Source organism: Falco punctatus (assembly GCF_963210335.1).
Source record: "Falco punctatus genome assembly, chromosome: Z".
NCBI classification, from domain to species: domain Eukaryota; kingdom Metazoa; phylum Chordata; class Aves; order Falconiformes; family Falconidae; genus Falco; species Falco punctatus.
In genome coordinates, this window is record NC_137586.1 from 33,634,804 (window position 1) to 33,706,892 (window position 72,089).

Sequence of the window (72,089 nt, forward strand, 5' to 3'; positions counted from 1 at the left end):
TTTTGTTTTTCATTTATTTGTAAAATATTTTTTGTTCTTTTTTATGCCAGCAGCCAGCCTGAGTTCCAGCTGAGCTTTCGCCTCTCTAATCTTCATGCTGCGTAACCTCGTGACATCCTATAGTCCTCCAGAGTTGCATGCCCCTTCTTCCAAAGGTGGTAAACTCTTCTTTTTCCCCCTGAGTTCCAGCCAAAGCTCTTTGTTCAGCCAGGCTGGTCTTCTTCTCCACTAGTTAGTCTTTCAGCACGTGGGGGATGGCCTGCTCCTGTGCCTTTACAACTTCCTTCTTAAAGTATGTCTAACCTTCCTGGACCCCTTGACCTTTCAGAACTGTCTCCCAAAGGACTCTGTCAACCAGACTATTTTGCTGACACCTTTCCTTACTTCTCTGTGAACTGAAAACTCTGTCATCTCATGATCACTACGGCCAAGATATCCTCCGACCACCACATTACCCACCAGTTCTTCCCTGTTTATAAAGAACAGGCCCAGCGGAGCATCACTGAGCAGCTGTGTCAGGAAGTTATCTTCCACACACTCCAGGAACCTTTCCTATCTGCTGTGCTGTATTTCCAGCAGACATCTGGTAGGCTGAAGTCCCCCATGAGAACAAGGGTTAGTGATCCTGAGACTTCTCCCAGCTGCCTGTAGAATATTTCACCTGTCTCATCACCCTGGCTGGGTGCTCTGTAACTGACTCCCACCAGGATAGCTGTGTTGTTGGCCTTCCCCCTGGTTCTTACCCATGAACACTCAACCCTACTGTCACCATCATTCAGCTCTAGGCAGTCAAAACACACCCTGACATAGAGAGCTACCCCACTGCCTCTCCTTCCTTGCCTATCCCTTCTGAAGAGTTTGCAGCCATCCATTGCAGCACTCCAGTCATGTGAGTCATCTCACCATGTTTCCGTGATGGTAATTATGTCCGTCTTCTTGCTGTGCAGTGGCTACCAGCTCCTCCTGTTTGTTGCCCATGTTTTGGTTGTTGGCATAGATGCAGTTCAGTTGTGCTATTGATCCTACCTCAAACACTGGCATGCCACCTCCAGGCTCATCTCTAACAAGCCTAGTTTTATTACCTTCCCCCTTCAAATCCAGGCTAAAGCTCTCTCAATGAGCCCTGCTAACTCCTGACTTAAGATTCTTTTCCCCCTTTAAGACAAATTAACCTTGTCTGTTGCCAGCAGGCCTTGTGCTGTGTAAACTGATCCATGATCAAAAAAGCAAAATTAAGCTGTTGACACCAGGCCCAGAGCCAAGTATTGATCTGTATGATCTTCCAATTACATGCACCATCGTTCCCTGCAACTGGCAGGATAGAAGAAAACACTACTTGTGCTTCTGATCCCTGAAACAGTTGCTCCAAGGCCCTGCAGTCTCTCTTGATTGCCCTCAGACTTCTTGGGTTTTGGAAACTTCCCACTTGGAAGACCAGTAATGGGTAGTAATCAGAGGGCCATACCAGACAATGGAGTTTTCTGTTAACATCCCTGACCCAGGTCCCAGGGAGGCAGCAGACTTCCCTATGGGTTGGGTTCAGCTGGCATATTGGGCCTTCTGTTCCTCTCAGAGTGGAGATGCTGGTAACAACCACCATTCTTTTCTTCCTAGCAGAGCTGGGTCTAGATGTGTGGGGTTGACTGACTGTCCCCAGCAACAACTCCAACCTGGACAGGCTTTTGTCCACATCAGCATTTTCCTGACCTCCAGGTTCCAGAGCTGCATACCTATTTTATAAGGGTACCTGTGAAAGTGAAGTAGGCTGGGAGGTGACTCACCTGTTGCCCCAAGCAGAGACCTGTTTCTATGGCTCCCTGTCACTTAGGACCCCTCCATCTGCCTGGTGGCAAGTAGGTAGGAAAGCCTTTGCTTCCTGTGATGTGTTCATCCAGTGTATTTGTCTCAGTGACGGTAAAGAGCAGCCCCACCAATTAATCTCTCACACTCCCTGATACTCCTTAACCGTTCCACTTCCTCTTCCAGCTTTGCCACCAGGCTAAGCAGAACATTCACCTACCTGTTCACACCTCACATAGTTGTTATCACTGCTGCCCTCCGGCAGTGACAGGCTCAGGCACCCCCTGCAACCTGTGACATGGACAGCCTCGTGTTTACGAAGGAGCTCTGTCTGGGTCACTACATGTTTTGTGGTGCTGGTTCTTAGATGAGTGGAAACCATGGCTAGGTTTCTTCTGGAGGGGTAATGACCACCATAGGTGCTCACCTCTTTGAGCCATTAGGTTAGAATTATAGTCGTTTAGCTTAAAACTAAAATCAACCATACAAAACCTCAATAGCTAACAACCTCCCTACAAATTATGCAAACCTTTAAGCTACTGGCAGGACAACTTTAGGAGGTGGGGAGGGTTGAGAAGGAAGCAGAAGGAAGAGAAGTAATCAATTCTGATGCAAAGACTGTAAGTGCATAGGCAATCTTTCAAAATGCAAGCAATCTGTTCTATGTAAATGTAACTGAACAGGCAAAATCCAATTCTTTCCTTTAAATGCAGTGTATTCTGCCTTTAAATCTCCATAATCAGAAGTTATCCAGCAATTATTCAGTGCAGGATGCTGCAGAATCTTATTAAACATAAAGGATAATTTGTAAGTATTGTCATATTGTAACCATTTAGAGAGGAATGACATATCTTAAAGAAAACACAGGAAAGATACAGAAACTTATTCAGGATTACATAATTTTCATATTTGTTTCCTAGATTTGTTAAAATTACAAATGTAATTTATAATTTACTTTTATTTTGTAGTTCAGTAACACTGGTATTACACCTAGGTAAATGTAACAGTTTCAATGACCTTAGAATAGATAATTAGCACAGCGCTAATGTAACGGTATTTTGTGTGGCAGACTTGCTAAAAACTAGATGCCTAATACTGCGTTTCAGGTGCATTCCCTCACCAAGCTTTCACACATACAAAAAGACACTGCTTTTCAAGTCATTCTTTAACTGGAGCTTTCCTCACACTTCTTTGAAGCAATATGCATGGAAAAACTAGACCTTAACATACTCATGATGCAGAAAAACAGGGTTTTTTTGGCACCTGAATGAGCCGTGCAAGAAAGGAAAGTTCATATGTATGCCAACAAGTGCTATAAGCTAGTTTCAACAAACAAGCATGGTCAGCAAACTAACAGGAAGATAGGTAATCTCTTGCTCTTCTATATTTAAATTCAGCCTCTTTATTTCCTTGTGCTGCTGCAATTTGATTGCCTCTCTTTTCCCCTGGATATATCACAGCTTCATAGATGTGGTGGTAAAAAGACCTTTTGGATGTTATTAACCAGATCTTCAGCTGTTACAACTAAACTCAAGGAGAAACGGTGATTTTGAAAAGGGCTAATGATGACATGCTTAAGAATATCTTTTGACTACCATTAATCCACATCAAACCTACCTCTCTCCTAAATACCACATGGGGAAAAAAATAGCATTTTGATTATTTTGCAAATATTATTTGTGTACAAGAGATTCTACTATTCCCTTTCTTTCAACCTTTTTTCTCTCAATTTCCTCATTGTCTGGTAAAAAAACCCAACAACATTTGCACCTCTTGAGACAGCATAATTAACATTGCCTGTAATACAAATGAATGATTGGCCTCAGAATTTATGTGGTTGTTTCTAGGTGTGATCATTTCAGAGCAATGTGAAGGTCTAATAACATAAATAAGTCCCTGGAGCCTAACATAGAATATAGTCTCTCTTATGCAAATTGCATCAGCCCTGAAATCCAGATCCAGAAAGAACAGTTGACCACCTCCCACTGGAAGTTTATGGAGAATAACACCCATAAATCAGTCAGGTATTTAAAAACTTCAGTATTCATTTAGTTTAGTTATCATTAAATGCCACAGCTCTTTCCTTTAGAATCATTAATGAGGAAACATCTTTTCATTTGGTACAGAAAAAATAATTTTATCCTATGCCAATGTGTGGATGATTATGGAGGGAACGGAAATGTATTTGCTTTGATTAGGATCATGCCGAAAGGAAAGCATCTAAAAACCCACTCACCTGATGTTATTAAGTAGTAGAAGGAAACTCATAAATCATTATTCATTTTGAATCACATAAAATAATAATGTATAATTGGGAGCTTATTATTTCATTATTCATCTTATTTTATTGGGAGCAGTCCAACATATTATGTCATAATATGCAGTCTATCATAGAACACTCTGCTATGTGCTGGCACATATTTTGGTTTCAACAATTTCCTTCCTGCCTTTCATCTTTGCATATTAGAGTCTTTTATTTAAAAATAAATCACTAGAAAAACACCTCTGATGTGTTAAATAATGTGTTCTGCATGTGAAGTCGTGAGTGCCTTTTGCTTTGGACTTGTAGAACTGCTTTATATTTGTAGGAGACTGATTTCTTCCATTGAATTATTCTTTACAATTTAGAATCCAGGACTGAGAATACTTATTTCTGTGTATCCTTTTTAGTAAAATGTTATAGTTAATTTTATACTCATTATTAAAAATACTTTAAATAAATTATAGCACATGCTTCTTTATGGAAATTTATGCTGGTCTATTCATTCGTGTGTAGCTGTTTAAACTTACAATGAGAGCTATGATGTTGTTTTATAACCTTGACTCCTGTGATGGTTTCTGAAACCCTTAATTTCTGCTAAAAGTCAGAACTCTCTGAACACAGCTTTTCTTCCGTATTACAATTAAATAGTCCATTTCTGAGTGGCAGCCCTCAGACCCTTTTAAAAACTTCTGGCTTATATGTGCTGAAGCTCAGTGATCCTTTTGAAGTCTATTCCTCATGATCACTGAGAGCTCTTTCTTCTTAAAATAGATGTTTTCTTTTAGTCACTGGTTACAAATTATTTTCTCCACAGCAGATTTTCTTGAGCAGCACAAATGACAAAAAATGAGAAGATACAACAAAAGTGCTCAATAATATTCAGCTAAGAAGGACAATAAGCACTATTTCAGCATTTACAATGGAAAGTGACAATAATCCCCATTAAATCCACTCAATAGGAATGCAGAAAGTAGTTTCACAATTGATAGAAAATTGGCAGAGCTTCACTGAAGTCAGTGGAGCTATGCTGAATTACATCACCTAAGCATTTGGTTTCTTGGCTGAAGGGAATGTGAAGTATTTTCATCTTAAAAGAATAATAGATAGTTCTTTCATTCACAAGGGACAATAGGTTTTCTATAAAATTTTTACCATTTTGTGTAATATGTCAGCTGCATCAACTATGTGAAATGTTCTAACTTGCAAAAAAAATTAAATAAGGTGTTGAGACAAAAGTAGAATAGCCAGTTGTAGAGCAAATTGTAGTTGCCCGTTGAAAAAAACACTTGCTAGATGAGTTTCTGTACCTGAAACATCTTTGAACAATGTGATCGGGTTCAAAAAGAAAAGAAAGAAACTACAGAACTGTAGGCATGTACAGAGCAAAAACCTTAACACCAGTTAATGAAAACATCATAAAAATTACAGTCTCAGCTAAGGTACAAACTTCTTCATGGTGGTAAATTTGTTGCTTTATGTAGCAATTACATGTTGTACTAAGTCATCAAATGTACTCTATGTCACCTAAAGCAAACCAAAGCTGCTTTTAAATAAAGTATAAAGATAAACCTTTATGTAAGTATAAACCATTATGTTTGCTTCAAATTCACCTTCAGGAAACCTCATGTGGAAAAAGATCATGTGCTGTAGTGAAATGTAGTATCAAATATATATGTAGGCACATTTTTTTTAAAAAAAGTAATTGCCTGGTCTTCTACAGTAACATGAATGATTCACTGTATATGACTTTCTGCAAAAAAAAAATTAACATGCTTCCCATAGCACTCTGTAGGTGTGACTGTCTTTTAGTAGTGATAAAACTAGTACAAACCCAGGAACTTACGACACCAATGTCCACTGAAAGAATGTTCCTTATTCCTTATCAGTCTGTGCATGCTATAATAAAATATTTATGTTTGTCACATCATCTGATAGAACTCCAATGAGGCTCAGTCTCTTGTAGGTGCATAATTACTGCAGCACAGACATTTCCATAGCCACAGAAGCTTCAAGTTGTTCCAGCATGTGGTTATCCACAGACAGAGACACTTTGAGGTTTACCAGCTCCAGCATGGACTTATCCTTGGGCCACAATCGCTTCAGGGTTGTACCTGCTGTGATGTGCACATAACCATGGTCAACAGATGCTTGAGAGTGTACCTCCTCCCATGTGGACTCATCCATAGGTCACAATCCCTTCCACTTGAGTTCACACTGAGTTCCAGCTTGTCCTATACAGCAGTACACAAAAAGCAGCAATGCCCATGGCCATCTGCTAGCCCATGCACATGGTTGTTGCTGCTATTAAAATGTTCCCAGGCACAACAGAGTAAGATGGTAAAGAGTACAACAAACAGCAAAAGCAAAAAGCAGTCACCAATAAGCACTTAAATTTCAATATATAGTCAGGCAAGCAAGCCCCATGGTAAACACAAGAACCTGCCAATTAGTAGCTAAACAGTTATAAATCTGATCTAGCCTACTCCAATCAAATCTGTCATGATCTTGAACACTTTGAGCCCCACTTGGGGCACCAAAAAAGGACTCACATGTTTTAAGCCCAGATGACAGCTAAGTTCCACATGGATGCATGCTCACTCCTCACTAGCAGGGCAGGATAGAGAACTGAAAGGGTAAAAGTGAGAAAGCCCATGGGTTGAGATAAAATAGATTAAGTAAAGTAAAAGCTGTGAAGCAAGGAATTAACTCACTACTTCCCATTAGCAGGCAGGTGTTTAGTAATCTCTAGGAAAGCAGGGCTTGATCACATGTGATGTTTACTTTGGAAGACAAATGTCATAGATCCAGATGTCTCCCCTTCTTTCTTGTTCCCCCAGCTTTTATTGCGGTGCATGATGTCATACAACACAGGATATCCCTTTGCTCAGCTGGCATCACCTGTGTCCACTCCCAACTTCTTGTGTACCCCAAGCCTACTCACTGGTAGGGCAACATGAGAATCAGAAACAACCTTGATGTTATGTAAGCACTATTCAATAACAACTAAAACTGGACTATATCAGCAACACTACTTTCATCAAAAATCCAAATTACAGCACCACAAGCGAGTTACTATGAAGAAAATAAACTGTCTCCTAGTCAAAATCAGTACAACTAGAAAAAAAGGAGTGACAGATAAAAGTACCACAGCTTGATGACAGATATTCGACTTGAACTAATTAAACAGAATTTTTATTTATTTGTCTTTCCCTACAATGTTCCCCTTCATCCATCACCTTCTTTCTGATGCTCTGTTTTATTTTCCTTTTACAATCACTGCTCAAGTACTGTAAAGCATCATGGCATGGCCCCCTCCCATTCGTACTCTGTAATCTTTGTAATCTTGTTTTCTTGTTTCTTAACATTTATTTTCTAGTCCAAAATGCTACTGAGAAAACTATAGGGGCAGACCCACCCTTATGTATGCCAGGAGAAGACCTCTCTTTCCCAATAGTATTTACTTTCAGGCTGAAATATCCTGTGGATCTCTTCAAGCCATCAAACAGAGGATGTACCTGGTTTAGCCTTGGATATGACTAGTGTGAAGAAATTTTAACTGTTTTGTAAAACAGAATAGACCCCCTACCTGCTCCATTTGCATCTCAGTTTGAAGGTGACTTACTTACTAAATATAGAAGATAATCTTGGAAATTCCTAGAAAATTTTCTTGCAAAAGATCAGGGTGACAGTAGTGGCTCTGTAAATGAACTTACATCATAGCATCTCTAGTGTTCCATATTTGCTTAATTTAGGGTTAATTTGCTCCATATATTTTTATTACCTTTGGATTGCATCAATGAATATGAAGTCCAACAGTCACAGACCTTATTTGTACAATTTAAATAAATTAGCTGGTTGGTTGTAAAAGGAATGAATAAGTTCTTCATCTCCTCTGACCTCCTACCTCACTGATTATTGATATGCATATCCTTGACTTTAAGTTCACTTCCTTCTTTTCAATTGTTTTATCATATATAAGTTACTGGCATCTGTAGTACTAGATTCCCCTTCTTCTATTTTAAAATACTTTTTTTCTTCCTTAGGGTTTATGCTACTGTTTAAACTTCTTAACTGGATTTTATTTCATTCACTTGGGGCTGATAAATACACTTAAGAATCTCAAGTTATCAGAAACTAGCTCCCAAATAAGCTGTTGCTCTTTCCTTTTTTTCCCCAACAGATCAAGATGCTGCTTAGTTTGCAACTTCCATAAAGACTCAAACACATTTTTTGTAAAACTCTGAGAATTAAGGCAATCAAGGAAAATCTCAAGCCAGAGGAAAAACTATTACTACTGTTAGAACTATCATTATTATCACTGTTGTTGTCATTACTAGACTTATCATAATTCTCATCAATGTCATATCTCAGTTTTCACAGTGGTGGTTTGTCATGATACTGAAAGAGTGAGTGCAGCAAGACTGGCATGTTCTTCTCTGGGGTCAGTATTTTGTGAGAAAAACTTCTTTCAGGCACAAGATATGTTTATTGAACTGCCTCCCATTTCAGGTCAAAAGAAAGTACTATGAAAATATTCTGTTTTGTTATATACATAACTGCATCTGGCTGAGATGGAGTTAATTTTCCCCATAGCAGCCCTCACAGTGCTGGAAAGGTGGTGATAACACACCAGTGTTTTGTTTGCCTCTCCAACCTTCCCCCAACATACACCAGTGGGCTGGGGGTGGGCAAGATCCTGGGAGGGGACATAGGCAGGACAGCTGAGCCAAACTGAATCAGTGGGATATTCCATACCATATGCTGTGTGCTCAGATATAAAAGCTAAGGGAAAGGAGGAGGGGACTGGGGGCATTTGTTATTTACAAAGTTTATCTTCTGGAACAACTGCTATATGCATGTTGAAACCCTACTTCCTGGTAAGTGGCTGGACATTGCCTGCTGATGAGAAGTAGAGAATAACATCTTTTTCTTTCCTTCCACGCATGGCCTTTACTTTTGCTTTATTAAACTATGTCTTGAGCCACAATGGTTTTTTCCATCTTATTTTGTCCCCGACCCAGTCCTGATGAGAAGAGTGGTTTGGTGGGCACCTGGTATCCAGCCAAGGTCAACCCACCACAGTATCTCAGGAAATGCAGACGTTAATTTATTAGCAAAAAATTTAGTGCTGTCAGCAATGTAAAGACAATACAATATGTTCTTTCCCACAGTATCACAAGGTGCCTGTTACGTTTTAATTCCAGAATCTTTATTGTGGGTCATGAAGCAGGGGACAAGGAGAACTCAATTCAATTTTCAGAGGAAGCACAAGCATATATTTCTGACAGTTAGAAAAATCCAATTTTAACTTACAAATGAGTGGATTTGGTATGGAAGATAGTGATGGAAATAAACACAGAAAAGCAGGATATCATTTCACAGCAGCTGTTCTTCTCCCCTTCCTCAATCTTAGCATGCTTGAAGGCTAACAGGAAGAAGTTTGAATGAGTGCCAGTTCATCTTTTTTCCTTATGGCCATCTGATGAAATCACAGAGGGTTGGTTGGGCAGAAACATTAAGGAAGTGGCAGCATGGTGAATGACTGACAAATAGAGTTGCTCTTATGTCCAAAGAATAAAGGGGGTGCGGAATAGCAGTGAGGGACAAAAAGAATGAGAACAGCTGCAGGTAGAAGGAGAAGGAAGGGTACAGGCCTTAACATGAACATATATTTAATAGTCACTGATGGTTTTGAGGTACTTAGGACAGTAAGAAGCAGGTTGCCAAATTTCTTGCTTAAACTAGGAATTAAATCACCTTACCTGAGCAGCTAATCTTTGTGAGGCCATTAGCTATACCCAGTAGGCTGCAGTGTGCCAGTGAGACACATTAGCCAGCATAGTTTCTACAAAAGATCTAGCTGTGACAACAGGTAGATGAATCTGACTGCACTGTCTGTGTTGCTACTTCTGCACTGCTTTCATTATTCAGGTTAGCATGTATGAATAGCTCAGCTATATGTGTAATTTTCTGGAGTCTGAAGTGGAGAGGCTTTGGAAGTGTACATGCAGGGGACAATGACAATGTGTCAGTTCTAAACATAAGGCCAACTGAGAAAAGACAATCTTCTCTCACTACACTTGCACAGCCCCTGGCTGTTGTTCAGTGCAATTAGAACCACAGAGGATGAGAATAAAATAGACATTTTCATAATGGTAATTTTCCAATGATCTCTTACACTGATATGAATCTTTCACAATTTTATTACAAAAAAATGTGAATAGTTTTCACAGATCCTTAAAATAGAAGCTTTTAGTAACATGAAGCAGTTAAGATCACTGTATGTATGGATACATTCTTCCTTTTCTTGCTGTTGAAAGCCTGAGATTGCATTGTCCTATTGATACCTAAATGAAGACAAGTAATCTGAAATACTTTCTTAGGCCACATACTCTTGATGAGGCCCTTGGTGTATGAGGTTTTCAAGTTTAAAATCCTGGAAATGCAGGAGAAAGACTATGATGCAATTACAATTTTTGGAGGCCTAGGAAAGAGATACAGACCTAAATATAGGAAAATTCTAAACCCAGGGCAAGATGGAAGTATCTGCTGCATGATTTCTGCATGAAAGGATTGTAAATTTGCATCTTGACTATACTCCTGTTTTAAACCACGGAACTTTACAAAATAACAGTTTGAGAAAGACAGTCTGACCTGCAGAGGTGATTCATTTTAGCAATAGGAAATTACTTTTAGTAGCAATTTATTACCTTTTCACTCTGGGTTTTGGGTATCATGAAAATAAGCTGCTGTGACAGAGTTATTAATGTAATTCAGACATACACAATAAAGTGAACGTGTTCAGGACACTCCTGTTGTACTGCTTTCAGACCTGACATTGTTTGAGTTACCTGAAGTATTGTCTTTGTCTTTCTGGTTTTACCTCACATAGTAATTTGGAATGCCCAGGTTTCTGTTACCACTGAATGACAGAGAAACACTAAGTCATGTCTTCATATATAACCATTTTTATTCTGAATATTACTGAAGTATTAAAAAAATCTGTGTATATAAACCACAAGTGAGCTGTGGAATCATAGAAGATAAGTACTAATATGCAGCACACAGAATAAAATTGCTTTCATAAACCAAATCATTAGCAAAGCCACGGAAGATTATGTCATTTGATAAAGAAAGTTTTTTCTAGATATTTCTGAGTTAAAACTTAAGTCTCCACATCTCCTATTCTGCATATATTTGCTCTCATCGAAATCCACTTTGAAAGATTCAGTCTCAAAAAGACTACAACAGTATTTTAAGAACTTTTTATGTTTCTGTATTTCTTTATTTCTTTGTTCTAAGGTCTGAGAGATGAGTTTAAAAACCACCCAAAACTACTCAAGTAAAATTACAGTAGACATTACTTAAATGAAGCCCCTGTGAGCTACATCACTGAATGACAGGTAATTATAAGGTGTTAACAGTTTCTTCATGCTAAGACCCATCCATGTCCCACAGAGTTTATGAAGCTGAGACCAACTTTAAATCATTTCTGTATTCATCTGTTGTTAGAAAATACTACTATGAGTTCTAAAAAACTTAATTCATATTAATAGCAAAAATTCAGGCAGCATAAGTATATAAGATTGAGAACCCTTGCATGGTTTCATTTCAGAGATGACATTCATAGTGCTTTTTAATTTTTCCATAGATATCAAATAGATCATGAATAATTTGGGAAAATTAGCCATCATCACACAATCAGAGGATCTGACTACTTTAATCTATTTTAGGTAGTTGAGACCTAGTAATGAAGTAGTGGTGTCATTCTATTGAATCCTGATAGAACACTAGACATAAAGTACTGGCACCACCTGTGAAATCTCTGACTTGTCATTTGGAAAGCCAAGTGAGTAATTCAACACTTGCTGTTTAAAAATGTATTTTATTGGTTTTCCCTAGTGTGAAGCCCGTTTTTAAAAGGAAAGGCTATAATCTCTTCTTGGTTGCTGACAGTTTGTATGTAGATCTTAACAAATTTTAATTACCATTCAGTAAGTTAATTATATATTTTCTAAAATCATTACTTGTAACTATGTTTCAAGATTTGTATTTTCACTTTGGTGAATTGTAACGAAGAACCTGTTAAGAGCAATGCAGAAATCCAATACGCAAAGCATGTCTTTTGTGTACCACTTGCTGTAATGAAATCAGAGAATCTAGAAAAAATAGCTTAGTCCTTTAGTAAGATTATTGCCTATATTTTACAAGAGAGCACACTTTAAAAAAGTACTTAAGCAACATTTCTGCTTATCAAATATGCATATGTATAAACAACACAAGCACTTAAAAGTGCAAGTAGATTAACAAAGGCATTACATCCTAGACCCACCCACTTCATGCATTATCAAGTACAGACTTGACTGATTCATAAGTTTAGGAAGAGTTTGTGAAACAACTATGGAAAAAGAATATTGTGGTTTTATCTCTTTTTCAATAAACCTTTTAAAAAGACAATCTTTTTCCCCTCCTCCTTTTCAAAGCCTTTGTATATATTGTGACAAAAAAAAAGTAGTTAAAATAAAGAAATGTTTGAGTTAATCAATTTGAAATTTTATTCAGAAGTGAAGTAACTGTAGCCTTTGTGTTCTAGACCTGAATGATCTGTTTCTCATAGCTACCACAGGTCAAGAGAGGGCCATGGAAACAAAAATGCACAACATATTTAAATGTTTTCATGAGGAATTATTTCTGACATGCTTGCTTATGTTAGACAGTATTTATACTGTTATTTAACCCACAATTACTTTTTAAATTAACTGATTTAACACTGAAGTTAGGCCACTAGCATACCATCAGATCTCAGCCCAGAAGCATTCTTATTGAAATGAATACACATTCATTCAATACAAGAGTGGGAAGTGGGGAAAAATAATGTTTTATGGTATTACTGTGGGGAGGGAGAACAATGGGACTCTGAAACTATCATATCAGAAATTTGGCAAGGTCTTAGTGCTGGCAATCTATATACAAATCCTGTAGTCGAAGTGTAAATGTCTTTGCAATATCAGAGCTTAAATTGTAGGAGTAAAATGTGTAAAAAGAATTAAGCAGAGAAAGAACAAAGAGAAACAAAATCAGACTCAGCATTTTAAAAAAAAATCTTTTTGCCAGGAATCAACAGATTTTTTAAAGACAAAAGCAGAACTACTAAAAAAAAAACAAAACCAAACAACAATTTTAATGCATTCAGTAGGTTTTAGTGACATGGTCAACTGTGTAAAGATGACTGACATGTAATCAGTGGATGGAACTTCACTGACACACTGCAGCAGGTCTTTGATTTATAGGAAAAATATCGCATCCAGAGACGAGATTTTTGTCCTCCTAATTTAGTAGATTAATAGAAAATTTAAACACTGACTTGTTTAAAGATTAGCACCAAATAGTATCACTAAATATATGGTGCTTAGGATAACTTCAATATTTAGTTGGTTATGAGGCAGCACAATGCCAGTGATTAGCCCATTCAAGACTCATTTGATTATAGCATATACTGAATGAAAAAGCATTTGCAATTGCAATTGATTCTACAGCTGCTTCACAGGACTGGTTTTTGACTCCCAACAGAAAGCTGAATGGCATCTCCTCTCGGGGCTGAAGAGGGTATACTTCTCTGGGAATAAAGTGTCCTGAAGTCACCCTTGCCCTCCTACTTTTTGTCTTGGAGACTAAGAAAACTGGTATCTTACTGCCATTATTTGTGCAGTAGAACTTGAACTGGATTTTTCCAAAACAAATGATTAATGTGATTTAATACTTTCTTTTTTTCCCCTGCACAAGCATCTTGGATCCTGTTTTCAGCAACTGATTTAACATATAAATTGGCCAAACTTGGCAAAAGTTGAGAATATTTAACAGGATACAGATGGTACAGCAGAAAGCAATATCCAGAGATTTGGGTGACTTGAGTGCTCTTTAGCCCTCTACCAGCTGCTTTGGCTCAAGTGTGAATAAAGACCTTTTAAGAATCAGCAAGTGTATCTTATGTTATGCATAAGCATTGCCCACCCAACTAAACTGACACCAAAAACAAAAGGAACCATATGGTTTTAAATATATTAATGAACAGGGCACTATAGCTTGATACTCAAGATTAAATATGTTAATTTAATAATATCATCAATTGTTTGAACATTGTTAATTTCCATCTGCCAACTAATACAAAGAAATGTATTTCTGTCCAGCTTTTCAATTGTAATGGTAACAGAAAACAAGACAGAGAGCAAATGCCTGAAGCTAGAGGAAAATGGAAGAGACACTCAATTCTTTACAAACCATAATAAAATCACAGTCAATAGATTTTAGTTATTGGAATCATAAAACAACATTAGCTGCAGTTAACAATTACGTCCTTTGGGGTTGTAAGTGTTCTATATGGTGCTTTCAGCTTGTAATGAATTATTACTAATTACAAGGCTCAGATTACCTTGCAGGCATTTAAGTGCTGATATCCCAATATAATACAGAAAAGAACCTTGAGCAATGTCATGTTTTTGGGTTGTTTTTTTTTTTCCCCCAGCAGCCTACATTTGATAAATTGATCTTCAAGTTCCTAATAAAAGCTAAAACATGAGTGATAGAGTGGATTCCAAATGTAGATAGATTCTTAGGGCATTAGATGCTGGAGGCAATATCCTAACAACACTCCATGCTTCCCTTTAGCATTGACTTGTTATTACACTCAGAGAGGCATGTGCCTGTGTATATCAAAAGCAGTATTTCTGCCACAGTTCAGACTATATATAATTGGGGAATCTTGAAAAAAAAACAAAACAAAAAACCCCAAAAAAACAACCAACAAAAAAAAAAAAACCAACACCCCGAAAAAACCCACCACCACCCCCCCATAAAGCCCAAACAAACAAACAAAAAACCCCAAATTACCCTATCACAACGGTACTGACAATCATGATTAATCAAAAAAACCCTTGTTGGTTCACCCATATATATGTGTTAATTTAATTAAGTTGTACATTCAATGTATAATTGCTACATTTTGTCTAAGATTTGGTACTCTGCAAATCTGTCACATTCAAAATTGATTAAGACTTTGGAATGTCTTTCATATTGCATTCAAAGGAGAGCTCTGCCTTTTTTTCTAGTATCTGGAACAGGAAACTGTGCTGGCATCTTTTTGTTATCTTTCTTTTTACCGTTCCATTCTATTATTCCTTCCTCCACCTTTGCTACCTTTGAAGTATTCTATAGTCTCTTGTCTTGGTTCGTTAACTATGATCTCAAAGCGCAAAAATCAAGGTGACCATGCCAAAGGGTTATGCTTCAATCAAACAGCACAATTTTACTGTTTGCCCGTGAAACGGCGTGCGATAGGTAGAAAGACAGAAAGTGAATAAAAGGTAAAGTAAAAAGAAAAGGAAAGAGGATTATAGCTACCACCACGGGTCCAAGGTGTCCCTATGGTCCCAGGTCCAGGCAGTGTCCGCTGGTCCTTCCAATCGCTGTGATCCTTGGTGGAGAAGATCTCCAAAGTTCAGTTGCTAAGAAGGCATCTTTTTATGCCAAGCAACACACCTTGCTCCTCCTCTGGTCCATAGAATTCCGCCAGTCTCTGCCCTCTCGAGCCAGGTTATCTTGCCGCAGAGGTGGGTAGCTTCAGACCAGAAGGCGTGTTCTTGTATTGTTTTCTGGTTCGTTGTTATGACTACAGTTGTGATCCATCTTCTGGACAGCTGTTATGTGGCCTTATTCAATCTCAGGTGGCAGGGAATGGGCATAGTACTCCTCGTACCGTGCAGTTCTCTTTCCCAGGGTCTTTGTGTCTTGGTGTCCATGAGGACCACATTCCATCTCCAGGTCTTTGTTGGCAATGTTGAGACAATATTGTTCTCTTTAGACCGACTCTTACAACCTGTTGCTATGGTTGATCACCTCCACAGTGAACTTTCCTTTCCTTCAGTCAGAATTTTCCATGTTCCAGCCAGAGTCTGTTCACTCCTCTATACAACTCAAAGGAATCTAACCCTGTCTTCTTTACACCACCCTGCTGGATAGCTTGAAGTATTAATCAGGGCCCCTTGAAGCCATCTGTTCCCAGATGAACAGATCCAGCTTCTGCACCCTCTCCTCAAACAACCTGTGCTCCAGCCCCCAACCACCTTGATGGCCTCCTTGGGACTCACACAAGAACATCAGTGTCTGCCCCATATGTAGGAAACCCAGGACGGGAACAACACTCCAGGTGTATCTCATATGTGCTGGAGAGCAGGGCACGATCCCATTCCAGACCTATTAGCTGAAACCTTGCTTAAGCAGCCCAGCAAGGAGCGGGTATTGTGCATGAGGCATTGCTGCCTCTTGGAAAACTTGGTGCCCCTAAAGCTCCAGACCCTTTTCTGCAGAGCTGCTTCTGACCAGTCAGCCCCACCCTGTCCTACTGCAAGGTCTTGTCCATCGCAAGGTCTAGGCTTTTCATTCAGTCTTGCTGAACCACAGTAGTTCCTATCTGCCCACTTCTCCAGCCTGTCCAGAACCCAGTCCTGCCTTCCTACATATCGACCATTTCTTCCAACCTGGTATCAAACAAATTTGTGGGGAACATATTGTGCCCTATCACCCTGGTCACTTGTAAAGATGCTAAGCATTGTTAGCCCAAATATCAGCTCCCAAATTAACACTGTAAAACTTGCAACCAGGCAGAATGGTTGCACTAATCACAATCCCTTGCAACCACCCAACAGTCCACCATCCACACCATTGTCCACCTGACAAGTCCATATTGCACCAGTTTGGCTATGACATTAAAAAACTCCACAGTTATAAGATTTTTAGTACTTTTAAGCCCAATGTAGACACAGCCACTTCTCTTATGACAAAACTGAAGCAGTGTAAACATGCTTACATATTCAAATATCAATTTCAACAGAATAAATATAGGATAAAATTCATATAAATATGAAATTAATAGTCATAAAAATAAAACCTCAATAAGGGATTAAGTACTTTTAAATTTCATACATTTACTTTAAGACACATAAGTAAATGGTATTTTTATATAAACTGGCTTCAGAAGGTATTAACTTTTTTTCAGAAAATGAGATTAAAAGCATGCAATTTTAATCACACTTGAAAACTTACAAAAGTTAGTTAAAAATGCTAAGCAGTTAGAAACAAAACAGAATCATTGGATAACTAAAGCTGGGACCTCAGGAAGTGTCTAATCTGATCCTCTACCCAAAGCAGAGTCAGCATGAAGATCTCTATGGGTGGAGATTGCACAACCTATTAGGGTCCCTGCTCTAGCACACTACTTGCTATATGGTGATTTTCTTTTCCTTAAAACCAGCATTTGTGTCTTTGTTCCAGCCTGTGCCCCCTAACTCACTCTTCTGCCACACGCCACTGTTTCTGTGCAATATGTTAAAAAAATTGCTTGTATTTCACAAGTACTGTTCATCTAAAACATCTAAGCCACATTTTAAAACGCTTAAATGAAGACACAGGAAAGGGCTTAACCTCATTCTGTCCAAGATGAAAACCCATTATTACACCTTTTTATATAGGCTGGTGTTTACACCTGCAATTCCTTGGAGCCTGCTTTTGTGTTGGTGCATTTCCAGCAGTCAGAAAGTCATGAGTGGAAGGGGACCTAGGCACCTTTATGATGCCTCTATCAGTCTGTTCAGAACAGAGTAAAGCAAGAGAAACGTCAAAAAAAGTCCAGTGACTGTTTGGATCATTAACAGTTGCTGGTGACTTATTAGAGCTGGATTTCCTAGTGAAAATAAGGGTGTTTTAAAGTGGAGGAGTTTTAAACTGTTGAGGACAGTTCATTCATGTTGACACTACATGTCAAATATGATCAGTGCCACTGCAGCTGCCAACAGTACAAAATGTGCTTGTAAAAGGGAAGAAAATACTTCTCTGTTTTCTTTACATTATGCATTATATACTGAAAACGTCTCTTTGCTATCTTTATTTTCTCCTGTTCGGGAATGTTAAATCAGAATTCATTTAAAGGAACATTTATTTCATTTTCCTCTCTTCTCTGTTTTTTTTCCCGTAACTCCCCTGATCTGGTTTTAAATAATATCTTTTCATCTACAGTCTTTATTTAGTTGTTTTTTTGTTTGTTTTTTTTTTTTTTAACTTCACTTCTCCCCCTGGGATTCTTGGTTGCATTCTGCTTGATCCGACCTCACTTCATCTGGGCCTTTTTCCATATTATCACCAATGATATTTGTGAAATTAGTTTGTGAAAATGATGTGATTTTTTTTTTTTTTTCAGCTAAAGAAAAGCACTCTGTCATTGTCCCCTCCCCTTCATCTCCTAATAATTTTTAATGATCAAAATAATTTTATATTTTACTTTTCTTCACCATCCTTCAAAACAGGTGAAAATCATAACCAGAGACCTTTGAGGTAAGCCAATGTAAGCTAGCATTGCTGTATGGCTAACAGTTCTGCAAATTAAAAGCCTGGTTTGGGTTTGAGTATTTTTTCCTGCTCACATCTAACTCACAATTTCCCCTTTTATCTGTGGTTATCACTGGGGACATCCCTGTTGATTTAGTTTAACACAAAACTAAGACAAGTTTAGAATTTTCCTAGTCCCACTAGCTTTTAATAAATTACCATTTATATTCAGATTAGGATCAAAAATACAACAGAGCAAGTACATGCTAAAGGATACTTAAATGTTCCAGCTTAACCATCATGAAATTTGCTTCATTGAGCCTACCCAGTGCTATTCCTGAAATTAATAGACAGGCCAGCTGCATTGTTTTTTCAAATGTTTATTCAAGAAGTCCAAAGCTGTGATGGTCAGACCACCTGTACCTTTTTACAGTAGAAATAAAAATGCAGCTTGGCAGATGTGTGAAGGTCTGTCAGGATGAAAGGAAACATAATATTCAAAATTTACTAAAAGCAAATAATAACTACAAAATACTAAACTAGTCAGCTGCAGACATTCATGAGGTCATTGTGTCCAGAAATATTTTGACAAATGAATATGGCAACTAAATACATATGGTGGATAAAACTACTGGTATTCACCACATATCATGGCATTATTATCATATTAAATATGATAATTGGGTACAATTAACCTTTTGTAATTGCTTTAAAGACCTTGTCCAACCAGGCAGAATATTACTTCATTGAAGGAATAACTGATGAAGTATGAAACTAAAGTCAAGCCTTCAAGAAACCAATTACACCATATGTATACAATACATATTTTCCTAGTAGGGCCTATACCACCTTTTAAAATAATGTAGATATACATTTTAATATTGCTTTTGTGAAAAATTCCCAAAGGGACTCTGATTTCTGAATAACTTGTGATTTATTTTCTATTCTACCACAGAATTTTAGTAATGGAAAACCATTGCTCAAAGTTAAGTGTTTTTCATTTTTATCCTCTCAATTTGACCTAAGAAATTTAACTGTATAGTTTCATGGGACAGGGCAGGACAGGAGGGAAGAAAGATGACAAAAACAGAGTTTACAATTGTGTATTCAAATTAAGGAAACCATTTGCAAATGTTGTGCTTCATTGCTCAACATATGCTGGTAAAGACAAAAGAGGAGGCACAGACCTTTTCCCAGGAATAGGTTCTGGAGAAACTGGCCAAGTGGCAGAATACTACAGATCAAGCACTTGAGAAGAGTAACACCACTGTATGCTAGTATGAACCTGAAATGATGTTAACTATGCTGACCAGATTTCATGCAATAGAAGTTTACTGTATTTAACTAAAAAGAAAACACAGTAATTGAAGAAAGGTAGTCTGAGTTAAGCTTGTGCTTTTCCATAGTACATTCAGTATCTCACTGGTAACTAGGTTCTTAATAGATTGAGAACCAGACCTGCTCTTTAACCTTGTGAGGTCTTCCACATTTAGTTTGACATTGCCTGAATCAGTTATCAGTTTAATAAATATACAGTCCTTTACTTCCGCCTCTGGACATCTTGTCTAAAGAAGTAATTTGGACTATTTCATTGTACATGACTCACATCAGAAATGAAGAAAATCATTCACAAGAAATATCCTGACTGGAAGTATAAATTTAACTTCAGAGGCAAAGAGTCCCCTTAGCACCTGCCATATTCTCAAGTATCTTTTGCAAGTATCTGTGTTTGCAAAGCCAGAAGACTAATGTCTATGTTCTTTAAGAAAACATAAAAGACATGGAGCATTAACACCAATCACATTTCTTATCTCTTATTAACATTATTTTAAAGATTTATAGGAAATGTGGTATCAGTATCACCTTGTGTCTTAACCCTTGCTGAGCTAGTCACGACACAAACATATGGGGAAGAGTCAGTTCTGAATCTTGAATGCTAATAAATGTATTCAAACAAACAAATGCAGAAATGTAATACTAAAGCAAGGAAACTAGTTTTGAGGTTTGTTTGTTGCTGTTTAACTTAAGACATATATTTTTGAATATAGGAAGAGTTTTGTGGGAAAGTGGTGATATTTTTCTTGGAAGTAGATTTCCAAGTAACTTTTCTGTTAAAAATTTAGTATGCCTCTCAAGCTTCACCTGAAATTATTTTCAACATAAAACATAGCACAAAAGCAAGCCCACCTGGATGAACTGAAATAACCCGTCTTCCCTCAAGAATCTTAACTGAACCTTGAACAGAAGTTCCAGAAAAATTAAGCTGAAGTCATATATTTCCATGAAACTTTTAACCTGGAGATCTAAGTCATTCCAAAGGGGCCTATTAAGAAGAATATGGTGAAAAATGGAAAAGTAGCATTCACAAAATATTTTGAATTCTGAGAAACTTAAACTTATCTGACCTTCAAAAATATTCTTTTAGCTTCTTTTGGCATTGCTGGCTTTATATTTGCAAGAAACTAAAGACGAGCATGCACCAACAAATCTGTTCTTTACCTCTTCTTTTTCTAGTGGGTCATCCAAATTAGAAAATAGAAGAAAGGTGAGATTCAGATTACTGCTCACTTACTTTGGGCACAAAACCGATAAAGTAAATCTTCTTCAACTCATTGAAGTCTTATTTTCAACAATAAATTACTCATCTTAGTCCTGTTGGCTATGTTTATCTACACTTCTACAAAAAACAGCAAAAAGTTGTACAACCCACCTATTCCTGCAAGTATGCAACCACCTAGCAGGGAGATGAAGAACAGGCTTGCTGTATACAGTACTTACACTTGTAGGAGTAAGCTTGGGCATGCAGAGTACTGTATATTCCAGCTACACTTACAGGTTCCCCATCTGTGAAGAGCCAGTACAAAGTTACCCTTAGATTTTCAATACTGACACCCTGGAGGAACATAAGAAATTTAGAAAATTTAACTAAAGAGAATTTAATTGTATTTGAAAACTCATGGAAGTCAGATGAATTCCCAGTGACTGGAAAAAGGGAAACATCACATTTTTAAAACAGGTAAAAAGAAGGACCTTGGGAACTACCGGTCAGTCAGCACCACCTCCATGCCCAGTAACATGGAACAATACCTCCTGGAAGAATGTGAAGGGACATGGAAGATGGAGAGGTGATTAGAAACAGCCAGTCGGGGTCACCAAGGGCAAATTGTGCCTGACTGATCTGGTGGCCTTCTATGATGGAGTGACTGTTGGTGGACCAACATACTGACATGATCTATCTGAACATCTGTAATCTGACATGGTCCCACACACATTGTTGTCACTAAATTTGATGGATGGACTTTAAGATGGATAAGGAATTGACTGGATGGCCACATCCAAAAAGTTGCAGTTAATGATTCAGTATCAGAAGATCAGTACCAAATGGTGTCTGTACTATGATCAGTGCTGTTCAATATCTTTATTAATTATGTAGACAGTAAAAGTATTTGGATCCTCAACAAGTTTATGAATGACACCAAGCTGAGGTGCAGCTGATACAGGAGAGGTAAGGGATGCCAAGATCCTGCACCTGGGTTGGGACAATCTCCAGTATCAGTAGAGACTGGGGGATGAACGGACTGAGAGCAGCCTCACAGAGGACTTGGGGATATTGCTACGTGAAAAATTGGACATGAACTGGCAAAGTACATTTGCAGCCCAGAAAGCCATCATATTATGTCATGCATCAAAAGAAGCATGGCCAGCAGGTCAAGGGAGCTGATTGTCCCTCTCTTCTCTCATGAGACCCCACTTGGAGTACTGCATCCAGTTCTGGGGCCCTCAGCACCAGAAAAATATGGACCTTTCAGAGAGTGTCCAGAGGGCAGCCTCAAAAATGGTCAAAGGGCTAGAACAACTTTCCAGTGAAGGAAGGCTGAAAGAGTTGGAATTGTCCAAGTTTTAAATATAAAAAGGTTGTGCAGCCTTTCAGTACATAAAGGAAGCTTACAAGAAAGATGGGAATGACTTTTTACTAGGGTTTGTAGTGACAGGACTAGGGGTAATAGTTTTAAATCGAAAAACGGTAGATTTACATTAGATGTAAGGAAGAAATTTTTTATGGTAAGGGTGGTGCAACACGGGAACAGGTGGCCTGCGGAAGCTGTGGATGCCTTATGACTAGAAGTATTCAAAGTGAGGTTGGATGGGGCTTTGAGCAACCTAATCTAGTGAAAGATGCCCCTGTATATGGCAAGGGGGATTATAATGAGATGATCTTTAAAAGTTCCTTCCAACTCAAACCATTCTATGATTCTATGATTCTTGAACCACGCATATTGCACAACTTCACATGGGAGACAAAATTAATGGCCATGAAAAGATTGATTTCTAAAATATAACATCTACAGAAAAAAAAGTTATTTTTTACAATAAACTATTGGATCACCCCCAGTAAGAAATTAATTTTTTATTTTGCACAATAGATAATACATCATGAAATAACTTCCATAAGTAGCTTTCAGAAAATGGAACAGCTTCTTACAAAGTCTTCCCTTTGGTTCAAAACAAAATCTGTGCTACCACCCCAAGTTCCAAGCTACTAATAATATCATTTTGTACTATGAAGCTACTGTTTCTTGCTCTAGAAGCAACTGTGATTTGGTGGAGGCTGCAAATCTTGTAAGTAACATAAATGGCTTTGGTGTTTGAAGTCCCTCTGAAGTCACACATATTATGGTAGTATGAGGTATTTCAACGAATGCTCTAAATCTGCCTAAAATATTGCTTAGGAGAAACACAGAAACAACATTTATAAGAAATCTGTATTTTCATTGTAACTGTTTCACTCATAAGTGCTTCCTGTCAAAAAATAGAGACTAAGACAATAAACTTGTTTTACTTAATGGGAAATCATCTGAAATGTTCATCCTTGGTCAGATAGAGACTGCATGGTTAGCTCTAATAATCCCAGTATACTTCCACTCTTATTTTTAACAGACATAGTTAGGTAGCTTGCACTCAGAATGATTCCTCCTTCACAGGCAACATAAAAACTTTATCTAACAGGCATAAAGGTACAATCAGTTTATACTCTAGTGTATACCTCACTTCAAGCAAAATCATGCTGCATTTCTACGGAATGAACAGGTAAGACCACGCTCCTCACACCTTTGAGCTGAGCACTGCAAGTAACTTGTTTACTGAACACAGGATTTAGAGAAAATCTTTTCCTGTGGCAATCCACCTAAAATGCAAATAATTCTGAATATTTTGAGTTTATTCTGTTGGTTCTTCCCTAGTTCATTTCTGTCATTGCTCCTTTCTAGAGCGTCAAGGGCAGACAATGATTTGGAGACATGAGAGATATGCATCTGGAATTACTGAATGGGTGAAATACCTTTCCAAACTGAACAATGCAGCACTCCATTGAGCTGTAACATCTAATTATCACTGGCAGCACAAACTGCTGAATTGGTCAGTTGTTCTATAATGCTGCTTTATGCATTGCTTCTGTTAAAATGTCCAGTTGTCAATTACTTAGAAGCTTATGGATGCCTCCATTCATCAGTCATTTGAAAAGAATATTTTTTTTTGAAGGAATTTATTAATCCAGGGGGTTGAAAATACAAAGATGAGGGAGAAGAACTGTCTCTTTTATAGACTACAGGATTCACCTGGAAAATGGCTTTTGCTTAACAATCTACTCAACACAGATAAAACCCCCAAAATACCACACACACACCCTCCCCCTGCCCACCACCCACCCCCATCCCCTTTTTTTGGCACTTATTTCCATCCTTTCCTCAGAAGATCCACTCTTGAGCAGGCTGTTTGTAGTTATTTTTCTCTTTGGAAAAATTACTATTGTCTCCCTCTAATCTATTCCATGCCGCAATGCACTACAAGCTGGAATTTCATAGAACTAATGAAATACTTATTATAAATTACAGATTTATTTCATATGAATATATATGATATATCTGAAATTCCCAAGAAAAACCCAAACAAATAAACAAAAAAAAACCCCAAACCTGCATTGTGCTATTTTTTGAACACACACTTTTTATTTACAAAGTATGACACCCTAGCATGATACCAGTGTTATTGTCTTATTTTCTGACAACTTTTTTAAAACTAAACAAAATTGAGAAATATGTTTACATAGTGGTTGAATGGTAACAAAAATCAGTAAACATTTTTGAATAAAATACTTCTTTTGTAGCCTAGGTACCTATTACAGTAAGTGGCTGTACTATCCTGCAACAGAAATATTTTGGTATAAAATACCCTTTCTCAAGCTTGCTTTTTTGTGGGTTTGGGGTTTTTTTTTTTCAAATTTTGTCTTGAATTATTTAAAACACTCTGTGTCTTCCCACTTTCTATCATATCACTTGTACTTGTCAACAAGTATTTCTTTCACTAGAAGTATTAAACACCTGACACTCCAGTGTCAGATTCAGTTAAGATCTCTTAAATATACAGCTCTGAACTACAGACTGTTTATTTTATAACCAGGTTATTACTTTATTAGGTGTATGCTAATGCTTATATATGCTTAGTGAGAAAAAGAAAAAGCGTAAGTCCTATTATTAATTAAAAACTTCCATCTTAAAATAGGTTCAATGATCATTGGAAGGTCACATTACCTGAATAGAGTTTCCCTAAGAGAAGGACAGAGAAAACACGTCTCAGACTCTGGTATGTGGGTTATAACTGGGTGTGGAAGAAGTTTTAGAAAATGCTTCCAGCCATAGGCCTAACACAGCAAGTTAATTGCATAAGGAAAAACTTGTTTCCAGAGATCTTTTTTGACATAACTATATTTTTATTGAGGTAAAATTCTCTTTAAGGTACACATTTTTTCACAGCCTGCATATTTCACTTTTCCAGTCCACTTTTCATTCTCATTCTACTGAATGGAGATGATAAAACTCTTTACCTTTTGCGGGTGCATCTTTCATCTGAGGTACAAAATATGTTTTGCAAAGAATTACTACTACCTGTGAAAGTGCTAAACCTAAAGAATCATCAGACGGTATAAAATATGTCTGCAGAAAAGGGGGTTTGGTTATTTCATTTATTTTATACCAATATTGGTAATGTTAAATATGTATCTTTCAATAAATAAGTGAATGAATGACAGCTTAGTGAAGATTCAAGTCCTCACTAATACTAGGACATTGAGATGCATCTGGAAAGAAACGCTTAAATGACATTGGTTCACGAACATCAAGGGCCTTAAGCAAAGTGAAAGACGACTCTGAAGAACCAAAATGGTAGAAAACAGCTCATGAAGGACCATAACGACAACAAGACCATGGTATATGAACACTAGTTTCTTGTTCAGCAAACTATTTTAAAAGTTTTTTATTATGATTATTAAAAATTCTTATTATTTACCAAAGAATTTATAACAAGCAGAGAAAAGGAAAAAACCCAGAGAAGGTATCATTGCGTACAATCTCCACTGAAGGCTTTGATCAGTGGAGGCTTTCTCCATCCCTGTTCAGTGCATCAGCTTGGGTGTGGTAAAGAATCGCTCAGCTACGGTCTCTGAATTCTCCTACCTCCCTGGAAAGAACCCCAAAGCCTTGCAACAAAACTGGATTTTTCAGTTTCTCCTTATGTCCCTTTTACACTTTACATAAATAATTAAATATTTGTGGGCATGAAAAGGGAAAAAGTATTCTCCAGCCTAGATGTGTGGACAGACTCTCATCTGGGAGCTAGAATAGTCAGATTTTATTCCCTGGTCCACAAATGTTTAATTATTCATGCAGTGAAACAGAATGTGAGTGGAAGTAATTGAGAACACCCCACCTTAGAGACCCATATACTGTCATGACTGTGGATCTTTACTATGATGAAGTTAAAAATTCCTCAGAGGAAGGAATTGAATCTCCTGCTTCTTTCCCCAGTTTCATAAGTCTCTTTCTTTCTGTTTGTATGATTCTAAACACCCAGCATGCTGTCTAAAACCAAGTGTTTTCTTAGCCAGTGTCATGGTTTAACGCCAGCCAGCAACTAAGTACCACACAGCCGCTTGCTCACTTCCCACCCCCCTCCCCCCAGTATGAAGTGGAAGAGAATCTGAAAAATGTAAAACCTGTGGGTTGAGATAAGAACAGATTAATAATTAAAGTAATAACAATGATAATAACAATAAAAATCATAATTATAATGAAGAGGAAAGGGAGAGCAAAGAATAAAACCCAAGGGAAAAAAGCAAACAAGTGATGCACAATACAAATGCTCATGACACACTGACTGATGCCCAGCCAGTCCCCAGGCAGTGATTGGCAGGCCCCTGGGTAACTCCTCATACTTTATATACTATGTATGATGTTCTGTGGTATGGAATATCCCTTTGGCTAGTTTAGGTCAGCTGTACTGGCTGTGCTCCATCCTGGCTTCTTGTGCATCTTGTTGTTGGCAGACCATAGGAAACTCAAAAAGTCCTTGTCTTAAAGTAAGCACAACAACTGAAACATCGTGTGTTATCAACATTATTCTCATACTAAATCCAAAATATATCACTGTACCAGATACTAGAAGAAAATTAACTCTATCACAGCCAAACCAGGACAGACAGCAAGAACTACTTTTTATATCACACCAAGTTAAAAAAATAAAATAAAAAATCCAGGCAAGTTCATCAGCACTTTTTGTCTTTAAGAGTTTTTGTTTAGCAGAAATGAGCACACACACACAACTACTTGTAGAACATTAGCTCAGGCTTTTCTTTATTTTCTTGCACAAGCTATTGGTCTGAAAAAGCACGGTTTGAACAATGTAAATTAGGAGAGAAAATATATGGAGTGTAAAACAATTACAGAACTCTAGGGATTTACCAGACTGGGTCAAACAGTTCTGCAAAACCTTTGGCTTCAGGGGCTTTATATTATGACATCAGAGTCAGCTCAGATCATGGGATTTACTGACTTTGCTACTGAGTCAGGTTCTGGTGCAAGATGATGGAGCTAGAAACTTCAGTTAGTCTCTTGCCCAGTTCTTTCTCTCCAACCTCCAACATGTCCAATGTAGATTCTAAAGGAAGGTTTATAATGTGCGTACTGATGGTTCCTACTTTAAAATTCACTTTCGATGAGCATTTCGTAAAATCAAATGAACTGTAAAAAAGATTTGGACAATCTTGTTAATTCACTCACCAAAGTAATTGTAGACAGTGCACTTAATGCAAATAAATGCAGTTGAGATTTATTTGATATTACAATGTTAAATGCAAATTTGTTTTTAGAGAAAAATATAAATACGAATTCACCCAACCCTGCTTAAAAGTCAAAGTTTCTCAACAACATAACTTATATCTCCTATTATTTATTTTCTGTGGAAACCTTACAAATTATTCTGCTTTTGTGTTGGGTTAAAGTATTCATGTATGCAATATGATCAACCAGAGCAGTGTATTTTTGTGTTTGGTACCTACTGATATACGTGCTATAAAATTCCTTTTCGAATCATAAATTCCTTATGTCATGATTATTGATGCTGTCCTGGTTTCAGCTGGGATAGAGTTAAATTTCTTCTTAGTAGACAGTACAGTGCTGTGGTTTATCCTGGTGTGAGCACAATGTTGATAGCACATGGATGTTTTTGGTTGCTGCTGGGTGATGTTTATACAAAGTGAAAGACTCAGTTCCTCAGGCCCTGCCAGCCGGAGCGCTGGAGGGGGATAAGAAACTGGGAGGCGACACAGCCAGGGCAACCGACCTGAACCAGCCAAGGGAATATTCCATAGCATGGGACGTCATGCTCAGTATATAAACTGGGGGAGGTGGCCAGACCCTGATGATCATTGCTGGGGGACTGGCTGGGCATTGATCAGCAAGTGGTGAGCAGCTGTACTGTGCATCACTTATTTTCTTTCTTCCTTTCCCTTTGGATTTCATTCCTCCTCACGACACACACCTCTTCTCCCCCCCTCCCCCCCCCCCCCCACCTGTTATTGTCATTGTTGTTATCATTGTTCTTTCATTTTTATTCTATTCAATTATTAAACTGTTCTTATCTCAACGCTCGATTTTTAAATTCCTTTCCGATTCTTCTCCCCATCCTTCTAGATGAGGGGGGAGTAAGCGAGGGGCTGCATTGTATTTAATTACCAGACAGGGTTAAACGATGACAGATGCTAGAGTCTCTACTAACAACTGAAAGAACTGCAGTAGGTAAAGTCCATGTGTTCAGCTACAACCAGATTCTCATAGGCTTGAAAAGAAAGTCAAAAGGGGATGCAAAGTTAAATGGAAGCTCATTTTGTGAGTGGCAAGTTGAGGCACAAAGATTACAGGTTACTTGTTGTCAAAAAGCCAGGGCCAGATACCTAAGGAGACCAGATTCTGCGGCTGGTAGGACTCAAAGATATTAGGCTTTAATGGTTTGCTCTGTGAAATGTATGGCCTGGTTTTCAGAGCAGTTCAGCACCCAAGGAACTGGAAAATGACTCGTTCCTTATTCTACATCTCAACAGTGTAAGCCAAACCTTATAAAAATTTAAATTTAGTGATGAATTCTGACTACTGTATCCAATCTATCACCTTGTCACTTTGTACAAGGTCACATAAGAAGTCCATCAAAGTGCCTGGAACTAATGTACACTTCTAGAATTTTAGCATACTACTTTTGGCTCAGAAATTCAGGGAAAGCACACCATCATAAACTACTCTATGTGAACACATTACCTTGCTAGGAGACAGTGAAAAAGAAAAAAAGAAAAAAAAATCAAAAGTTACTTCAGCATTTTAAAAGAAAATTATGCATCCTATTTTTATTTTAGATTCAATTTGCCTTTGCAAGTTGGGGTGAGGAAAGTGATCTTTCTTGTTTGTTTTTCTAAGAGATGTGCTAAATGGCCAGGAAATATAGAACACACTAGAGAGTTTGGAGACTTCTTAATTCATTGCCCTGGTGTACAGTAAATCTATTCCTTGAACAGGTTTATTTCTTTTATCCAGCTCGATTTCACCTAAAGGATGGCATGGATATAAGATGGTGACTGTATAGTGAGTGATGTTACTAGGGGCAAGACTTATCACTGTGACAAAAAGTGAAGAGAAACAGCACTTTACAAATAAGTGCTTTGTAAAGAAAATGGGGTTTAAACCAAATGCTTCTTTCACACCTGCAAACAAGTTCATTGCTATGAAGGGCGTAAATTTACAGCATAGCCTTGACTGAGGCAGTCCACTTCACTTCTACCCATCAACTCCAACCCTGTGTTCATTCTAGTCCTGGGTGGATGAAGAAAATTTAGCAAGTTAGTAGCCTTGACATTGTAGTGATATGTATAAATTGTTCTGAATATACTCACCTATTCTTATCAGTACTGCAGATGCATCCTGAGCCCAAACTGAATTCAAGGTTAGCTACAAACATTTTAATTGGTGTGTTTTTTTGGCAGCACTTCGGTTCTAGTATAAGCTAAGACAGCAGGGCTTAAGAACAGGTTAGGTATTCAAGAAAAATGTGGCTTTAGAAGTTTTTTGCTTTACAGCAACAAAGTGAGTTCTGGATGTGAACACAGTTTTAAAAAACCCCACAGGATATTTGCCCCCATCTGCAAACATCAGATTCAGCATATATGAACTCTCAAGCCCTACTTTTTCCCCAAGAATGTTATTACACTAATAAATTTTCGAAGTCACTAATACTAACAGTTCCAAAGGAGAAAGAAGGTGGTACAAATGATGCCTTTAAAGGTTATAATTTAGGACTGCCTGCAGGGAAGAAATTCCGAAGAAAGAAGGGACAGAAAGGAATGCATGAGAGGAAGGGATAAAGAGAGGATAGACGGACAGTAACAGTGGTGTTACGACAGGCAGGCATTTCTCACTAATCCAAGCTCAATGTGGTGTTGCAGTATCAACTAAATGTATCAAGATCATTTCAAGAGCTGCATTCTCCATTTCTGTGTACAACTTCCATTGATACCAGTATGAGATTCTGTATAGTCTGAAGGGATGACTAAATCTTCAGTTTTATTCTCAAGAAATTTTGGAAGGAAGTCAGTCCTGTCCTCAATAGAGGTTTTATACCGTGCAGTGACAATGACAATCATGTGATTAATTTATGACTGGGGTAAGGCTAACAGTTATTGTAAGGACCTTGCACACCTCTCAGTACACACATGCACACCCGTGCACGGAGACCACAAGGGTTTTGCTACCTGCAGTCAAGGCCAGCTTTGACATGAAAAGGCTGCCTGGACCTCGGTAACAGCTGTGAGAAATGGCTATAAATAATGGTCCTGCTCCCCCACCTTGTTCAAGAATTCTTGCAGCTGTGCCAGCACCTGGTGACATACTGTGCTTATGCAGATTATGACCAACAGACTCAACTTCCTGGCTTGACCTCTTGATTTCAGTGAGAATCTGGCTGGCCCTTGTCACCCTCAGGGACGTGGCCTGGTCACCTTGCTCCGTTGAGGGGACACAGCATCATTCAGGGGCACTGTCTGCTCTGCCCTGCCCTGCCCTTTGCTGGTGCTGCCCTTGGATCTGCTGCCACTGCAAAGCAGCCCTGCCTGCTGCTTCATGAAAAACTATTATTTTAAAACTAATCTGCCTTTGCTAAGAGAAATTTGCCCTGCTGCTTGAGCAATGTAGCACTGTTAGGGGTTTTTTCCAACTTAGAACATGTTTTCAACAAAAGGAGTTTGAAGTGTTGTTTTTGTTAATTCTTCACAATGGACTTCAGCCCAGTGAAAAATTTTGTGAGATATGAAACAACCATAGCATCTATTACCTCAAATACCTTCCTTGAAGTTAACAAGGTGGCTATAACTGAAATATAAGCAAGACAATCTTAATTTCTGAATTCTGACCAGTAAGGGCAGGCACATTTGAAAACTGATTACTCAGACCTTTGGATGGGTTTTGGAAAACAAAATTATCCAAGGACAGGAGAATTCAGGGGTGACTGAAAAAAAATCTGTATAATCCTAGTAAAAATAACCAATGGTGAATCTAATTCATGGGCTGTAAGGTTTTCATCAGTTTCCTGTCACTGTTCAATTCAGCAAAACTTGCCTTGATGACATTTGATACAAACAAGAATGGACAAAACTGCTAAGCTGCTATGGCTACTGGGTTTTTACAGACATATTGTCTAAATCCAAACTAAATGACATGACATCTGTACCTATGGGAATCTTGCTAATGCAAAGCCACTAATAGTGGAATTATACCAGTGTTGGCAACAGTGATGCATACATTCCCAAAACTCCCTTTTATGGACATGGTCAACAGAACAATTAAGCCGAGCAAAATGGTGATAATTATGTTTTGGCACATATGTGGTGCCTTTTCTCTCCAGAATCTTGAACAATATCTAATTACTTTACCTAATATAATCAAGGTTTATAACTTCATAACAGAGATATAATGTACACAAAGATCATTTTAGCCATCACCCACACAGAACAGCTGCCAATCAGTAAACCATATTAGTGCTTCAACACAACTCTACAACTAGAAACTGTGAAATAGTGAGGAAAGAAAAGGTGTGGAAGAAGAAGAAGAAGGAGAAGGAGGAGAGAAGGAGGAAGGGGAAGGGGAAGGGGAAGGAGGTTAATGACACTTCCCCTGCTTCCACAGGTGACTGTTTTCTGGATCCAGAAGTGAAAATGCTTCTTTGTATTGAAACCATGTAAGATTCATTGCCCCTCTGTGTACCACTTCAATTTCACTGGTAGTATAGTACAGAGTCAAAGAGCGCTGCCTTGTCAGACATGAATATCACAAAAATTTTAGATATAATGCTAACTGTGAGAACATCAGAACAGAGATCTTGTCAGGAATAGTCAGAGAAATACAAAGGCAAAAAAGGTAAAGTTAGTACTAATGTCCATTACATCTACAGTTAGAAATGCTGTATAGACAATCTTAAGCTCCAAACATTTACATCGGCGTCTCAATGAAAAGAATTTTTTTGGCCTTTTCAGCAACTTTACTCATATAAATTAATTGGAAATGTCTCTTCATGACCCTTTAACCTCTTCTTTCCACATGGGAAACTGTGAGAACAATCTTCCTCCACAGAATTTAATCAAGTTAAAAACTTTAAGAGAAAGATCAGTCCTTTGCTAAGTGTTAAATACAGAAAATTCAGAAAAATACAGGATTAACAAATAGGTTCAGTAAAATGAGTCTGATATTCTGAACACTTGGAAGATAAAAAGGTCATACTGGGTAGGACCCTACAAACCCCTTACCTTGCTTTCCTTAAAATACCTTCTCCTCCATCCCAGTTACTGGATGAGAATGGTGTTCACAGTCTGGGATTCCAAATCTATTCTTTTACTACTGACAGCTTCAATACATTTTATGCCCTTCCATAACTATATTGTCTAAAATTATATGCCTTTGAAACTAACCCCTTACAACAGCATTCAAACATCGACATAAAGAGTAAAATACTATCTTTATATTATTTAACTTCTAGGGTAAAAATATGTACCTTTTCCCACCACCTCCACCCAGAAACCTGATTTAATGAAAAAGGGCTTTTTACAGGGCAGCAGAGCAGTTTCCCCCATATGATCTGTTAAAGAATGCAGGAAGTCCTGAATTTCAGGCAATTCATTGCTATAGGAGCTTTCAAGTGATCTTTGCAAAAGGTGTACCTTGCCCATGCAAAGGGAGATTTCTGTAGCAGTACTTTCTCTTTTTCACTAGTGGATAAAAGAGAGTCTTTCACCTGCAAAAATTTTGTCATTGAGGTTTGTGTTATTAAACCTCCTTGGTGTTATAATAACAAACAAACCAATCACTCTGTTTTTATTTTAACAATTTCCTTGAAAATATATGTATATTTTACAAAAGCATGTGGACTAACAACAAATCCAGCAAACATTTTCTGACATTCGAGTTTTATTTAATGTCCTTATGCCACATAAAAATGGAAATATGTAAAGGGAGAGACAGCAAAACTTGTTTCACAGTTTCATTTGGTTACATGAGCTTGTTATACTTTTTGAATCCCTTATTTTTTCATTATTTTTTTCTGGAAAGGACTCAGTAACCTAAGACATCTGTACCTTTAGTGTTGAAGGGCTATTTCAATCCAGAATGTCTAGAATGAATCTCCTTCTCTGCAGACATTCAAAACCTGTCTGCACATGACTGTGCAACCTCATCTAGGAGAACCTGCTTTAGCAGTGGTCTAGATTAGATGATCTCCAGAAGTTCCTTCTAACCCTGACCTTCTATGATTCTATGATTTTATTCCTGGATTGGGATCCCACTGGAAGTTTTTGTATATGGATTTCATTAAAAGTAATTATAACATAGGATGTGTAATTTCAAAACTCATGTATACCTCATAAAGATTGCAAGGTCTGAAGTCTTCATTTCCAAAAATTAATTGGTTAGATAGTTAATTGCTTTTAAAAAGCAGTATTCAAATACTAATTCTACTTGTATACAAAACAATAAAATAAACAACATTCAGAAAGCAAACAATTCTAGATTAATTTAAAATATGGAATTAATGTAAAAATAAGAATCTTCACTGGAAATTTATCGGGCATAAATGAGCATTTGTGAAATTCTTTATTAGTTAACATGAAAGTTAGCTAGTGTAGTTTCTCTACCTAAAAGTCTGCAATTAAAAAAAAAAAAGCTAATCAAGCACAACACAAATAACTATATTATATATTTCTGTTGATCAATATATGTACCATACAGTTTAAAAAATCTAATTTATCATGATCTTTTGAAAACTCAAATTCTGACACTTTTCCCCCCTCAACAGTTTTCTTCCTTTCCAATTAGTATTTGCTTTTTAACAGTTCAGAGGTACCTGGTAACATCTTATGGCCACTGGGAGAAATAAATTATTAATGTATATCACAACTGAATATCTTTGGGAGTTGCCCCATTCCATCAGTATTGGCATAATACACTAGAAATGCTTTTGTTTTTTTCTTTGCTGCTATTGGAGAATTAATTTACTAAAGAAATGAATTGTTCTTCCTGAATTCCACATGAAGACTTGGGTTACAAAGTTCCATCAGATCTGCATTTCAGAAGGAAAATGCTAATACCTTTTCTAGCAGACTGAGCAATTCATAGTGTTTGCGGTTACTTTGTGCTTCACTCAATAGACTCAACGTTTTTGTAATTCTGTTCAAATACTGGCCTGTGATTCCCCGATAGAAATGCCTTCATATAAGGGGTCAGAAGAAGAGGAAACTCAATGAAAAAGAGAAGTTTCACCACTTTGTGTAGCCTATTTGGATATCATTTTGCTAAACTCAGGCAAGTCCACTGCTGGGGAGGTTTCAATGCAGGGTTACAAATTTTATATTGTTGCCAAGTCCAGAAACCTCTTAGCAGTACAGTTCCTTTCAAAATCACTGTACTGAGAGTCCTTTGGCAATTAGAATATCTTGCAGCAAATTGCTTAAATTTAAATTGAGGGATCTATCTCCCAGCTTTCTTTTCCTATTTGGACAGGCATAGAAAAGCCTTTGCTTTGTGGGATATGGATACTGGGCATTTAGCGAAAGGAAAAGGTTGAAAGAAGTACAGCTTTTTAAGTGTAGAAGGCTCACAATTATTTCCATTTACGTTCCAATGTGAGCAAGAAGGTTCTTGCACCAAATCCATCACTGCAATATCACTGCAGCTTTCAAGTTTACAATTGGATAAGATTACTATCATTTGTCAAGTGAATTTTTTCTGCATTATTCCCTCTGTGACAGAAAGTGGCATGAATAGCAGGAATTTGAAATGTGTTACTGTTTTAAGAAGCAGGGTCAGAAAGGGAAGTTTGAGTTTTATATAAAAGTGGAGAGATTTGTTGTCATACCCAATTCCTGCAGAAGTACTAGACCATCTGAAAACAATACCAAGCCCTTGTAGGCTTGGCAGATGAGATTCATACTAGAGTTAACTGAGCATCAGATATTGCTAGATTGCAGTAAATGATAAGCTATATTTATGCTGTAACTGTATTTTCCTACACAAGAATAAGAAGGAATTGTAGGAAATTGAAAAATGAGGAAATTGAGTTGTAAGAAAATGAGAAAAGATTGTACAAACATTGCATGCCATCAAAGTATGTGTGTCCAAAGCAGCCAGCCATAGTAGAATACATTATGCAAAGGCATTGCAAGCTTCATTGTGTTATTTCTCAGCCCAAGCAGATGTAAAAAGTATTGTAAAGCTCAATAGGAAATGCATTTTCAAAAGACTACTGATTCAAATTTGCTAACACAAGCATTTCACTTTGCTTGTATTTGTAAGTACAGGTTTTCATCTGAAATAACTTTGGATTAAGTTTTAGAATAAACTTATTTTCTTATATGACATATATATTTGCAAGAATGTTATATGAACTGAAAGGAATTGTTAGATTTTAGCTACCCCCACAACATCAGATTTCCCTGCGACACAATTACTTGAAAGCATCACACCTGGATTTGCCTTTTTTACATGGTTACCATATGGGAGACAGTCAAATTTATAGATGCTTTCCTGATCTTCATGGCACTTGGTAGACTATGCACAAGCTACTGTAAAATAATCTTTTACCCTATAGTGAAAGCTGGTGTCAGCAGTTCTGTTACTTTAGCACAGTGTATGTATGTTCCCTAAGATTAAGTCCTGTCTTACGCAGATAGAGAGCTTCCTTCCCTTGTGAACTAAGAACCAACAAGATCCTCACTGTCATCTGTTCCAGACACAGGATACATTTTTTGATCCTCACGTCTAATATAAATCCATAGCAACACATTCTGGATGTCTCCACAAAGACAGAAAATAAATAAATACATAAATAAAGAAGTAAAATCAGTCTCCACTGTTCATTTTTCTCTTTTTGGAAAAAAAAAGCAAAAACAAAAACAAAAACAAACAAACAAACAACCCAAGAGAACAAATAAATACAGAACAGATGTTAACCACACTGCTGTAAGAAGGCACTCAGATGTTTCAGCAATTATAGACAGAGCTCAACCTGGATGGAATAAGGCAGATATTCAGCAGAAATGTGGGGCTCCCATGTGGTGTGTCTATAGATATATATATACACACACATATATGTATATACACACACACACACCTGTGGAATAGCCAGAAAAGTAAGGCAAAGCTGTTTTGAAAAGCACATCTTAATTGTTAAAATTATTTTAATACTACCTTAATTTCCCAGAGCTTTTGTATACCTACTTTCCTGCATCCTCAGACTCATAATTATCTGTTTACTCATGATGTAGAAACCTCACTAAAACTTCTCACAGAGCCAGACAGTCTTACCAAGCAGTATATCTATGTGATAGGTTGCAAGAATGTACCAGGTACTAACTTAGGCCAGTTGGGAAAAGGCAGCCTTTTCTTTATTGAAGCTAGTAGATCATCAATTTATTCATCTTATCCGTAGTGTCCTTTCTTGCCTTTAGGTCTCAGGAAAATGTAAATCAAAAGCTTTTTGAGTTATAGTTCCTGATGATTCACAAGGTAATCTTGCAAACACAGCAGGGAAATACACGATTTGCAAATTGCTTAAATGACATCTTTGCTATTACCTTAAAATATTGTTGCAGTAAATCTCATTTTATGATATTTCAGCTTGGTTCTGTTTTAAAACTTTACCTTTCTCAGGATAAATACTTCTTATTTGCATACTTTAATTTTTTAAAAAAAACTTTATACTTACTGAAGGACTGAGTGTTTTATTTCAAAATGACCTAATGTTCATTGCTTTATGCCAGCATCTATGTGTATTTTAAACCATTTCTAAATCCATAATTAATGCAATTTCTTATACAGAATTATAGCAGGATTTGCCTGCAAATTAACATTTCCAAATTGCTAAAGATTTCAGGCTCAGAATAACTTTGGATTAAGCATAACGTTTGCCAATGTATCTATAGAGCCTTACATTTCCAAGCAATTCTTTAAAGCAAATACAATTTTATTAACTATTTCACTCTTTGAAGTTACATTGTGAAGTATCTTTTGGGTTTTAAGAGAAAATACTGAAGAGATGCTATTAATAGTCTCCGTGTTTAATTTTGCTCTGCAGAAATGCAGTCTAACTCCATGAAGAGATTGTTACATGATACTTCTTTCCAGGTATGTTTTGTATTTATGGAGATCAACACCTGACAGTTCTGAACATCAGAAAATCTAGGAAGCAATTTTAGTCTCAATTTTCTATACTAAATGTGCAATAACTGGAAAGAATTGAAGTTGTAAAAGGCTAGAACTGACCTTGTGCACCTCTGGATCTACTTAAATTATAGTAATTTTTAAAAACTGTGCTTTCTGAGACAGCTGCTTTCAAGTAATTTGGTTTTTTTGTTGGTAGTATTGTTTTTAAATTCATGTCTAAAAAAACATTAGAAATGCAGTGACAAACAGTGATAGTTCTTGTAAGATAAGAATGTGCTTCCAATCTACAAGGACTGGATAGATGTATTTCAAATAATAGTTTTTTTAGTATTTTTATGGATTTTAAGGATTTATGTATTTTGCATATGTAGAGTATATATATAGATATAAAAAATATGCCTTATGCATTTCCAATTCTTTTTTTCTGCTTTTCATTATAATTTACATAAGAATCATACCTCAAACTCCTTCATAATAATTCTGAATAATTAATATTAATTATTAGTATTTGGCATTTAACACTTTATCATATTGTTATCATTTGTCATTAAACATACATATGTAATTTTATTAATTATTTATGCTTGGATCTATTAAAAATAGTTGGAAGTAATTGTAACTTCAGGTGACATGATTTCTGTTTTCTAATGAGCCTTCTTGTTACCTTGTGACAAGATTTTTTTTCAGCATTTCCCTGTTACAGCTCTGAACAGCAAAAGGTAACTAAATCAGAAGACATGCTATATCCAATGAACTCAATGAGAAAAGAAAAAGAAAACCCTAAAAACCTATTCTGGTTCTTGCCTACCTACTTTCATATGTGACTGGCTGGTTCTGTGAAAATGCATCAGCACTATGTGGTACCTATCTAAGCCAGGGAATCACATGATTACCTGTGCGAGCCCAAAGGTAAGAACTTAACTTGCAGAGTAGGCTTGCTGTTCAGCAATTGCCTGCATGTCTGGAGGCACCATTTTATGCCATCCTTTGTGCAATAGCTTTCAAATAAACACTTGAATGAAATAATTGAATTAAATTTTTTTAATATAACAGATTACTATAACAATTTATGTTCAATGTAATTTAATTATTAAATATTCCTAGATAATTAATAAAATCAATATGTTGTATTAGTATTATCATATTAATATAATTCTATACTTTATTATTTTATTCCTATATAAAATAATACTTCTTTGTAAATAAAAAAATGCAATATGGAAAATAAAATTATTATTAAAAAACCAAACAAACAAAACCAAGCCCCAACAAAATCAAGATCATCAAAAGACCAGGAATACTCTATTAAATATGACATTACAGAATAAACAACTAGTTCATGATATTTTGATTTTGATTCCCTCCAATATTTTCCAGCTCTCCCTACAGAGAAACACCAGAAGGTGTATCACTTGCAGAAAATAGCATGTGGAGTATGCTGGGCATTCTTTTTTTAACAGGTATGATTAAGAGAACTTTTAATATGAAATATATAATGTCAGGAGATGAAAAATTATTTTCTATGATAAGAATAATCATTACAATATTTCTTCCAGAACAAAAAGCTGTACTTCAGTCTTTCAGTTGTAGCGTTGTTGGGTTTTTTTGGTTTTGATGTGTCTTTTTCACCTAAGCCTCAGCCCTCACTGGACAGGTGCTACATAATGCATTCTAACAAGAAAATACAGTGTACAATTGCTTCTTGGTAGCATTTAACATAGTTCTAGTAGTCAATGAGAAGCAAGGATTACATGCTAGTTTAAGAGGGATAAATATTACTTCTACTTCACAAATTGGAGAATTCTCCCATTTCCAAACAGAAGCACTTAACTGCAGAGAACTACAAGTGCAAAAATAATTGTTCACAGACATCTTGTGGACGATGTCTTACACTTCAGAACTTCAAGTGATCTCCCAGTAACTAGGAGCTTAGCAGACAAACCAACAGACTGCTCCAAAGTGGTTAGTGGAAATGATTTGTCATGCAACAATGTGTTAGCTGCAGGCATCTCAAAATACCTGGCACTCAGTCAAAAGCACTTTGAACTCCAACTTCTATTATCACTTTTGCAAGCAGAAACTTTAGGGAGTGATAGCTTAGAACAAGAAAAATCTGAGTTTCTATGCACAAATGTCACTTCTAATGAAATGTTTCAGGCATGAGACTTGTTTTGGAGAATTCATTTCTATGAATAATATTCAAGCCTATAGAACAAACGACTATAGCAGAGGCAGTGACATATCCTGGGTAATTCTTACAATAATAAGAAATGCATTGAAGCAATTATATCATCAAAACAAAGTTCTCAGAGTGTTATTTGCATGTATTTATGAAAGTTGATGAACATGGGTCTAGTCACTTGTCATTTCTTCTCAGCATGCCCATTACAAATGTGGATTATGTGAAAGAAAAGACAAAAGCCAATGGGCTGCAAGCAAAGGGAATTTTTATTTTTTATGGACACTGGCCTGGAGCTGGATGAATACCAAAAATGTATCCATTGTTTTTTATTTTGAAATTAATTTCCTTTGGTTCTGTCCTCTTACTGTGGAAATGAATGTGATTGAGATTTACTCACATGCATGTGCAACAAATGTTAGGCTACAGAAAGACTGTCAAGTGTGACCAGACTGGCAAAGTATACACCAGAAACTATATAACAGTTGCTATATTTTTCTGAGGGTTTCCTTGAAATTTTGCCAAACCTGTGGTTTAGGAGGATTCAAGTGGGAAAATCTTTCGGAAAGAAATATTCACTTTTTGCTTAAAATCTACACTAGTTATCATTTCATATAAATCTTCTAGGAATATTAATGCAGGCAAGTATTTTGTGATCTAGCAAAGGTTAAATTGTAAACACCATAGCTGGGAAGGGAAGTCAGTATTTTTGACAATAGAAATGGAAGTTTTTCTTTTTTGTAAGGATCCCGTAATAGATGAAGCCACACAGGCTCTTCCTTTCCTTTCTCTCTTCCCTGCTTAAAAAAAAAAAAACAAATATGAAAAAAAAAAAAAAACAAAAAAGAAAGAAACAAAACAGTGCAAGCCTGCACTGTTTGCAGAAAACACAAGAAAGGGAGAAGATGAGAAGGAATTCCACTACCATCAGAAACATCCAAATATTCAACCATTTTCATGGACTTTTTGCTCTGTTTGGAAACACTGGAAGCCAAACTAGAAGCACCATGAAAACAAAGGAATGGTGATTAAAAGCATGATAAAAGCAAATCTATAGGCAGCAGGAAGTGTATTCACTAAAATCTTAGATGTTCCAGAAAAAAGAAATGGAAGAAGGAATGAGAGGTATGTGCAGCTATGACATGTATCTGGTGACCCCTCGTTCATTTTGGATTGATAATAGTAGACAATCTGGAAGGGAAAGAAGCTTTCAGAAGCTGTTCAGGAATACCAGAGCTTCTATGCCATTATGTGCACAAGGTAATTCTCTGTCTCCTGTGGAGAGTACAACCAATAATCTGTAACAGAGAGGATCTCAGAAGTTTCAGAAAATATTTGGAAAAGTTCTATATTGCTGCAGGGAATGGCCTGACTACTGAGCTATAGAGCATAAGCATAGAACAGAAGATCGGTCTTAACTACTGAAGCATGCCCTCTCAGATGTATTTCAAAGTGGAGAGATCACAACAAAATAGAGATGTCTATATTTATGATTTGGATCTTTTATGGGTCCAATGTTCTAGAAGTGCATAAGATTAAATATAAAAGGGGAAGACTAGAGAAACCTATGTACCTACCTCAAAAGGTTCAGGAGGTTAACAATTAAGCAACACATACAGAGTGAAAACATGTCATGGAGACTAAGACCCCTTCCATGATCAAAGCTCCACATGATTTTGGAACTAGATCTGAGATTGCTCTTTCCAGCACATGGTCCTCCTCTAGAGTCTCAGCAGTTCTAGAAGTAGCATCAACACTAATTCCTTTTGAAGCTTTCTTCTGTGATGTTGTACAAATCCACAAACAGGCAGAGGCTACTGCCAGTCGCCTGGAGAAGCAGCCTGAGCCTCAGCTAGCATTTCACATTTCACAGCTCTGAGAAAAAGCAAAGATGACCAAGTCAAAGAATGAAATACATAAAGCAGCATTTACGTAAGATTTGTTCTCTGTCATTTTTTAGGCTTGACACTCAGATAAGGTGCACAGTTTTCACAGATGAATTTGTACTTCTCCATCTTTATCTCTCACAGATTTGAGATATATGTCATGTGCTTTATCTGATGACAGGAGCAAAACACAATAATTTTAGAAAATATATGGTGATGGCACATGTGAAGATCAAAGATGCCATCACAGAAGCATTATCTATCTATGGTATCTTGTAAATAAAAAAAATAATCTCATTGAAAAAATCAGATTACAGACAGTTAAACACAGAAAATGTAGTCATATGACAATGAAGTCTGTCATTCACTGTCTTCATGAACAAACAGTAACAAGGACACTCAGCTTTTGGATTTAAGCAGCAATAGGACAAAACTTCTCTTCTGACCACGTTCTCCTATGAAAAATTGGGGAAAAAAAACACCTTCTTACCCTTAAGTGTGAACAGGGTGGCTCAACTGACCTTAGAGACAATTCTGGATTTTCTGATTTGGGTCAATCTGTTAAAAAGCAGACCATTGCAAAAGGAAGTAGTACCCCCTCAGACACACTGGTTGCCTCAAGCAAGCAAAAGCTTACTGAGTTGAAATCGGAGGCTTTTCCATTTGTCTCTAAAAAAGCATTATTTTAAGACATGAGAACAGACAGTGGCTGTAGGGAAAGCAGAAAGATGAATTGCCTGGGTCTCTAGGAGACTCTGTAAACCTTTCGATGGGGAATGAACTAATATCAGCTCTTCATGAATCTGTAATAGACTTCCTTAATCACCAGAGCATACACAGCATTTACCACAAACATCCAGAAACCCTAGCCTTTGACAGAGATTCAACCTAACACTTTCAGCAAATGCATCACACCTGTAATGTACAGTTCTGGCAGCATCAAGGGAGAAACATACATTTTAAAAGTGAACATTAGCTCAGGTACACTGCTTAACTGCATGCCTGGCATCTGATGAACATTAGATAAGCATCAAATCTGGACAATCAGAAACCTCTAATCCAGTTGTGAAATGGTAACTAGACCTCTCATGTGAGCCAGCCCAGATTGCAAAAAAGAACACCAACTTTCACATAACATAAATAAAAAACCCAACTACTTTTGTGTTTGACTGTTACCTTAAAAAAAAAAGGGGGGTGGGGGTGGGTGAAGAAAGTAAAAAAGACCTCTTTCTATGAATGAGAAAATGATCAGTAAAGTAAATTATACCAGAAGAAGCAGGATTGGAAAACAAATGAGAAGGAAAAAAATCCTCTATTTTCATAATGCGCAACGAGTTGGAAAAAAAACCCCATCAGAAGTAGCTCTTCTAAATTACGTTTTTGGTTACTGCTTCTGAGAAAACATTTGTCGATTGTAAGATGTAAAAGGATCCTGCAGTGTAATTTAAAAACTGAAGTTCTCTGACTTGCTGAAATATCTTTGTCCCAAAGAAATCCTGATTAAAGACTAATTTTGAACTAACAAAACCAGTAACTTATATAATTAGCTCCTTCTAGAGGAACTTTCCTATGTAACTCCAAAATATTCATGTATATGCAGGTCCAAACCATGTGATTACATTCACTGTAACAGATGTTTCCAGCGAGACTCCCAGTGACCTGAACCTGTCTCTGTTATATTCCTTAGAGTACCTGACTTCAAGTTAATTCTGCAATGCAATTAAATATTTCAACAATTTAACAATGTAGAATCCTTTAAATAATTTTTGAAGATTAATGCTTGTCTCTTCTTATTTGAATACTGTACACATTCATTTTTACTACTGAATACCTGTATCTTTTTATCTTCCTCATCTATATCAGTTTTTAAAAAACTATTAGATAAATATTAGACATATTAAAATAAGTATATTCTAGGTGCTTGAAAAATGCCAACTTATTTTCCTTTGAAGCAAATAAAATTCAAAGTTATGTGGTTCTGTGAAGTATTGCATAGTCAAAAATGGTGCCTTAGGTGTATGTACAATTTTACAGCTCTCTAGCTACACGTAAGCCAGCTTGTGCTGTGTGACAGTGTGTGTGTATATGTCTGTGTGTGTGTCTGTGACTCTGTCTGTGTGAGAGAAATGAATGGGCTGCAGAAGGAGAAAAAATCCAGGGCTTTCTCAATTTTGTTTTTTTCAGGAGGGAAATACAATTATTTAACTGAAAGTAAGAAGGCAACATGATTAAGGAAGGGGAAGGACAATAGTCAAACCATTGGGGAAAATATTTATCAACTTCTGTGGAACTATTGATTGTCAGTGCTTGAGGATTAGATTCTTTTTTCACATTTGGTGAAAAAGTTTATTATTGCTGCAATAATTAAGAGGCATCAGGACTTAAAAATGACTTAAAATGAGAATACAAAACTATCCTATTAGCCTACTTGATCAGTATTTGATCAGTGTATTTTTAGGAGCAGAAAACACATTTCCAAACTCTTGAATTTCCTGCTGACTCAGACCCATTTCTGTTCTTCTCCATTTAAGACTGTTAAAAGTCTAGAGCCAGTACACCTCAGAACCTGGACACAGCCAGAATAGCACCCAGGAAAGGGAAGTCAAACACGTGTTACCAGAAAAAAGATAACTGCGTAAGTGATGACAATGTTGTGATGAATTGCTTTTCTTTACGATGCAGTCTGGTGGTGGAGAAAGACACGCCATTTTTCTTGCATGTAGCATGACAAAACAATTAAGTAGAATTACATAGCATAAACATCTGCCAAGTTTTCCTAAGACATTAAAATGACTTAAATGTCTTTCTTGGCTTATATTTTTGTACCTTAACCCTTCAATCTATTTAGATTAAAACTTATTTTGATTAAAACATGCTTAAAACTTCAGTCAGCTCTATTCTATAGTCTAGATATATCTGAGTTATATATCAAATTGGGTGCTATCTGATAATTAAAAATATGACTGCATGTAGAAATTTCAGTGCGAAATGTTACTGACGATGCTGTCATCTGCCTTCAGTGCCACATCTACAATGAACTGAAATTAAACAAAATGCACATTATATCAGACCTTATTAAACAAAAAACAATTGTTAATGAAGTTCTAGCAAGTGAATGCTTTTGAAAAAAAACCAAAGACAATCCACATTAATGCTGTCAGTTTATTTGTAGCTCACCTCTCCCTTATGCAGAAGTGCTATACTTGATTTGTCCATATTCTAGGCAGTTCATTTCTGTATCTCTAATGTATGTGATTTTTCAACATGTATATCATTCTTCATTTTATTACTACTCCATTATATTATTTTCCTATCAAAAGGTAGCTAAACTCATTACATCAATTGTTGCTTAGTCATTCAAAAATCATCAGCCATTTCCTTGAACTACTGTTTATGTCGATAATCGGTACCCTATGGCCACTGCATATTAGCATTTCATTATTGTTCATCTCTATGTGCTTAAGTGTAATGAAGTGTGTAATTTCCCTTGAACCATCCACTGAGCCTTAAGGTGTGAATCAATTTCATATGGTCCACCTCTGTCACACTGCAGTTCCAAAAGCATACTTATCGCAGTCATGAACTGCTTAGGAAATAATGACAAGAGTATGGATAGGTTTGTAACCCCCTGAGATTTTTTTGTATCATTCAGTCTGATTAGATTAATGCTGAAACGCTTTACTAGACAGCACCTGTTCATACATAGTATTCTATCTACTCATAACAATCCCCATAAGTTAGCATAGAAAATAAATGTAAAAAAGTGAATGTTTTTCATTATATCCTTAAGCTAAATCTGTTGGGAAAATATTATTTCCTAGCCCCAGGTTTTCTATTTTCTATACTAATAATTACTAGTTGGCTATATACAAGGTAATTAGAAAAACATTGAACTTTTCCTCACTCCTGATAATCTTTTGTCCTTTAGTGAGAAATAGCTATTTGTAATGATATGGTCTACAATTAATGAACTGGATGATGAAGAGGCACTGGTAGAGAATCTTAATGACATGGAATCATAGAATGGTTTAGATCTTTAAGATCATGGAGTGCAACCGTTAAGCTAGCGCTGTCAAGTTCACCACTAAACCATGTCCCTAAACACGACATCTACACATCTTTTAAATACCTTCAGGGATGGTGACTCGACCACTTCCTCCTTGGGCAGCCTGTTCCAATGCTTGACCACCCTTTCAGTGAAGAAAGTTTTCTTGATATCCAATTTAAACCTCCCCTGGCACAACTTGAGGCTGTTTCCTCTTGTCCTGTTGCCTGTCAACTGGGAGAAGAGACTGACCCCATCTGCCTACAGCCTCCTGTCAGGTAGTTGTAGAGGGAACTAAGGTCCACTTAGTAAGTCTTCTTCAGGCTAAACAACCTCAGTTCCCTCAGCTGCTCCTCAGAAGACTTGTGCTCCAGACCCTTCACCAGCTTTGTTGCCCTTCTCTGGACATGCACTTCTTCATCCTTCTTGAAAGTGAGGGGCCCAAAACTGAACACAGTGTTCAAGATGCACCCTCACCAGTGCTGAGTACAAGTGAACAATCACTTCCCTAGTCCTGCTGGCCACACTGCTTCTGACACAAGCCAGGGTGCTGCTGGCCTCCTTGGCCACCTGGGCACACTGCTGGCTCACGCTCAGCCGGCTGTGGACCAGCACCCCCAGGCCCTTTCCCACCAGGCCCTTTCCAGCCGCTCTGCCCCAGCCTTGTAGCGCTGTGTGGGGCTGCTGTGACCCAAGGGCAGGACCCGGCACTGAGCCCTGTTGAACCTCATACAATTGGCCTTGGCCCATCGGTACCCTATATCCAGATCCCTCTGCAGAGCCTTCCTGCCCTCCAGCAGACTCCACCCCACCCCTCACCCCTGTTTGGTGTCACCTGCAAACTTACTGAGGGTGATCTCAATCCCCTCATCCAGATTGTCGGTAAACATACTAAACAGGACTGGCCCCAATGCTAAACCCTGGGGAACACCACTTGCAACAGGCAGCCAGCTGGATTTAACTGCATTCATGACACTCTTTGGGCTCAGCCATCCAGCCTGGTTTTTACCTGGCAAATATGAGTTATGAGCAGCCAGTGTCTTCAGGAGGATGCAGAGGGAAACAGGAAACATTGTACAGTATTTACTCTATCTTTTCCATCTGTAGGTTGATCCAAATTTTCTAAGATCCAAAACCCATGACTGCAACTTAAAATATGGAGCATAACTGTAAACACATATATTGCTCACATATATGTACAGAAGTATCCAAAGTCAATTTTACAACACTCCAAAACTACTGCAGCATGGAATTACTCCATAGAAAAAACCTGAATTACTTTCTCCGAGCAAGCTAGTCATCAATTGATATTTTCCACAAAGGACACATTCAGAGAGAGACCTGTGTCCAAACAGTACGGATGCAGAAAACCTCTGCCTGCCCACTTTCTTGAGCAGCTTTCTTTTTACTTGTTTATCTGATTGCTAGCAGGCTCTTCAGAACAGTCATGTAAGAGGCTTTTTGGGTTTTTTACTTTGTTTTATTTTTCATACAGAATCAAGCAGCATTGGAAGTTATCCCCATATGCTCAGAAATACATTGTTCCTGTTTGTTTTTTAAATTTAAAAGCTCAAAAGCAGAACACATTTTGCACAGGAGATGCAAGAGTTCTTACTCTGTGTTCTGAAGTGCAGTACAGTTGCAAAATAGGGCAGTTTCTGTTTAAGAGTAGATGAATATATAGCAATAGCATTAGTGTTTTTCACCCAGAGTTAGGGGTATTAACTTTACAGATTCTGATACTCCTATGGTTACCTCCAATCCACAGAATATTTTTTTTTTCAAGGTTGTATCAATACAATAATATTGTGTTTTACATAAGAAAGACTGTTGCCCTCTCTGCTACAGGCGTGTGGACAGTGAAGAGATGTAGAGGAAATAATTATTCTCCAGATAGAATCCTTACCGCTATCCGTCCATTATTAATAAACAAACACATAAAAATGAGTCAGAACCCCACTATTATAAAAGGGATAAAATATTTAAATATCCTACCACTTACAAAAAGATGTTGAGTTTAATTAGGTATGAAGTTGTATTTTCATATAATTAAACCAGTTTATAAAAGGAAATAAATTAATTATACAGTTTGAGAATACTTTTTATTTAGAAAGTATCCTTCTGAAGTGCATGCTTAGGGCAGGTATAGGAGAAGAACTGAATTAAATGCACCATTAAGCTAATATTGCTAGCACTTTACAGGATGCTGTTGTTTGGCCATCTCTGTGCTTTAGATTTTGAGGAATCAAGGAAGCCCAAGATTTTTGTAAGGGGAAAGCCTGATCCTGGAATATGAAATAAAATTCCTGGATAGGACCCAAATCCATTGAATTTACAGATTTCTCTTTCCCATCACCATGTGCTACCTCACCGAAAAAGGAGAGCTGTTGCTAAGCAACGCCATTCCCCTTACCCCTGGTCGGGCTTCAGGCTCAAACACAGCCTTGCTGAGCAATCCGCCCTGCCAAAGAGGGCTACCAAGGTGGAAAACTGCCACATTAAGCAACAGCAATTTCCACTCTGGATCCCTCCCTCACAGGACCCAGATTTGGGGATTTTTCCGTGTGAGGAATGGGACAATGAGGAAAGCAAGGCACGTAGATGCTTTGCATTCTCTTTGCCATTTTCTGCGCACAGTTTAAAATGAGGGGGAAGCCAGAGCCCTTACTTGCTGCAAATCACATGACTCATTGATACCACCTGGCACCAGCCTATCGAAAGATAAATGTCCTCTCCAGCGCTCATCCAAATGTGGAGGTTTCGTGTTATAGTGTGAGAGGCTACCACACAAATGGTCTTGATGATGTGTATAACCACTCCTGCAAGACTCTAACAGCTGTTTCAATGTCTGCTAAATCCTAGACATACAGAATTCCTAACAATCTGTCCATAAAAAGTCACTCATTCAGCCATTAGCAGGGGAATAAATTAATGTCATTTTTCGATGTCATATTTCAAGTGGACCACATTATGTTTCACTCTACTAAATTAAATTCCTATTGCTGGTACCATAAATTGCTTCAAAGTGTGAGATACAATACAGGTGTAAGATTATACTTCTGCATTTAGGGTTTGTTTGTTTTTTTGTTTTGGTTTAGTTTTGTTGGTTCTTTTAAGACATTGCTGAATGCTATTCATGTTAATGAATGATATTACCTCACCAAGACCTCTGCATTCATTCCTCTGATTATTTAGATAAAAAGCATTAAAGGCCCTCCTTTATATTTTGGCTATCCATACAGGTAAAGCATGACCAGCGTACCCCCATCTGTACAGAACACATGCTCTGGTGACAGATTGTAACACAACATTATAGACACTCCAGGTGTAGTAAGCTAGAATTTTGACCCAGAGGAACTGGTGTAAAAGGTAGTGCAAACAATGCTTTGTCCTAGAGGGCTGAGAGCCAGTTTATAGCATTTTGGTTTGCAAGTTCAGTAGGTCATGTACCTTGCATTTCCTAAGAAAATGGTAATAGGGAGGTAACCAGCAAAATGGACAACTGTTATAATGCAAAACCTGACCTTTACCAAATAGTGAGAAAGTTAAATGAGGATCACACTTAGGTGCAATTGCAAGAGAAAAGCTCATAGGCAGGAAAAACAGCTAAAAGCTGTACTGTGGCTAAGACAGTCTTCAACCCTTGATGCATTAGACTGAATATAGGAACCATTTAGAAGCTAGTAAAGTTCACAGGAGGACTATGAAAATAATCCATTTTTACAGGTAATTATTTTTTCAAGCAGCATTTCATTATCAACTTCCATAAAAGAAGTTACCTAGCTCCCTTGGAAGCATTGTTGTAAATGTCACATTTTGTGTATTGTCAGGAAAAAGTTGAGTGCACTTGGAAGCTTATGCATGATGTGGAGTATGTTTTGAAACTCATGCATATGTGCTTTCTACAATTAAACACAGATGTAATAATTGGCTTTTTAATCAGGTTTTGTTTTGGAAACTAATACTTCATTTAAAGAGAATAGATAATATTTAGGGAAAGCATTACTTTTTCTAATTTCATGTACCATGAAAAAGTTAATTAATAAAAATCATCTTGACAACACAAACCCACAAATCACAACAAATATTGATCAACTTTATCTCATTAAAAAGATATGAGAAGAAGAAATGAGAAAGTTAAACACACAAGATTTTTCCCAAAGGAAAGTTTATCTAACCTGTCATGTAACATTAAAAAAAGCAATAGCTTTATAAAATCCTCATGATGCATATAACTGTCTGGAAAGTTCATTCTTAGAAACTTGAGTGTGTTGGCTGTTACTATAATGTACGGTGTATGTGATTAGAACTGAGTCAATTATTCATTGTCTTTAGCTTATTTGACAAGTCATTTTTTATATTTGTTCACAAATATGGCATGACTTCATTCACGATGTAAAATTGCTTGACCAATTTGTATTAAAAAGATAACAAGTTTTGTCCTGCAACTCATTTGTCAGCTATTAAATATGAATATTTTCTATTCTGTGTGGCTGGTCTCAAAAGTTATATTGTACTTATTTTATGTTGTGACTGGATGGCTTTCCCAATATAGTTTTTCTCAGAAAAACTATTTTGCTGGGTTTGAATATTTTTGTGAAAAAAAGTGGTGATTTAACAAATACAATTAGTATTGGTCAAGGCTTTTTTCCCCATCTAAAATATAATTTCAAGGGCAAGTGTGACAACAGACTTTTACAGAAATAGTTGGTTTAAGATGCAGGAAAAAATAGCCTTTTTTCTCCTCTATTTGCATAATATTTTGTATGTGAGAAAGGATCTTAAAAAGCCTCTAAGTTGGTAGAATGACACTGAACTGACGATTATAAGACCCTTCCTAGTTAACAAATACTTTTTTCACAATGGTAGCTCGTCTAACAACTAGGTAGCAATATAAAAAGAAAATAGAGCAAGAAGCAAATTTCTACAGCAATACGTTATTCTTCTCAATAAATGTGGACCCCACCTACTCCTTCTGTCTGGCCCTCCCCATGAACAATTTATCTTGAAGAGGCTGGCTGGTTACCAGTAGTGTGTCCTTTTCAGTATGAAGTCATCTTATCTCAACGTGTACTTCAAACCATGGAATAGAAACAACAGAAAGGAATAGATAATTTTTGTAAAGGATAAATAGTACAGCGTGGTGTTAAAGTCATGTATTATTGAAACATTATTATTAGCAACTAGTTTTTTAGTTTTCCATTCCAAGGCAAAGCTGACAACAGGTAACTATCTAATAAAGTTGTTTGCCATAGTAGTGGCTGCTTCTATAGGTGCTATTATGAAGACTTAATAAATATCTTACTGTAAAAATATTTCATTTTTGAAGAGACTGGGCAAGAAGCATGAGAGTGTTGCAGCCATGAGGAACCAACTCTGTGTCATATGCCGGTCTGAGACCTGAGTGTGGTTCTGTTTGTATTCATGGGAACAGAATTAAGACTCAAAACGGAGTCAAGAGCCAAGGAACTTTATTTGCCCAGCAATAAATTCGTGAATGATAAGGGAGAGAGAGCGAGAGATAGAGAGAAAGAAAAGAAGGAAAGAAAGAAGGAAAGAGTTCACAGCAATAGTTACCACCTCGGAGCTGTGGCATTCTGACAGTCCAACTCGTTTCCAAGTCCAATGGGGGAACATTCCACCCAATGTTAGTTGGTTCTGTTTTTTTATGAGTTGTTACAAGCTGTTCTGCTTAACCACACCTTCCACCCAACAATGGTGTACGTGCCCAACACTCTTCTAGGGGCCTCCAGGCGCCTTGACCCCCCTGACCCCAAGTCCGGGCACATGTGCAGGGGTTTGGTTAAGTTTTGCAGGATCAGCCTCCCCCGTTGCTCCATGGCGTCAGTCGGTTTCTTCCTTTAACAATGTATAGATAAATCTCTGCGGTGGCAGTGGTGTTATCTTCCTGCCTTAAATCTCTTCTGTGGCAGTGGTGTTATCTTCCTGCCTTAACAACATATAGATCATTCACTGTGGTGATGGCATGAGTTTCCTGCCATAGCAATGTTGAGACAATACATCTGCTGTGGAGATGGTGGGTCTCATCGGCACAGTTTCTCACACCACCCCATGGCTCAACACTGCTAACTTATGAATTGTTTTCTGAGGTGGCATGAATGATAGAGTAGAGAAAGGAGGAAGGAATAGAGATAACACATAACCCGGAAGAAGAGGAAGAAGAAGGAAAAGGCTTACAAGGGCAATTACAAGGTGTGCATTCTCTAGGGCAAGTAATAAATATCATAATAAAAATTACTGCAATAGTTAGCAAAATAAAGATTGCATAATAAATTGGTACAAGAACATACAGGTATTCCATTATTTCCAACGAATTCGACAGCACAAAATAAAGCGATATCAGTCCACACGGTCTGCTGCCCTGCTCTGCCAAAGTCAGGGTCAGGATACTCAGTAGGAAAATAGATTTCCACGACCCCTTAGCTTAATGCTTATGTACCATCTGGGTCTAGAAACTACTGTCACAAATTTATGTAAAAAGAAAATAAACAATATCACTCAAAACGTGAAATGACACATAGTAAAAACATCAGCATAGCAAGACCACATTAGCATATATAAGGCTTGTTTGTGGGGATTGAGAGTCAGGAGCCAGGAGGTGGGCATTTTAGAATGCTAAATTTTCATGCCCCTTTAAGGCTGGGTCCAAGTTGTGGCTACACGTGCATTTTTCATTGAGCTGGCAAGCCTTAATTTTGATCAGGGTGTTAGCCTGAACCTTGACCAAGAGGGTAACAGACCAACTTGCTTGTCTCTCCACAAAAAATCCTTGCCATTTTGAGAAGATGGGAGCAGGACACTACACAGTCTGCATGGCTTTGCTGTTTGGTCTTTGCATCTTTGTGATTACGACAACCATCAGTATGTGTCTCTGTGACTGCTTTTGGTCACGCTGGTACAGAAGAGTACAATCTCCTCCTAACAATTCTTCCCGAGTAGTGAAACTCATGGAATACCAAAACAAAGTGCAGGAGATCGTTGTATAAAAAAAAGAAAAAAATGTTAATCTCCAGCAAAGTTACCAAGTGACCTGTTATTCATTTCTGTTCATCTTCTTCACCTCATGAAGAAAACACCAAGGAACAGACACAGAGTATTGTGGAGGGAACAGTAGAAGTTACCACCCTGACATTATTCAGGACTGTGCTGGACTCACAAGTGAAGAAGTCTCTGGATTTTTGCATCACATGAGACTTTGCTGGATTGTTATTCTGTTATCCAGTTTCCAGTTCTTGTTTGTTAATAAATTGTTATTTGTTGTTTGCTGGCTGTCGAGTAGTTCACTGAATTTATTTTGCATCCAACATAAGGTTTTCAAATTAAATCAGAAGGGTTGGGTAATATATATATAATAATAACCTATAAAAGAAAACTAAAATTGTTATTATAGCTATATGTTCTACTTAAGTAACAATAAGGAACAATTTAACACATTCTTTTTTAACATGCATCACTATTGTGGCTAGACTATAGGGATTTCACATGCACAGTCTTTCCAGATTTTTCCAATACATTCTGTGGGGTTTAAAAATGCATATGCGTGTGTTCAAAAGCATACACGGATCATTTGTGTGGTAAAAGGTGGCTACTGAGTGTCCAGATGAAATCCCGGACCCATTTCCTGAGCTTGCCACTCCAGTAAGTTTGCTAACAGTAACATTTATGGCGCTATGGCCAAATGATAGGGCCTTGCTTTCAATGTAATATTTCCTCACTGTTAGATTGCCGCATCACTTGCCAGGGAGGAAAGGTCTAGAGTGCATATTTCCCCCTCTGAGCATTCCGTAAGGTGGGTGTTTTCAAAATGTTTAACCTATATGGTTAATCATAAAGGGGATCAAAACCCTTTTTTTTTCCCTTCTTGTTGTTTAGGCAGAGTGCCTGGGTCACACGTCAAGAACTTATGGCTGAGGTGGAAAAATATAAAGGCATTACAACATCTTGATCTATGCTTTTCTGGTGGTTTCTTTCTTTGCTGTTTTATTTTTAACCAGTCTACATTGTTATATGAATTGTTAATAGTTAATTATTGATACTTATTCCAATATATGCGTAACATATATACCTATTAAATAAAAATTAAACTTATAATATAACAATGATACACTAAACATCCTATAAATATTAAAAGGCAAATACTGATGAAGCCACACAGACAATCAGCAGCTTCATATGGGTGTTTCTTTTTTCAGACAGGCTCCAGAGTCCTCACCTGGAAAATAAATTAAAACAGACTCGGTTCCTTTAAAGGAACCGGAAATAAATTGTTATTAGAAGGATGAAGTAATCCACCTGGTGTTGATTTTATATTCTTTTCCATGAGCATCTTTGGCTTTCCAAGCATATTTATTAACAGGTTCAGCGAGCACAACAGGAACAGCTCTAATGGCTGGTATTTCTGCTAACACAGGCTGTCCAGGAGAAAAAACTCATTCTTTGGGAGTACTGAGAGTCTGAGACTTTGGGGTCAAAGTCGGGGATTTAGGACAAAAGGCATTCAGTCGGGGACATCCATTTATTCCACAGCAATCATTAACATGGGTAACTGCATCCCAAATGAGTTCCAACCAATGTGGCTTGTGAGGTTTCAGAAATCGTTTTAAGAGTCCATTAGTTCGTTCTACTATCCCATTAGCTTGGGGATAATGTGGGTGTGGAATACCCACTTGATCCCCTCTTCCCTCGTCCACTCCTGCAGTCTGGCAGCAGTAAAATGACTGCCATTGTCTGACTGAATGGAATCAGGTTTGGGGAGGGAACTAAACCAAATTTTCAGGGCTCGCACTGTGTTTTCCCCAGTCGCTCGTGGAAATGCTTCGGCTTGAACTAGGCTAGAAATCACTTCCACGCCTACTAATACGTACTGCTTCCCTTATGACCTTCTGAAAGGTCGGATGTAATCTATCTGCCAAGTTTCCCAGAGACACTTTTTATCTCTCAAATGAAGAGGGGAATCCTCCATGGGGTGTTGCTCTAGTCGGAGCCTGCATTGTTCACAAGCTGAAAATACAGGTTTTGCAAGTTTCCCACCCCACAGGCTGACCTCTGGCATGTGCCTCTTTGTACAAATCATTAGCCCCTGAATGACCATGCTTAACTTGTAGCCATTCCAAAAGTCTGTCCCAGTTTTCCCCGGTTTGATTTTCCTGCTGCAAAGGGGCAATTCTGGCCAGCTCACTTGCCCTATTATTCCATTCACCTGCTAGAGTACCCCTTTCCTGGTGAGACGGTACCCATGCTACTGCAAAATCCCCATGTTTGGCAATATCTAAGATTTTTTTCCCCTTCTCTTTTTGCCACACTGGCACTCAGTTTGCTTCCCAGTTACTCTGCTCCCCAAAAGGGAGCTATTCCATACACCCTTGGAACACTGTAAATGAGTTGGTGTAAATATACATGGGAGTCTTAGCCCCTTCTTCCTATTTAAACACACTCCACACTGCCAGTAACTCTCCCACTTGGGCACTACCCTCACCTTCAGTAATGATTCCCTGTTACCGTCTACATTAATAGCTGCAGCTCCCTATCTCCATTGTTTACCCTCTTTCTTAGCAGAGGCATCTGTAAACCACACGTTCTGCAATTCCTCCAAAAAAGCAGGAGCGATTTTTACCACAGAAGGGGGAGGGTATCCCCCTCCAGGGAACTTGTTACTTCCTCTTGGATATTTAACTGTTTAGGGGTGACTTCAGTGACGGTAAAGACAGTACAATAATGTTCAATCTTAGCATACAATTTTCTTACAGGATCTCTTTGGGCCACTCTGTCAGTGGGGGGAGTTCCTGCTAACACCGGTTTAATTACCTTGAAAGGTCCTCTTAAAATTAGAGGCTGTTGGCGTATGGTTTGCTCTGCTTCTCTGAGAGCAACACTCACTACAAACAATCCTTTTTCCCAATTAGAGTACCGTTTCTCAGCATCCTTAAAGCTCCTGGAGTAAAATCCTATCAGTCGAGTAGGACCTTCTGGTCCTTTTTGCCAAAAATGAATTGACAATCCTGGGTGTGCAAACCCCTACTCAATCTGGACAGGGTCAGTGGGGTGAATAGGATCCAAAGCCTGGTGAGTGTTTGCTTCAAATACCAAAAGCTGTAATGCTTCATTGTGGGCTGGAGCCCATTCCCAAGCTGCTCCTTTTCGCAGCAGGTCATATAAGGGCCGTGCAATTATTGCAAAGTCTGGGATGTGTTTTCTCCAGAAGACCAATAAGCCTAAGGCATGCTGCAGGTCCTTTTTATTTTTTGGAATTTTTACCTGCTCTAGTGTTGAGAGGGTGTCCTGACGAATAAAGGCTGAACCTCCTTTCCACCATATCCCAAAAAATTTTACTTCATTTGCAGCAGTTTGTATCTTTTCCTCTGGTATCTGGAGTCCCGGAGACTCTAAGTGCTGTATAATCTTTCCTTGTGTCACCTGTATTGGAACAATTTCATCCCCTCCTATCAAAACATCATCAATGTATTGATAAACTCTAACTCCTGGTTCTGAGAGAATTTGGGTTAATTTTTGTGCCAAAGCATGATGTGCTAAGTTGGGAGAATGTTTATATCTCTGAGGGAGGCAAGTAAAGGTATACTGTTGTCCCTCCCATGTCAAAGCAGAATGATCACGGTCCTCCTCCTGCAGGGGAACCATAACATATCTTTCACATCAGCTGTGGCCATCACCAGATGAGCCTGTTCCTGAACGAGTGAGATGAGCTCAGCTCTGTTAGGCACTGCTGCTGTCAATGGACCAGTGTTTGCATTAAATCGATGATAATCTACAGTCAACCTCCACTTACCATTTGATTTACGAACTGGCCAAGCTGGGGAATTGTATGGGGAGTGGGTGAATGTTAAAATGCCCTGTCGTTTAAGATCCTCAGTCACAGGAGCTATCACATCCAGGACCCCTAATTGTAAGGGACAGGGTTTCACATTAGTCATCCTGAAAGGGAGGAGCGTAGGTGCTGCCTGCAACAGGTGTACTTCTGCCCAGGACGTTTCAGCTAATTCTCTGAACTGAGGAATGCCAAAAGACCATGAGTTCCCCATGGTATCATGCTCCATGGCGTCAGTTGGTTACCTCCTTTAACAATGTATAGATAAATCTCTGCGGTTTCAGTGGTGTTATCTTCCTGCCTTAACAATGTATAAATCATTCACTGTGGTGGTGGCATGAGTTTCTGCCATAGCAATGTTGAGACAATACATCTGCTGTGGTGATGGTGGGTCTCATTGGCACAGTTTCTCACACTGTGATAGAAAATTGGTTATGTTTACTAACATTTATGAACTGATTTTCTAGCACTCATAACAAAAAATATTTTCCATTTGGCAAATCATTAATAAGTACGGTAGCTTCATCATTACTGCTGGTACATAACATTCTGTTCTCTTTCAGTCATCTATGCATTTCATGTTCAGACCAACTAGATTATCCTTTCCTGGTCCATTATTAGACCAAAATCATCAGCTCACATGCTGCTATTCTTACGTGATCTAATAATGCATGGCAGAAGGAGTAGCTAGGAGTGGTTCCTTCTGTTGAAAAGCAATTCACATTTTAAAGACTGCTGTGAATACTCAAAACAGCAAAAGACATCTAAATAATTCATTATTGAAAATACTCTTTTCAGAAGCCAATGGGTGAAACTATAAACTAAAGGGAAATAATTATGCTAAAAGAATCCCAGTAGCTTATAGATAAAGTAATTCATTTAGCTATATTCAAATACTTACCTACACTTTTATCATAAATATAAACACATGGTAATATCATCATGATATATGGCAATATGACAAAATCAGGCACTCATTCCATAACAGTAAAATAAAATAATGGAATTTTCTAAGTGTTCTGAGAGTATTATATTTTTGTCTTTTATTAGCCATTATTTAAATTAATCTGCAGTATAATTGTTGTTACTTCTTGAGGCTTACACCGCCTTCTAATTCAGCTATTAACCTTTCATATTATAGTGTGCTTAGGAAATCATGGACTACCTATTTAACAGAATTTATTCAGTTTAAATGAACATCTATATGCTTAGGGCTGAACCAGTCCACAAACAACAGAAAAGGATAATGAAAATAATGGTATTGGGAATAGGTATTCAACAGCACAAGTTGAGGTACAAGCACACCATGCAATTTTGGCAGCACTTTGTCTTTTTCTTTTCTTTTGAAAATCTTCATGCCAACAACAATTTAGTCTGTCGAAGGAAAGTATGTGTCATCACAGCCTCTTCTAGAAATATGTTTCTATGTATATGTATATATATATATATATATTACATACATTCCTGCAAGTGTTTCTATTTTGTGTTCTTTATACTTCCTCAAGGTTTCTTATGTCCAATAAGAAGAGAAAACTACACTGCCAGATACCAATACCAGAGAGATTAGGAAATATAAATTATAAAGAGCATAGCAAATAATTAATGAACAATTCATTGGCTGGAATGTATGCATAAAACAGTGGAATAGTTTTGTAATCTTTTCAAATATACAAAAAGAATTGAATGCAGAAAATCAATTATTAAGCTGCTTAGGACTGTTTTTCCCTCTACCCAGCAGCTAAAAGAAGGAACATCTTTTCTTTCACTCTTGCAGGCACCAGTTCTCGAGTTCTCCTGCCATATGTGCTGGGAACTTTTTTTATTTTTGTTTTACATCATCATCCAGTTTCACTAAGGGGAATCTGCCATCTGCCTGACTCTTTGCTTTCTATCCTACCATTTCACCTTGATGGGACTGGCTGCATTTTTATATGCTGACATAAGTCCATATTTGGAGTCTTGGAAGGTGTTACTTTAATCACCAGGGGAAACTGTGCATAATTCTTTATATTTTGATAGTCCTATGGGTTTGAAAAATGGTCTATGTTTTATGTTTCTGCTACATGTGGGATTTTTTCACTGACCATGGTTCATGACCATAGTAAACAAGCACCCCTATAATACCTACAAGAGCATAAGAATTTACGAGCTTTTAATTCTCACACCACCAGTAAAAAGAGAGGAGTCTAGGTATGTTTAGAAGGATGTAGCTTTTCATGTAAAACTGTGTAAGAAATATCAGCATTTTATATTAAAGCCTCTAGTTTCTGTTATTATTGGAACATGAGTATTCTTTGGAGTAAACGTTCAATTTGTCCCTCAAAGCACTACAACTTTGGAAACTGTTTTCTGACTTTAATACCATGTCAAGAAAGGCCAGGCTTCTGGATGATATGGTAATGAGTTCAAACATGCCACACCTTTGTTTACTACAGCTTGCTCTCAGTTTGTTGACTTAGAAAGCAGACCTCTTCAAAACAAGCCACTGAAGATAACTGCATTTTCCTACTCATATGTTTACCATCTTCGATGAATCCGGGTGGAGCCAAAGAAAGTAATTCTACAGCTATATTCACCTGTTCTGTGGCTGTGTGTAGTCTGGTGAATATATACTCTACAAGAGACAACATCGACATAACTTTAAGATGTTTTAGACGCTCCTGCACTGGTTTGAAGGTAAGAAAGCACTCCATAGTCAGAGGTGTCATTTTTGAAGTTGATGGATATGGATGCTAGAGTTTTCCCCTTTTTATGGTTTATTTCTTTTCAGCAGGCTTTTTGTTTCACACTGAAGATAACCTAGTTTGGTCATATTACCTCACTGCAAGTGAAGTAGAATATGGGAACAACCTGGCTCTTTAGAGAAGATACAGCTACTATGTGGGTTAGCAGAAAATGCTTTAAGAACTTCTTAGAATAAAGAAAAAGATTTATTAGAATACAGAGATGGGGGGAAAAAGTGTAATTAGATGGTAATTTTAAAAAAAATTCTGTCTTACCCATATTCATTTATTGAATCTTCCAAATTGTTGGATGTAGCATTTATTGTTAAATCAGAGATGCCAGGTATAGTATCAGTTTATTTACTACAATAAGGAGATGCCTTAATGATATGTAGAGCTCCTTAACTGTATTAGTAGCATTCAATAATTGTTAGTAGTCTGATTGTAAAAAACTTTTTAGTCGAAACAATCTCTCCTGTGTACATACAATGTGTAACATTGTAAAGAAGCATACCTTTTTGCTGATCTAAGTGAGTTAAATACTTTGCCAGAGGCTTATGCAATTCATTCGTGAAGTTTGAAAAATTAGTAGAGAAGACCTTTCTCAGGATAATATAGAAATCCTAGCACAGTATAAAACCCTACCATTTTTAACTGGGCAACACACCTTTAACATAGGAATTACTTTACTGAGTTTTTGATTGCACCATGCAAATTGCAAAATCTTTTGTGGAGAGAAAGAACTTGTAGTTATGCATGACACCTTTGACAAGATAAGATTTCTCCCAGTTAAGTAAAAAAAAGAATTGTTTGTTTCCAGTGAAGAGATTCTGAGATTCAGTAAAGTATCAGGCAAACATAATCTACAAACTTATTGTGTCTATGTTTCACATGTACATGGGCATAAAAATTTCCTAGCCTTACAAATATGTATTTGTAGACATAGTTCTATTTTCCAGGCCCTTGTCTTCATGTAAAGGGAAGACTGCCTCAGTTATCTTATGCATTGTACGCAACCATTTCACTAGGTGGTTCATACCAGACAGACTTCCAAAAATATCCCTTTGCATATTGCCTCTCCCACAAACAGGAACATCAATCAACTGCATTAACTACTGAAAGGCTGGAAGGTAGAATAACTGTGCCTGATGTGCCAAGGATAGGCATGGGGTTTAGTACCTTCCTATTTCCAAGCACAGAGGCCCTCATTCCAAATTACCTGCCTGTAAAAAACAACAGGTTCCCAGTGAGATTTTCTAACATCACTAGGTTCCTTACTCCTCTGCACACCATGCTGAGAATTAGAGCCTTCCATGTTTTGAAATTTCATGATCACCCACACACTTTTTACAATCTGCCCCCAAATCCTTTGGGTTCTAGCTCTCCACAGGCTCCCCAGAACACTCACAGCTAGGAGTTCCAAGAATAAAATTCACATGCATTTATTCAGCACTTACTGAGAGAAGATGATCCAGCAGTTCCTTGTTCAGCTCAAGATGCTTTCCTGTACAGCCGTCCAAAATGTAAAATCATCCTGGTATAGCCCTTTTGCATTTGTTTCTCAGTCTGCAGGTCTGTGGCATTGTTCCCTGACAGTTAACAACACCCTATTCTCCAGCTGTGCAGAAGATCTTGTATGTAAGAGGTTTTCAGGAAAGCCTTTAGAAATGGGCTGTTTTCTTGTGCAGGGAATCATGTTCTACAGTTCTGATCAGTTTGAAGTAAAAGACTGGAGGAAGCAGAACTCTGTTAGACTCCTTGGCTTTGAGTAATCATGAAGAGCAAATGGTGCCAGGAATAAATCACATGAAGAGAAATACTTTGAGTACAGGAATGGAGCTGTGAAAACCTCACTCGATTTGGAATGCTCCAGTAACACAGAGAACAACTGGAGAAGGTTTAAACAGCACACACTTTTGGGTACAAATACAGAACTACAAAAGAAGGGAGTTATTGCAGTTTAAAAAAAGCTACGAAGCATCAGTCTGTTTGTGTGCTTCTAGCTCATGCAAAAGGCAGTAAAATGTGTTAGCCAAGCACTACTTAGAAGTGAAAAAAACCCCTGACACCCTTCCTGTTTACCTGAGACATGTAAATATTTTGAGAGGCAATTTGGGTCTATTTACTGTGGTATACTTTCCATTCCATTGCATTTAAAAAGGCTTAGGTACATACATGCAGACTGAAAAATACAGTTCACCTGTTAATTGATGAATGAGTTATCACCTGAGTTACTGTGGTTTAGCTATCTACACAGACTCAGCAATGGGAACCTGGGAGGTGGTGAAGGTAGAGATGGGGGATGGGGACTCAAAAGATAATGTAAGATTTCATAATGTCTGATTTTAAGTCTCTAATGATTCTTAGAGTTTCCAAGTTACTGCAACAAATCTAATTATTAAATTACTTCCTGGCTTTTTGAGTAGGAAGTATGTAAACAAACAAGTAAGAGTACAAAGAAAGAGGATGAAAAAGCAAAAGGGGGGAAAAAACAAAACAAACCCAAACCAAAAAGCAAACAGTGAAAGAGGAGTGTGAAGATTCTAACTATCCATACTAGGCCTGACCAAATTATACATACAGGGAAGACTTTGTTTGGAAATGGGTACTGTATACTCAGACTACGGAGAAGCACACATACACATTTTAATAAGCTACATCAGATTCTGCCTTGAATCATTTGATACCATCTTAGTTAAAAAAAAAAAAAAAAAGGAAAAAAAAAAAAGAAAAAAAAATTTCTCAATGCCAATCAGATGAAATTTAAAAGCTCGTAAGTAAAATTCCTCAGTCCTGAGAGGCTGACATTGGTACGTGCCTGTTGTTCAGTAGATGCTTAACACTCCAAACTAAGGAATGAGCTCAACTATGGCAGCATTTTTCACCATTCTCTATAGACAGCAGATAAACCTCTACCTGAAAAGCCAGCCTTGTAATTTCTGAAGGAAAACTACCCATCTCCTGGTTTTCTTCAGGCCACTGAACATCTCATGCAAAATTGTAGTTTTCTACACCTTCTGGTAAAGTCCAGCCAGCAACTGTAATACCTATGCAGTTGCAGTTCAATAAGATCTGTTTTTTTCGTTGAAAAAAACAAACAGAAAACCAGCTTTCTGGTCATTTCTGACCCTAAAGTTCTAACAAGAAGTTCACCTGAAGCCACCACAGTGCTGGACAGATGAGAAACAAGTAATGGTACTTTGTCTGAATGTGTTTCAAAATACAGAAATAATATTTTTCTGAAAAGAAAATATCAAATAAATAATGGGGCAGGCATTCTTTGGCCTTCACATATTAGCATTTAAAAAAGAAAATTGGAATAAAAAGGTAAAATAGTGTACATAAAGCAAGACATACAGAGTGATGGAGAATTTTAGATTTTCCATTCTATTTTATGTTTCTGGATGGTTGCCAAGGTCTAAATAGGATATCTGGCTGAAAAGTAAAAAAGTTAAAAGTACCTTTGGTTTTATTCTTTATTTAGAAAAGGGAAAGAAAAAAAAAAGTTTAAGAAGGCAGCAGTAGAAACAATATTATTTTAATATTAATTTACTGGTAACAAGACAAAGTCAATTCTCAAGGCTAGGTTCTTTTTACAGTATATTGAACCAGAAAATATAGGGTACGTTCATTTGGCAATGCTTTGCTCATTTTGTTTTTTCCCCCGAAATTTTAAGGAGAAAGGAAACCATATGTACATATATTTTGCTGAAGACTTTAAAAAGAAAATTTAAATGTACTTAAAATGGAAAAAGTGTCTGTTTCCTGCAAATGCTTCCTTCAGCTAGATAAAGTAAGGAAATGTTGAATGATTACAAAAGGCTTCTTTATCTTAAGGTGATTAGGAGTCACTCAATAATGTATAGTTTAATATTGTCTATAAAATTAAAACAGGGTGTTTTAAGAAAAGAAGAACTAGGCATCAACTGTCAGAATACAGACCCACATTTTAGGTTTTGTAAAGCACATTAGCCCAGCCACTGACCACACCCAGTCACTGACCACATAGCTGGGAACAGGCACAGGAATCTCATAAACATGATAAATACCAACTCAAAACATGTATAGTACAGACCAGAGGCAGTAGAAACTTTTTTTAAATGTTTTTATAATGTCCAATACTTGAGGGGTAGAGGGTTCAGACCCTCAGTTGTAGTTCTTAGCCAGGCAAAGAAAACTTTTCCTCATACCATGGGTTGCATCCCAGGAAAATGATGAAAATCTAAGGGAGAAGATCTTATTTCAGCATTAAGGACGATGTCCAGGTGAATTTCTAACTAGGTAGAAAGGTGTAACAGGAGGTACAACTGTCCCACAGTAAACAAACAATATTCTCTACATAAACTCTATCTCTGTTCTACAGTGAATTTGGCATAAACCCTTAGATAGGTAACATTTACATCTTTCACACAAAAGTTACCAGTCATCAGTATTGTCCATAGAGAGGGAAAGTGGCATTGCTCCGATCATTGTAGTTGACTTTAATGAACTTAATGATAAAAAAATATGCCAGTTTTTAAGAAGTAAACTATTTAAGCAACAGATCTGATAGGATCACAGACATGGATTTACAGCCTATAAATCTACAAATCAAGATGGCAAGCATCCTGTGCTCCTTCCAGTCTTGGCATCTACCACTGTCATGGGAGGAATGGTAAGTGTGCTGCAGCACCTACCAGACTAATAGTTCTAATGCTTCTGTTTTTTGAAAGTGCAAATTTAAACTTATTGTTGCCATATGTACCTTCTTAGTTCTATTAAAAGAATGAGGACATATGCCAGACTGTAGTGCAGAACGGCCAGGAACACATAAGAGTGATTTAGGACTAGGAATTTCCATCAGGGCTGTGATCCCCATCTAGTCTTAAAATGAAAGAGCTATCTTCACAATAAAATAAGGGTGACAGGGTGGGGTGGGGTGGGTGGGGCAGGGAAGAAAAGCAGTCTGGAAGCAGTGAATATAGAACTCCGTCATTACATGAAAGAATATCTCCAATTCCTTCAAGAAAAATATACAGCAGGTACCCTCCATTTCAGTGTATATAAAAGTACTTAAAGAATGCAGAAGTCACAGGAAAAGGCAAATAGACACCAGTCAGAATCATGGGGATTAGTGCAGTGAAGCACATGGGTTGCTTCAGTTATCTATGCTCCTTGATGAATGTGGACAGTGTGCACTTGAGCTGTCTCTGCAGCAGTCTAAGAATGTTTCGGTCACTGGGATATTGATGATGAAGAAGAGACTAGAGCAGAAATCTAACCTGCAACACTGCAATTTGGTGAGGTTTTCTTTCAATGTCTATGCTAAACCATGGAAGTAATATTTTAGATCACAGTACAAGGGGAGTATTAAACAACATCCACTGTGTATCTGCCTAATGATAGGGAAAATAAGACCTTTTGCAGAGATCTAGCAGAGAATGCAGGCTCTCCATTCAGCTTTCAAGTGAAGAAACAGGTGCAGCCTAGAATATATTATTCCTTGGAAGCTTTGACAGCTTACATACTGGTACCTATCACCTAAATATCTGTGGCCAAGGAGTAGGAAGCATATAGAAGAAAATGTTGGGACAACTTTTCATGCTTCTAGCAAGTATGAAAAGATTTCAATTTACGTCCACTCAGGTGTTCAGTAACATTCACAATGCAGATAATATTGACAACACAAGTACTTCATGTTTATTTTTACCTAGCTGGGAATTCCATAATTCTGTGCTGAAATGCTGTGGGCTTTTTGCTGTTGTTGTTGTTTTAGTTGCTTGGGGGTTTGCTAGGTTGTTTTTTTTTTTTGGGGGGGGGGAGGATTGTGTTGTTTGGGTTTGGGGTTTTTTGGATGTGTGTTTCTGTGGGTTTTTGTTTTGGTTTTTCACTTTTTTAAGTGTGTCTTTAGGAGTTGGTTACAATGGGAACCAGCTTTGTTTTGTAAGCTTCTTTATTAGGTGCCCATCTCGGTACGTGCGCATGTGCCTAATGAATATACCAATGGATCTTCTGGCTCCATAAAGCATCTTCTGGCTCCATAAAGCAAATTAATGCTTGAGGAAAGTGTCATTTAAATGCTTTTGATGCAGGTGTCTTTGTAGTGGCTCTTTTCTCATTATCTTTCTCTCACATTTACAGATTTGAGATGTTCTAGAGAGATAGTGACATTTCTCACTTCTTCATGGCTGTAGACTAAGTTGTTTTAGGTAAGAGAATCCCTTTCTCTTGATTTCTTGGGTTTTGCCCCAGATCCTATTAGCTTGGAGAGCTTTTAAAATCCCTTTGAAGTTTACTATTTGTTATCTACAGAATCTAAATTTCCCAGTGTTAGACAATATCATAGAAACTTTGTATTACTTGAACTAATTCAAATCCCCAATGAATTGCCTAAAAAAGGAGTTTTTCTTTTTTGTGTATAGCTTTTAAGTTCAATGTTTCTAAACAATGTCAGTGCTAGACAATGTGATTCAGTAGCTAGGAATTTCATAAGGTTTTTTATAAGTCATACTATAAAATCTTTCCTTTGTTTTTGGCATGTGGCATGCGTTCCTTTTATACCTTTCTATGAAGAAATTCTGGTTTCATAGTTGAAGAAAATCAGATAGAGTTACAGAGAAATTTGGCAGATGTTTTCTTTGCAGGTCAGTTTTGTTTGGACTTCTCAATTACCTAAAGGCAAGTGATGAACGACACAATATTTCAGGTTGTTTGGTGACAAAAAGTTCATGCAGTCTAAATACAAATTCTGCTAGAAACAAATCTCAAGTAAGTACAGGAATGTGGTTTCAAACTCTGTAAAAGTTTTGAATTTGCTCACTGGCTTGCCTTTAAGGAATTTGGTATAAATCTATCCCTCATTTCAACTGAAGACAATTACTTGGGGGAAAAAAAAATAAAATATATATATATATATATATATATATACACACATAAAGCTTTCAATACTGCAGCATCTGAGAGGTAAAATAGAGCATCTGGTTTCTAAGATTTGTTCAAAGTTCGTGTCTCACTGTTCAACGTAAATGTGAAATCCATTATATCTTTTACTACTGTAAAAACTACTATACTTTTACTGTCTTGAAATGAAGCAAAATTTCTTCTGTAAATGATTATTTCTGCAAGCAATGGTAAAAGTTGCAGTAAAATATGGTCTGGAGACTTGTAATGTTTATTCACCTCATTGCAGAAGTAATCTCTTGGACCTTCCCCAGAAGTAGAAGCAGGTTCGGCTGATAGTTCCTTCCAGTATTTCAGAAGTGACTGATTTTATAAAATAGCTCCATGTCCGTAATCTTTCAATTGCCACAGGGTACTACTACAAGAAGAACCTAAAATTGTCACTCACATTGCTAAATTTGCCAATGGTGACTAAGGATGCATCACCAACTGGGAAGTTTTAAACTGCATTTTCCATTTGTCTTGCAAAAATGTCAACTAAAAAAAAATGTTTCTTTTTCACAATAGAAGTTAATAAAAATAGATGGAACAATATCCTACATACAACACTGGGCAACCTTCACTGCCTTTGCATTTGACATTTTATGCTGACCATTTTCTAAGCGCTATTTCTTGCATACAGAGGAGGTAGATACTAATATTCAGTCTGAATAGATACAGATTAGGATTTGGAGAAATTAAGATCAAATGTTTGGTATGGATGTATTTCTAGTATTAACAGAAATAAAAAATTCCCTCTTGAAGGACTCCTTGGTTTTTAGCACTCTTTCTCCCATTTTCTGTTGCACAAAGCTTTTTTTAAGGTGAAGAAATTTAGATTGCAACCTCTTTCAGTCTTCAGAAGCTTACAGAAATATTCCTATATGGTATTTCAAGTGCTTTAGCAATATCCTCACACTGTGTTCTGTGGGAAATATTGTTGCAAACATAATGAGCCTGAGGCAATTGACCCATCTTGTACACTGGTATAAACTCTAAGAGACTTCATTGCTTTAATTTTAAATAATTTTTGAGGACTGGTTGCAAATCTTTTGTTATACCTTCCTCTGTTTGGCTTGAAAAATTAGAATTTTAATCCTGACCAGGTAAAATAGTAAAACTAAGCCAAGAGTACAGAACTCTGATTGTATGGGTCAAGAATATATCTGAATTACTAGAAAATGTATTGTAAGCAAGTCTAAAAGCTGAGCTATGACAACAGGAAAGAGAACAAATGTGATAAACCCACAGAGAAAAATGGAAAAGTAGAGGAAATAGACACATTTGCAAGGAGGGGAATGACACTTGGGGGCAGAATTATAAGGAAGAATGTGCTTTCAGTACAGACAGCACAGATATGACTGTATAGACCTGATAAGCTTCTTACTAGCACAGAGTCCATGGGCATCAGCTAAATCTTGCAGAAGGTCCTCTGAACACAAAAAAAAGAAAAAAAAAAGGGGGGTGGGGTGGGGAAGCATGATAAGGTATAAGATAGAAGAGGATTTTGCATGGAAACTCAGGAGCAGATCAACTTTTTGCATGAAGAACGGATTAAGGTATTAGAAAACAAAACTGTTATGGCTCACAGCCATACCACAAAAGCCTTGGGACCTGAGAACAGCTCTGGTTCATGGGCACTCAGTCGTAAGAGACCACAAATGTCTCTTTTAGACTTATCCAAGTACAATTAAGAGGCAATCAGTTTAATTAATTTGGTTAATTTTTTGCCTCTTGTCTGGCAAGATTTTCATCACAATAAGATATTGCTTAAATAAGTTTGGAGCAGTGACGTAATTTGCCAAGTTCTACAAAATCTTGGGGCGCCCCTCACTTAATTTTATGGATGACCTTTAGTGCCTCATGCCTACCCTAATCCTTCTAACTACCTCTAAAAAACAAACATGAACCTCCTGGTATAATATTTTCATTTTATTCCTTTACTCCCTTTCCTCCACCAGGTCTCTGAGGCCATATATAGAAAAAATCCTATCCTAAATATATATATTTAAATATCATTCTTCTACATAGTGCATGATTACAGTCAGATCTAGATATAAGTTTATTTAAATATTTTACTATTTTGTAGAGAGAAATTCTTGATTATACTGTATACATTTAGCCTTTTCTTATTAATATTGTTGTAATCCTACCAGCCTTATAGGTGCATTGTTTATCAATAAATTTAATACTGCCTTAATCATGCTTTCTGTGATAACATCTTAGATTAGTGTTTCTAGAACTAAGCATGCTAAAGTTCAAGACAAAGCTGAAGCTAAATACATATTTTTATCAGTGTAGCTCTACATGTCCTGCACACTGAAAAATGCACTAAAACCAAATGAGAAGGTCAAGCTTTTGCAAAGGAAAGAAGAAACACACAGTGACAAGAGAAAAGTACATTCTTGCCCCTTGGTCAGGAATACTTAACCAGGAGCCAGGAGTAGGGGGAAGAATTGGTGGGTTTCTACTTAGATCATTAGCACTGTGCAAAATAGTTTCTGTTTCTGAGTAACACAAGGTTGTCACAAATATGTCTAATCTCTCTTGCACACCTCTGTAACTTAACTATCCAACATGGAAACTGAGTACACCTATGTCTCAGTCATAGTAAGGGACTCCTGGACACACACAGGCAGAAACTGCAGATTTTCGGGTCATACAGACTAGCACATCCAGAATGAAGCAAAGCTGAACACAGACATATAAAGTGCCTGTTTGAACTTTGCTAAATGTTAAGCACTTATATCCTGTTTGGATCTAGTCCTTGATCATCAGAGAGAACTCCTTTCTACTTTCTTAATATTCATCACATTTTTCCAGTCTAACAAGTTTATCTCCCATTACCACTATGGAGCCCCACATGCATACAAAGTCATGCCTAAATATCAGGTGTCATATAAAGGCTTTTATACACACACACACACTTGAAATAACAGAAACTTTCCTTTCCCCGCCAATCCTTCCTAAAGGGTATTAGTAAGAGAATATTGTAACAGAGAATGAGTTCCACCCTGTAGTAGCTGTCATTTAAGGCAGTTTGACAATTTGTAGGTTTGCTTGGTTTCTCTGATCAAATCAACCTGGTACACAATGTCAGACATTTGGGTCACATTATTTGTAATGTGTAAGTTTAATAGACCTGTAAGATGTGTGGTAGACAGGCTTTGTAACATAGCTATACAGCACTGTGTAATTTTATTTTTAGATACATGACTAAGTTTCACAAAATATTTCATACCTCTTGTCAGTCTATGCATGCTTTGTCAGAAATATCAGACTAGATTTCCCATGCTGTCTTCTGAAGTCCCATAATTGTAGCAATAACTTTCAATCTCACATTTATTCACTTACATAAAAAATGTATGCAGATCACTAACTGTCTGAAATATAACTGAAAATATTCAGATAGCTATAAGCTAGATGTAAATTTTATTCTGCTTCAAATGTGTTCCTGTTCCATAAGAGGAAGTATATGAGAAAAAGGAGTTTCTTATTTGTATAGTTCTAGTAAATTTTCCCCTCCTCATATAAACACATACGTGTACATGTATATATCTGTATATATATGCATGTGTGTGTGTGTGTGTGTGTATATACACACATATATATATATGTATATTCTTCTTTAATATAAATGGATTTCTCATCTGGGCTCTAGCTCTGGGCTCATTTCGCTTTTTTCTCAGTCTTGTAACAGTGTCTTTGAATCGTAAAGTCAGAGTCGTAGACTCATAGAATCATTTAAGTTGAAAAAGACCTTTGAGAACATCAAGTTCAACAGTTAACCCAGCAATGCCATGTCCATTACTAAAACATGTTATTAAGCGCCACATCTATGCATTCTTTATATACCTCCAGGGATGGTGATTACACCACCTCCCTGGGCAGCCTGTTCCAATGCTTGACCACCCTTTCAGTAAAGGAAGTTTTCCTAATATACAATCTAAACCTCCCTTGCTGTAACCTGAGGCCATTTCTTCTTGTCCTGTTGCTGCTTATGTGGGAGAAAAGACCAACCCCCACCTGTCTACAACCTCCTTTCAGGTAGTTATAGAGAGTGATAAATAAGGTCCCCCTCAGCCTCCTTTTTTCCAGCCTAAACAATCCCAGTTCCCTTAGCTGCTCCTCAGAAGACTTGCTTTCTAGACCCTTCACCAGCTTCACTGCCCTTCTCTGGACATGCTCCAGCACTGCTGTTCCCCTCCTGAAGTAAGGGGTCCAAAACTGAACACAGGATTTGAGGTGTACTTGAACTTACCACTGCTAAGTACAAGTGAACAATCACTTCCCTAGTCCTGCTGGCCACAGTGCTTCTGACACAAGCCAGGGTGCTGCTGGCCTCCTTGGCCACCTGGGCACACTGCTGGCTCATGCCCAGCCGGCTGTGGACCAGCACCCCAAGGCCCTTTCCCACCAGGCCCTTTCCAGCCGCTCTGCCCCAGCCTGTAGCGCTGTGTGGGGCTGCTGTGACCCAAGGGCAGGACCCAGCACTGAGCCCTGTTGAACCTCACAGGAATGGCCTCAGCTCATCGGTCCAGCCTGCCCAGGTCCCTCTGCACAGCCTGCCTGCCATCAAGCAGATCAGCACTCTGCGGCGAATGAAGAGACGGGACGCAGCTTGATGCAAGCAAATGACAGTTTATTGTACAGAAGCACGAGTTTTTATACACTTTCAGAAGCTGCGCATTTTAAACAGATTGGTTCTTGAAGCTAAGCCTTGCATACTAGGCAATCCCTGATTGGTGGTTAACTACCATCAATTAACAGCAAGGTGTTATCTTTCCTTCGTCTCCCACTCCCCTGTGCTCTGTAAACATGCCTAATCATGTTAATTGTTGTCTAGACAAGCTCGAGCACATTCCCCTCAGCTAACTGATTGCCATGCATGGTCCTAGTTTCCAGCCCGCTCCTGCAGCACTCCCCCCCAACTTCATGTTATCTGCAAACTTAATGATGGTGAGTGCAAACTTACACTCAGTCCTCTCAATCCTCTTGTCCAGATCATTGATAAAGGCAATAAAGAGGACTGGCCCGAGTGCTGAGCCCTGGGGAACACCCACCTGTGACAAGTCACCAGCTGGATGTAACTCCTTTCACCACCATGCTTTGGGCTCAGCCATCCAGCCAGCTTTTTACCCAGTGTAAATCACACCCACCCATGCCATAAGCAGCCAGTTTCCCCAGGAGGATGCTGTGGGAGATGGTGCCAAAGGCTTTACTAAGGTCCAGGTAGACGACATCCATAGCCTTTATCTCATCCACTTGGCAGGTCATCTTGTTGTAAAAGGAGATCAGGTTCATCAGGCAAGATCTGCCTTTCAGAAACCCATGTTGGCTGGGCGTGATTCCCCCATTGTCCTGAAAATGGTGTGTAACAGCACTCAGTTTGATCTGCTCCATAACCTTCTTTGGCACTGAGGTGAGGCTGACAGGCCTGTAGTTTCCCAGATCCTCCTTCCTGCCTTTCATGTAGATGGGCATCACACTGGCTAACCTCCAGTCTTCTGCTTCCAGATCTCCCAGATCAGCCAGGACTGTTGATAAATGATGGAGAGAGACTTGGCAAGCTCCTGCCCCAGCTCCCTTGGTACCCTTGGGTGGATTCCATCCAGCCCCACAGACTTGTGCATGTCTAAGTGGAGCAGCAGGTCAGTAACCATTTCTTCCTGCACTGAGGGGACTTCATTTTGCCTCTCATCTTCATCATCCAGCTCATGGGGCTGATTACCGAGAAGGAAGATGTTCTTACTGTTAAAGACTGAGGTAAAGAAAGCATTAAATACCTCAGGCTTTTCCTCATCATTTGTGGCAATGTTCCTCCCACACATCCAATAAAAGTTGCAGACTATTTTTGGCCCTCTTTTTGTTTCTAATGTATTTGTAAAAATATTTTTTGTTCTGATTTATGGCAGTGGCAGTGGACAGTCTGAGTTCTAGCTGGGTTTTCACCTCTTTAATCTTTGCCCTGCATAACCTT

General features: G+C 37.7%; 1 long non-coding RNA gene across 4 annotated transcripts; it reads left to right on the forward strand.

Annotated features, from left to right (window-relative positions):
* The first annotated feature begins 9,754 nt into the window (after positions 1 to 9,754).
* On the forward strand, positions 9,755 to 52,914 carry LOC308056425. Of its 4 annotated transcripts, none has more exons than XR_013924827.1 (4): positions 9,755 to 38,424; positions 38,893 to 38,975; positions 44,112 to 51,557; positions 51,591 to 52,914. It is a non-coding gene; the product is annotated as an uncharacterized lncRNA (long non-coding RNA). The 4 variants fall into 4 exon arrangements; XR_013924828.1 differs by having other exon boundaries at positions 9,755 to 23,527; positions 23,707 to 38,424; positions 44,112 to 52,914; XR_013924826.1 differs by having other exon boundaries at positions 44,112 to 52,914.
* Positions 52,915 to 72,089: the final 19,175 nt, after the last annotated feature.